Source organism: Physeter macrocephalus, unplaced genomic scaffold (assembly GCF_002837175.3).
Source record: "Physeter macrocephalus isolate SW-GA unplaced genomic scaffold, ASM283717v5 random_175, whole genome shotgun sequence".
NCBI classification, from domain to species: Eukaryota; Metazoa; Chordata; class Mammalia; order Artiodactyla; family Physeteridae; genus Physeter; species Physeter macrocephalus.
The window spans coordinates 26094-90728 of NW_021145480.1; the positions used below are offsets into that span (position 1 = coordinate 26094).

Here is a 64635-nt window from a genome sequence, read left to right on the forward strand (position 1 = left end):
CATGTCAGCACTTTACATTTAATTCTCCACACCTTGTGAAGCCTGTACTGTCTCCGTCTTACAAAGGAGGGATCCTTGGCTCATAAAAGTTAAGTAACTTGTCAGGGGTCATGCAGTATAATAGTTGACTGACATGGGAATTGAACCCAGGCAGCCTAGCTCCAGGACCCATGCCTTTAATCATCGCACCGTTTACTTCTACAAACTCTAATTTTGTTACTTTTTTTCTCTACAAACGGTAAGTATTTTAGAGGTAGGCACTGTGCTTTATCTTTGTATCCCCAGAGCTTGGCATAAATTTGGCAAGAGTAGGCAGTCAGTAAATGTTTAATGAGTTAATGGTGCGGGGGTAGGTAGTCACACATTTTCTGTGGGATGGATTTGTAAACACCTCTGAAAGGTGAACTTGTGTCTGTGCACACTGTGAGGAACGCGGGTACGTCTGATCTTCTGAGAGACGTCAGGAATGTGTTTCCACTCAGTTGTGAGAGGTGAGGCCTTTTACCCCTGCTATTAGGACAAGATGCGTGTGCCAACCAGAGAGGTTTCAAAACGAATGCAACGGCACACCTGTGAGGAGAAGGATTGGCACCCATGGCAGGTGAGAGGAGGGGTGCACTGACACCGCCCTGCCCCTTCATCCCTTTGACTCCCCCTCCTCCCTGGCCAGATGCCTCCAGAACTACATCCCTGCCCAGAGCCTGACGCTGTCCTGTCCAGTGTGTCGGCAGACGTCCATCCTCCCTGAGCAGGGCGTCTCTGCGCTGCAGAACAACTTCTTCATCAGCAGCCTCATGGAGGCCATGCAGCAGGCACCTGATGGGGCCCACGACCCCGAGGACCCCCACCCCCTCAGCGCAGTGGCTGGCCGCCCCCTCTCCTGCCCCAACCATGAAGGCAAGGTGGGCCCAAGCAGGCCCAGTGAGGCCAGGACTTGGGGTGGAGGGGGAGGAGAGGTCGGGGGAGGGGCCGAGTGGCTGTGGGTGAGAGGGTCTTCTAAGCGGTCCAGGTAGGGGGGTGCGCCTGGAAGGTGAGAGGCAAGGAAGGCAGGTGGGGGAGGGGAGGGGACAGAGAAGTGTGGTGTCTAGTCGTTGCCTGACGGGAGTCCTCACGCCGCCAGACGATGGAGTTTTACTGCGAGGCCTGTGAGACGGCCATGTGCGGCGAGTGCCGCGCCGGCGAGCACCGGGAGCACGGCACCGTGCTGCTGCGCGACGTGGTGGAGCAGCACAAGGCGGCCCTGCAGCGCCAGCTCGAGGCGGTGCGCGGCCGGTAGGCGCCCGGCGGGAGCCCGGGCTGGTGGGGCCATCTGGGATGGTGTCTCAGCAGGGCCAGAGGAGGGACCTTCGGCAGGGTGGAGATAAAGTTCCTAGGGAGGGGAGGGGGGGTCTCGGGGAGCGGAAATCCTGGAGGGCGGCAGTAGGGTCTCCAGGGAGAAGGGACGGTTCGGTGAGGGCAGCCCTCAAGCAGCCCTGGTATGAGCTGATTCCCCTCCCCAGACTACCACAGCTGTCTGCTGCCATCGCCTTAGTGGGGGGCATCAGCCAGCAGCTGCAGGAGCGCAAGGCAGAGGCCCTGGCCCAGATCAGCGCAGCCTTCGAGGACCTGGAGCAAGCGCTGCAGCAGCGCAAGCAGGCCCTGGTCAGCGACCTGGAGGCCATTTGTGGGGCCAAGCAGAAGGTGTGTCTGCGCACCCTTTCCCACCACCGTCCGTCGTGAGACGGCCTGTTGCCTCTATGCGCCCCCTGCTTCCCACACCCGCGCACCCGTTCCCCTAGTCTACACTTGCCCTCTTCTGGCGTGGCCAGTAGGTACTGCGGGCGTCTGTGTCCCTCGTCCACGCTCACCCTGTTGTATTCCTTTCATGCCATAGTACAAGTTCATCAGGAATCACAGAGACAGCCCCCTCACCTTCCCCTCCACGAGCCTGCTTACCCAACCCTCCCCTAACCCCTCCTCAGGTGTTGCAGACCCAGTTAGACACGCTGCGCCAGGGGCAGGAACACATCGGCAGTAGCTGCAGCTTCGCTGAGCAGGCCCTGCGCCTGGGCTCGGCCCCGGAGGTGTTGCTCGTGCGCAAGCACATGCGAGAGCGGCTGGCGGCGTTGGCAGCACAGGCCTTCCCGGAGCGGCCCCACGAGAACGCGCAGCTGGAACTGGTCCTCGAGGTCGACGGGCTGCGGCGATCGGTGCTCAATCTGGGTGCGCTGCTCACCACGAGCGCCACTGCACACGAGACGGTGGCCACTGGCGAGGGCCTGCGCCAGGCGCTGGTGGGCCAGCCCGCCTCTCTCACTGTCACTACCAAAGACAAGGATGGGCGGCTGGTGCGCACTGGCAGCGCCGAGCTGCGCGCGGAGATCACGGGCCCCGACGGCACGCGCCTGCCGGTGCCCGTGGTGGACCACAAGAACGGCACTTACGAGCTGGTGTACACGGCGCGCACCGAAGGCGAGCTGCTCCTCTCCGTGCTGCTCTATGGACAGCCGGTGCGCGGCAGCCCCTTCCGCGTGCGGGCCCTGCGTCCTGGGGACCTGCCCCCTTCCCCGGACGACGTCAAGCGCCGCGTCAAGTCCCCTGGCGGCCCGGGCAGCCACGTGCGCCAGAAGGCGGTGCGTAGGCCCAGCTCCATGTACAGCACCGGCGGCAAACGGAAGGACAACCCCATTGAGGACGAGCTCGTCTTCCGCGTTGGTACAGAGAGCCGAGGACGGAGCCAGAGGGGGGCTGGGGCGGGGCCAGAGACTCAAAATGACCTCAGTGTGAATTTTTTGCTTCCCTCCCGTTTCTTCCCCACAGGCAGTCGTGGAAGGGAGAAGGGTGAGTTCACCAATTTACAGGGTGTGTCCGCAGCCAGCAGCGGCCGCATAGTCTTAGCAGACAGCAACAACCAATGTATCCAGGTAAGCTCTCCCCTAACACCAAAATAGAAGTTCTCAAGCTACAGCCTACAAAAACAACAGAGAAACAAAATCCCAACAAAGTATACAGGTCGCCTCCTGAAGGATGAAACCCTACAGATAGTACCTTTACTTAAAGAGCAATGAATCACAGCACCACTCCTCCCCCACTCACTCGCCATACGTTCCACAAGGGCCACAGCAGTAACCAGCACCTTCACAGTTAGGCACCGGGGTTTACTGTGCTGGCAGCCTCTACCTCCCAGGCTGTGGCTCAGGCCAGTCCAGCTCCTGGACCCCAAAGATCTGGCTCATTGTTCCCTCCCCTCTGCCTCCACCTGAGTCTCCGCCTGGCTGGCTTACTTTCTGCCCACCACAGTGGTCAGGAGGCAGTCTCTGCAGCTCCCCCACTATCTTCCAACATGCCTGCGTGGATCCAGAATGCGTGTCGTCTATGCCCGTCTCTGCAAACGTCCAGTTGACTAGACAGTCAAACGGGGCTAACTTTTGAAAAGGGGTGCCTTCCAGTGGCTAGACTATAGGGCATCCTCAAAGGTGGTCCTGCCTCTGGCTCTCCCAGTGCCTCACACACCTGAGTAAAGCATCTGCCACTTGAATGGACATAGCCTCTTCTGCACTCTGAGCTCCATAAAGCCAGAAAATGCGGTTTTCTCTTTTCCTTAGAGTGAGCCTACGAACAGGCAGAGCCTAGTGACGGGTACCAGTATGGTAGGCGCAGCAGAGCAGTTCAAAGCTCAGCCTCTGAAACCAGACACCTGGGCTTGAATCCTAGCTCTGCCACTTACTGACAAGTCATGTGACCTCCCTGAGCTTAGGTTAACTCATGTGTAAAATTAGGAAAAGAATACTTCAGAGGGTTGCTGGGAGCATTGAATGACATCATGCACTGTGCCTGTCGCCAAGTGAACCTTCTAACTGTTAGCTGTCGTTGAAAATACCATTGTCCAGGTGGGGGCAAAAGGCAGGAGGTGGGAAGGTGCTATAGGGCGTTGTTCAGGGAACTGGAAGGATCCCAGAGCAGCTGGAGGGAGATTACTATTAGGAGTGGAGTAGCTGAGGTCACGCTGTAAATGGTTTTGGAGAGGAAGCTGTGGAATTTTGATTTTATTCTGTACAGGATTGTTTCTAACTACTGTAAACTTTCAGTTCTTGGAAACATTTTGTCAGGTAGTAAAACTTTTCCCTGAAGATCCTTACTTCACATCTGTACATTTAAACTTCTTCCTGACCCTCTGCCTGAGTACCCCTGTCACAGATGCAGCCCTGCCAAAGGTCTGTCACCTCAGTGTCAGCTCCTCCTGGCCTTGCTTTCCACCTAGCCAACTGAAGGAGCCAGGAACTCTTCCATGACTATATTCCCAAGCCTGTCTAGCCCGCCTTTATTCCCACCTTGTTCCTAAGAGCAGAGGAAAGGAGAGGCTCAGGTCCGCGCAGGGAGGCGTTTGGGTCCAGGCTGCATGGTGAGGAGTGGAGGGGTTTGGATGGGTAGGGGTGGTGCTGAGGCCCTACTGCCTCACACCCTCCACCCTCCAACTCCGTTCCTCCTTCTTATGCCAAGGATGCTTTTTGGCACAAAAGTTGAGGTTTGGGAAACTTCCCCTGGGGTGCACAAACACACGGGTACTCATATCCCCGGAAAGATGTGCCACTTCGTCTCCCTGACGAGGGGCTGTGTTTGTCTGTTGTTTCAGGGTGGGGACTAAAGAGGGAGGGGCTAGTGCAGCCGCTCCCCCCTCCAAACACTTCCTTCTACTACAGCAATCCTCCTTGCCCCTGCTGTCACCCACGCAGCAACCTCATAGCTGCTAGGAGCCTGGCTCTCGCTTCCAAAGCTGAGGTTCTCTCACTCTGGGGTCCTCAGGTCTGCTGTGGGCCAGGCTCCCAGATGCACTGTGACTCCCCCCTTGGTTCATGAGGATTGGGGTTCTCGTGAACGTCTCCTCCTTTGGACCCGGCTATGGTGGCAGCTGAGGCAAATCCTCTCCTTGTGCTGAATCAGCATCAGCTGACAGAAGAGAAGAAACATTTTGTGGTTCTGAATGAAGAATTTGATTTGGATATATTGCATCCTTGTGTAATTGTCTGAGTCCAGAAATTTTATCAGCTCTTCTGTGAAAACATCCTCATTTCCTTCAGGCAGAATGCTAATCACACTCTCCTCCGAGCTCCCTCAGCCTTTTGCCATATAGCACTTTTCATTCTCTACCAGAATCACTGGTTTGTTCGTTTTATTTTGTTTTGGCCTCTCCCCCAAGTAGGATCTGTCCTGAAGTTGCTTACTGCTACCATGGCAAAAGAGAGAGATGTTAAGGATCAAATTAGGGCACTGTCAGATTCTAGAGATAAGGAAGCAAATACGGCAGGTTTTGATGAGCCATCAGATATCCAGGGAGAGGGAGGGATCAGGAGCTGCAGGCCTTGGTGACCTGAGTAGGCCGTGTTGCCATTTGGGAGCGGGCCTGGGAATAAGTCGATGAATTCACTTTTGCGTGCGGTGAGTTTGAGATAGCTGTGCGGCATCCAAGGGGAGGTGTCCGATTGTGTTCTGGGAGTGAGCTGACGGATTTATTCATTTGCAGAATGTCTGCTGTGTGCCAGTTGCTATTCCAGTGCTGCAAATGCAGCAGCGAACAAAACAGACACAGTCCCTGCCCCACCTGGGCCTTACATCCTTCGATGGGGGACGAGGATATTTAGCAGTTATTTAGTGACAGGAGTGACAGTTGTTACGAAAAGAGCTAAAAAGCATATATCACGGAGACTTAACTTTATGTGTGTATATTGATTTAGGAGATGGAGTTGATCATTAAAACCTTCTCTGAAGAAGTGACCTGGAAGTTCTGAGAACTGGAGGATGAGTAGGAGTTGGCCAGGTGTAATGGGTGGGATAGGTTAGGATAGGTTGGGAAGAGGAAGACCCCCTAAAGCCTCAGTGTTGAGCTAGAAACTAAGCTGCTCGGAGTGGAGGAGGCAGACACACTGCCTCACTACCCAGCTGGTGGTACCTTTTGGTCCCTCTCACAGCACCTCTTCAGCCCGTGGTGCTTACCTTCTCGTGCTGGCGATTGCTGTCCAACCACAGGGGACCAGGGCAGAAGCCAGGGGCAGTTTTGATCAGCCAGGGAAGGGCATGATGGGAGGTCCACATCAAGAGGAAGTGATGTCCATTGGTGAGACCAGTTCAAACAGCCCTGCGGGCCTAAGAAATAGGGATGATGCAGGGGCAGGGGGTCAGTCCACTCAGAAGGGAGAACATCTGGATCAAAGAACAAGGCCAAGGCCCATAACTTGAGTCCTCCAAGGCTGCTCCTGGCTCTGATTTATCTTGTGTCCCTAGAGTTATAACAAAGCAATGTGTGAGCCTTAATGCCGTGAGTGATGTTGTGGCTGTGAAGGAGAAGCAAGAAGGCTTAGCTATAGAGGAGAGGAGCATTAAAATCGTAGGTGCTTTTAGGATGGTGAGACCTGAGCAGGTTGCTAAGGTGGAAGAAGTAGAAGAGGGTGAGAGGTTGAAAGGTTTCTTCTGTCCAGATTACCTCATCAGCCTCACAGCCTGGACGGGCTAATCGTTGTCCATTTCCCACCCCTCACCTACCCCTTTCTTGTCTGCTACTAAGTCCCGTGGAGTCTGCCTCCTGTATGTCTCTTGATCCATCTACTTCCCTCCAGCAAGTGCCCTGGTCCAAACCATCATCAGTTCTCACCTGGACCACTGCAGCGCCTCTGACTGGCCGGCCAGCTTCCAGTCTCGACTCCTCCCTGCAGCCAGAGTGTGCTCTTTCTGAAAAAGCTCCCATGTGCTTTTTCCAACACCACCAAGCAGTTCTCCAGTTCTCAGTGGACACTGACCAGGGATCCTATAAATTTAACTCAATTCCAACATGATCTACCTGGAGATGGCATCACATCCCGCAGGTTGAGGGCTCAGTCCCATAAGACTGCCCCTACTTCAGATGCTAATTGAAAGTTCAGTTTGTCTCCTGTAGTCTGACCAACCAGCTATAAGTTGGAAGTTCCCACAACCCACTCCTTGTGTTCAATTAATTAGCTAGAGCAGCTCACAGAACTCAGACAATCATTTAATTACGCTTATCAGTTTACTATAACAGATATTATAAAAGATACAGATGAACAGCCAGGTAAGAGATACATAGGGTGAGGTCTGGAAGAGTCCCTAGTATAAGGAGCTTTGGCCCCTGTGGAACTGGGGTAGACACCCTCCTGGCACCAACCCGGAAGCTCATCAAATCTTGTTGTGCAAGAATTTTTATAAAATTTAATCTGTGCTCCCCACCCCTTCTCCTTCCCAGAGGTTGGTGGGTAGAGCTGAAAGTTCCGACCCTTTAATCAGATGGTCTTTCTGGTGACCAGCCCCATCCTGAAGCCATCAAGCACCCCCCCCCACCCTAAGTCACCTCATTAGCGTAAACTCAAAAGGGACTCCTTATGAATGACAAAAGACACTCTTATTGATCAGGAAATTCTAAGGGATTGAGGAGCTCTGTGCCAGGCACTGGGGACAAAGGCCAAATATATTTCTTTTTTTTTTTTTTCCCCAAATTTATTTATTTGTTTATCTTTGGCTGCGTTGGGTCTTCGTTGCTGTGCGCGGGCTTTCTCTAGTTGCGGCGAGTGGGGGCTACTCTTCGTTGCGGTGAGCGGGCTTCTCATTGCGGTGGTTTCTCTTGTTGCAGAGCACGGGCTCTAGGTGCGCAGGCTTCAGTAGTTGTGGTGCGTGGGCTCAGTAGTTGTGGCTCACGGACTCTAGAGCGCAGGCTCAGTAGTTGTGACACACGGGCTTAGTCGCTCCGCGGCAGGTGGGATCTTACCGGACCAGGGCTCGAACCCGTGTCCCCTGTGTTGGCGGGCAGATTCTCAACCACTGTGCCACCAGGGAAGTCCCTCAAATATATTTCTTATTATACTACAAAGTCAAATCTCATCTTGTCACTTTCCTGCCCAGAAAGTTTCAGTGAACTCTCATCATACCCAGAATAAAACCTTACTCTTTCTGTTCTTTACGGGAGTGCCCACTGCACTCCATCCACACTAGGCAAGTAGTGCCCATACTGAATTCAAGCAGTGCCCCTATTGGACTCTGTGCCTTCTACATACTGCTGACTCTGCTTAAGCACCTTTCTTCCTCCTTCTTTATTCGCCAACTTTGGTTCGGCTCTTGGCATCCTTATTAGGCTATTAGCTCAGATTGCCTCTGCCCTTGGACCACCTCTCACCCCTTTCACATTCTTACAGTCCCATTCACACCTCTGCTGCATGTCCCCTAAGGTCTGCGCAGGCCCACAGCAGGGTGTCAGGAAGGGCTTGTTGAGCGCTGAATGAATGGGGGTGGGTCTCCTCCCTCAGGACCCTGCTCCCTTCCTTCTGTGCCCACAGTCTCTCCCCTCCTGCCCCCTCCCTCCCTTGCTCCTCTGCTCCAGGTTTTCTCCAATGAAGGCCAGTTCAAGTTCCGCTTTGGGGTCCGAGGACGCTCGCCTGGGCAGCTGCAGCGTCCCACAGGTGTGGCCGTGGACACCAATGGAGACATTATCGTGGCAGACTATGACAACCGTTGGGTCAGCATCTTCTCCCCTGAGGGCAAGTTCAAGGTGAGAGGCCTGCTGTCACTCTACTCTGCACCCTTGGTGGCCAGCTGAGATGACCATTCTAGTGCCTCCTGGTGGTCAGGGCCTGGACTGCTCGATCCATCCTCAGCCTAAGGTTCTGCTTTGGTGCCAGGCTGGGACTACTCTCCCCACCGGGCAGGATAAAGCCCCTAACGGATATCCCCTTCCTCCAGACCAAGATTGGAGCTGGCCGCCTCATGGGCCCCAAGGGAGTGGCTGTAGACCGGAATGGGCATATCATTGTGGTCGACAACAAGTCCTGCTGCGTCTTTACCTTCCAGCCCAATGGCAAGCTGGTTGGCCGTTTTGGGGGCCGCGGGGCCACTGACCGCCACTTTGCAGGTATTGGGAAAGAATTTAGAGACCTGGTCTCCGATACCCCAGTCCCAGAGAACTCCCCTGGATGTCCCAGCTCTACAGACCCCCTCCTTCTATATTTTGGCCCTAGGGGACCCCGTCCCTTCACTAGACCCTAGCACCATCATCCCAGGGACCCCACCCCTCTCCTCACACCGCAGCTTTGTCATCCCAGATGTTCTTCCCCGTCCCACTCAGGATCCTGGCTTACTGCCAGAGAGCCCACTTTGTATTTTCAGGGCCCCATTTTGTGGCTGTGAACAACAAGAATGAGATTGTAGTGACGGATTTCCATAACCATTCAGTGAAGGTCAGTGTCCTCCCTCCCTCCACGACCACTGTTCCAACATCCTTTCCTCTTGCACAAGACTCCTCTCTCCCTCACCTCCCTTTCTTCCCCCTTGAGGTCATTCATTTGAACAGTTAACATTGATGGCGTGGCTGCGTTGTCCCAGGCACTATGCTAGAAGCTGGGAATACAGTGATGAATAAAGCAGATACATTCCCTATCTTATTGGTTATGGTCTAGTGGGGAAGAGAAGAAGGTGCCAGGATATTACAGTGTGATGTGATACATTCTGTGGTAGGAGAGTGCAGGGAAACTGGGTGAGGGTGTAGCAGGAGCGTTTGATTCAGGTGAGACTAAGCACAAGTGGGAATTCACCAGAAGGTAGGGGGCCAGGAGAAGCCAAGGAGGGGGGAGCTCATACCATGTATTCAAGAAACTACAAGTAGTTCGGATGAGGTTTGAGGAGGGGAGTGGTGCCAGGTGAGAATGAGGCTTGCTCATTGCCTTAAGGGGCTTGCTCTCTTCCTAAGAGCTATGGGGAGTCAGTGAAAGATTGCAGGCAGGAGGGTGATGCAGTCCTGTGTGTCTTAGAAAGATCGCTCTGGCTTGGGCGAGACTAGAGGCAGGAAGATCAGTCTTCTAGAATAATCTAGCTGAGGACCATTGCAGTGGCACTATGCATAGGGTACAGATTTGGGATACAGTCAGCGGGTTGTGGTAATTCATTGGCCGTCAAACAGAGGAGAAGGTGGAGTCGAGAATGACTCATGGCTACCTGGGTGTTGCCAGTCACTGGGAAGGAGAAAGAAGAACTACTTTCCCAGGGAAGATAAGCTGCCCAAGGGACATCAGCTGGAGATGTCCAGTAGGCAGTGGCATGCATGGACGTGAAGCCTGGGAAGAAGAACTGGTTTATAGCTGCAGATCTGGGGGTCCTCAGCCCTGGGGCTTCACCCCATCCTCCTCCAAGGCCCCGCCTTCTGCCTGAGGCCGGGTCCCCAGTCCCCAGCCCTTTCCCCTGCCAGGTGTACAGTGCCGACGGAGAGTTCCTCTTCAAGTTCGGCTCCCACGGCGAGGGCAATGGGCAGTTCAATGCCCCCACGGGAGTAGCCGTGGACTCCAATGGAAACATCATCGTGGCTGACTGGGGCAATAGCCGCATCCAGGTGAGGAAGGCCCGGGGAGGGCACCAGGGTGAGGTTTCCCGCTGCGCCCCAGGCACCCCCTCCCCAAATGCCACTCATCTGCCTGATCTCACGGCTCCCTCCAACCTCCACTCGTTCCTCAGGTATTCGACAGCTCTGGCTCCTTCCTGTCCTATATCAACACATCTGCAGAGCCACTGTATGGCCCGCAGGGCCTGGCACTGACCTCGGATGGCCACGTGGTGGTGGCCGACGCGGGCAACCACTGCTTTAAGGCCTATCGCTACCTCCAGTAGCTGCACAGGGCCTGCCTGGCTCTTGGAGGGACGGACATAGGGGTGATTGGACAAGATGGTCTGGCCAGGAGGTGGGCCAGACCTGGCAGCACTGAATGTGGGCTGCGGGCGTGGGTGCGCCCGGTGCCCTCCCTCTCCCCCCTCCCAACCCCACGGTTGCACTTTATTTATTCGGTTCTTGCTTTGGTGACTGGGTGGGCCTGGACCATGGTCCCAAGGATGTGTGCAGAGCTTCACCCTCCCCTCCCCTCCTACACACCACCCCATCCCCTCAGTCTGCTCCCCACGCCCCCAGCCTGGGGCCAGGACAGCCTCTTACTCCAGGGCAGAAGTCCCTCTGGTTGTCTCCCTGCCAGCCCACACACACTGCCAGAGACAGCAATACCCGCCCCTCGTATTAAATAAATGTGTTCTCCACGATGGTTTTGTTGCTTTCTTGTGGGCCGGGGCTGGGAGGGGAGGGGAGGGTGCAACTACCTCTTGACGAAAAGGTGGGCAAGCAGCTGGGTAGGGGACCCAGATTCCCAAATGTGCCCTGATGTTTTGAAGCTTCAGGAGAGGAGAGCAGAGAGGGGGAACGCCTGGGGCTCCGCCACCTCTAAATGCCTGTCCCCCGACCCACGTCTCCTGCAGAAACAGTAAGTCCTTTGGCTATCTGCTCTGGGGCTGAGAAATGACCCTGGCCTAGAACACAGCCAGCAGCTGTAGGGAGAACAGTTGGAGAGATGACAGCAATCCTGGGAAACGCAGGCCTGGGTTAGGGACCTGGGGCGAGCCCAGGTGGAAGCTGGCTGTGGGAGACTCCGTGGCCAATTTCAGAACTCAGTCCTGAAGGCTTGGAGCTCTGCTTCATCCTCCCGCTCTTCATGCCAAGACTGCTGCCCTTTCCCCGCAGTGGAGCGAGGGTCCTAGCATCCCCTCCTGAGCTCTGTTCTGCCAGGGTTTGGCTGCCAGTTCCAGAGATAATTACCACTAGCTCTCAGTGATTTGGGAGGTAGGGACCGTGATTTCTCCCTCTCTACAAAAGGCTGAAGCTGCTCTTCGTTGCTGAGTAAGAGCAGAGCCCAGCCTTGAATCTGTAGGTGTCATACTCCTAACTGGTAAGTTACATCACCTTACTCATTCTTACGCCGCTTGCACCTAGCATGGTGACTGACAGAGAAGGCACTCGTCAACAATATTTGGGGAGTGATGGATCTGGGAAGGTTGGTTATAAGAGGTCATGGGGAAGCTCAAGACTTTGTCCTGGTGTAGCATGATTCCCAGGGCTAGGGTGGGAGGGCCTGTCCGTGGACCTGTGGAAGACCATAGGGGCTTTGCAGAGATCAAAGGGACACCGTGTGGACCACCTGGTGTGTTCACCTTCCTGGTGCTTTTTGGCCCCACTGGTCGGGACCTGGTAAGCAGGTGGAGGGACAGATGAACTCCCTGAAGGCTCTAGGGCAAGTGTTACAGGGCCTGGCCCCAATTAGGAGTAGGATTGCTTGAGCCCATGCCCTGGGCAGCAGAGATGGTGTGCTCAATCATCAGTCACTCAGCACCAGCCTAAGCCATGCAGAAGGCATCTCAAGCCAGGGCGGGGGAGTGGTGTGGCGGGGGCGGGGGCAGTCACTCACTTTTTCCTAGATCTGATCACAGTGGGCATTTTATTTCCGATTCAGACCTTGGGCCCAGAAGTAGATGGAAAGGGTGACAGACAGTGGAAGCTATGCCTTGACTTCTTATTTGGCCTAAGTCTTAAACGATCTTTACAGACCTGGGGGTTGCAGCAGAGCCTCCTGTTGGGACAGGTCAGAAAGTTATTTTGTGGTCCTGCAAGAGCTCATACCTTGCTTATATAGGGCTGTCTGGAGATCAGAACAGCCCTATGGCCATGTGTGGCCTACAGGTTCATTTATTCATTAAAAAGTACTTCTGAAGACTTCCTATTGGTTGGACAGAGTTTTGAGCGCCGGGAATACAGACAGAAATGGTCTTTTGCCCTTATGGAGCTTATCTTTTAGTGGGGAAGGCAGGCAAACCAGTAGACACAAGGAACTAAAGGTGTAATGAAAGTTTGTGTTAAATTGTGAAGGAAATGAATGGAATGCACTAAATAAAATAGAGAGTGAAATGGTGTTAAATAGGGTGGGAGAAGAAGGCCTCTTTGAGCAGTGACCTGCGGGTTGTTGTGGTGTGGGTAGGGAGCCAGCTGGGTTGAGGGAGGAGATAGAGATTTCCAGACAAAGGCGGAGCAGGTACAAAGGTCCTGAGAGGTCAAGATCTTGGTGTGTTGGAGGATCTGAAAGGAGGCCAGGGTGATTGGAGAGTCAGGCCTGAGTTGGATCATTTAACTCAGGTAAAGTGTTTGGATTTGATTTGGAGTATAACAGTAAAAGTTAAAAGTGACAGGGAAAAGTTTAAGTAACAGGGATGAAAGGGATGCCTTACAGGATGAACTGGCAGCTGGACAGTGCTTCTGTGGGGTGGGAAGAGAAGTGAATCTGAAAAACAAAAGAAAATTAAACATCTCTAACTTGCTCCTCTTTAAGACTTTGGATGCCTTAAAATCATCTATAGTCTTGAAATTCTAGGTATGTCTGCTAAGAAAATAATTGGGCAAATGCACAAAGAGGGTGTGTGCAGCAATGTGTATCAGAGCTTTTTTTATAATAGAAAAAAAAAAAATCCCAGAGAAACCTAAATGACCATCAGCAGGGAATGGGTATATAAAGTTCTGCTTACACATATAATGGAATTATATGCATCCTTTCAAAACGCCAAAGTCTGAGATACACTGTTAACAGAAAAAAAGTTAGGTTTTTTTTTTGGTTTATTTTTGGCTGCGCTGGGTCTTCGTTGCTGCTTGAGGGCTTCTCGTTGCAGTGGCTTCTCTGGTTGTGGACCACGGGCTCTAGGCGCACGGGCTTCAGTAGTTGCAGCACGTGGGCTCAGTAGTTGCGGCGCACGGGCTTAGTTGCTCCGCGGCATGTGGGATCTTCCCGGACCAGGGCTCAAACCCGCGTGCCCTTGCATTGGCAGGCGGATTTTTAACCACTGCGCCACCAGGGAAGTCCCAGAAAAAAAGGTTTATAAAATCATACCTTTGTTTTAAAAAGGGAATTGCAAGAATAGAAAAAGACTGAAATAGACAAAATGTTAATATATAGTGGTGTTCTCTGGCTAGTAGAATTAAGACTGATTTTTATCTTCAAGAAAAAAGACTTTTAAGCCAGAGCATAAGGTGGTCTCAGATATGTTTTTCAAGAGTGTTATAGAGGGGCAGGAGAAGCAGAGAGGGAGAGGCTATTTCAGTAATCAGATAAGAAATGATGGTGTTTGCACTCTTAGGTCTAATTAGGAAGTAGGAACAATAAGATTCAATATTTATTAAACACATACAGTGTTTCAGACCCTGCTCTAGGCACTGAAGATATAGCATTGAATAAAGCAGATAAAATCCTTGTCCTGTTCATTAAGGCAGGATGGTGAACAGTGCAGTGCTGGAGGCACATATTGGCCCACGAGGGCTCATTGTCAAATTTTCAGGAATTTTTTATTTTTTATTTTTTGGCCGTGCCGCACAGCTTGTGGGATTTTAGTTCCCCGACCAGGGATTGAACCCAGGCCCTCTGCAGTGAGAGCTCGGAGTTCTAATCACTAGACCACCAGGGAATTCCCCAAATTTGCAGGAATTTTGACAACTGATTGTTGAAAACTCAGCCATTATTTAAAAATTAAATTATGCAAATTTAAAATTAAATTCATTTTATTAAAATCAAATATAATAAATACTCATCACTTCCTAATTATTTTACTGCATTTTACTATTACCTGCGCTCTTGGGGTTATTGATATGTGTCCCATCTGCAAGGTGGAAATACCATATAGTAAGTAGTATGTTACTGTGCATTTCTTCTCAACTCCATGAGAAGATGCAGCTTGAAGATGCTTGTTGGTAGCTTGAAGATGGCCGTGATAGGAGTATTTACACCACAGAAACTAATAAATGCTACAAATCAGGGCTTTTCCCTTCTGGAAAGCTGGCTGTTAAATATGCACAAGCACACCCCTTGATAGGGTAAAGAGCACACCCCAGGGAGTCAGGCAGCCAGAACTTAATCATGGCTCTACCACTTGCTAATAATGGGCTTTGGCTAAGACACCAAAAGTCGGTTTCCCCATTTGTAACATGGGACTAATAATACAGTATATATTTTATTAAATCATACCAATAATATGATTTAACGAAATAATCCATGTTAAGTGTTTAGCACAATGCCAGGCACATACATGTGCCCAATAGATATGAGCAAATTATTATAATTTATAATAATATAATATAATATAATTAGAATATTATTATTAATAATAATAATAATATAATTATTTATTCATAGGGAAGCAAGACTAGACTATGCAGGAAGGCCCATTAGAAACAGAGCAAGAGAAAATCCTGGAGGAGTTGGTTGGGAGCAGTCAGCACGTTTTGGTACCTGGAGCTGTATCCCAATTCTTCTAAGCCCAGGGCAAGGGAGAATCCAGTCTCTGCTCCCTGGAGTACACAGCCACAGGCAGCAGGCCCAGCACAGGCAGCACTCAGTGGGCCCAGGAGAAGTAACTGAGGTCAGAGAACTCAGATGACAGCAGGGCAGGCTGTGCACATCCATTCCAAGGGACAGTGGGTCAGTGTCCAGCTTAAATGTGGTCCCTGGCAATGCAGGGGAAAGCTCTGTCCATGAAGATCTTTGCAGGTCCATATTCAGACTGCCTTAGGGGGAAGCCAGAAAGCTGCTTGTTATGAGGATTGGGAAGACTACATGGAAAAGGGGACGGTTGTATATTTCTGGGCTTGAATTCCCCAAGAAATCAAGCAAGAGACTGAGATCCCCACACCCGCTCTGGGCAGCAGAGATTTTCAGAGGGAGAGGATGTGGCACTAAGGCCCCACAGCCAGGCTGAGAAGAGCGAAGGAGGAAGGCTGTAGGGAGCCAGTTTCTGGGAGGAAAAACTCCCGAGGCTGTGGCCTCTGGTCGAAGAGTGGGAGCGCACTGATCCCTTCGGCCTCCAGGGGGCGCTCAGGTCCAAGTATGGGCAAGCGCTTTGTCCTGAGCCGAAGCCAGCGCGCTGGGAGGGACTCAGGACAAGCAGAAAACAGCCGTCTCAAGTGAGGAGAAGAGAAGCAAGGCCAGCCCTATCTTGGGCCCCCTGAGAACAGTTGCCTTGTGCCCTGTTACCAGCACCAGAATGGCCAACATATCCACCGCCTGGGTTCTGAAATGGCCACTCCGCCCCTGCTCAGAATATGAGCTTCAACCTGAGCTGCGTGCCATGTAGAAGACTCGCTAGTCTAGTCCCTGAGAGGTAGGGGGGATATGGGAGTGGGCGGAAGGAAGGAGGAAGGCTTCCAATTATGGCATCTAAGCCACCTTAGGGTAGACAAGCAAATTAGGAAACAACAGTGGAAAAGTGCCGCAAATCACTCTTCTGCGATAGGTAGATAGGGGTGCTATGAAGGGGACCAGAGCTGTGTGGGAAAGAAGAGGCTGAGCTGAAAAACTGCCATCCAGTATATGTGCTGTCTCCCCTCAAAGAGCCCTGCTAGGGCACAGGGAGGCTGCTGCCTGGACCAGCAGGCCCGTGCGGGGCCCTGCCAGTACAACTATTGAAGACCCTCACTGTGGGTTTTCTGAGGGGTGTTCCTGACTCAGTGTGAACGCTTCCATCTCCCCAGGCAGGCTCAGTGAAATCTGCAGGACACGCAGACACAGTTCTGGAGCTAGAGAGACAGCTGTTGAGGGGTTTGCTGATGAAAGAAAGGTTCACTGGGTACTCAAGGAGGGAGAATCCCAGGAAGGTTATATAAGGTTTTAGAGGCTGAAGAAAAGGAGAGGGGGAGTCTGGGAGTAGCGGCCCCCAGTGGCCGGCAGCTGGGGGGAAGCTGGTGCAGTCAGAGACGCCCTGCAGTGGGAGAAGGTGGGTGTCAGGTATCTGTTGAGGGAGCCGAGGCACTGTCCATACTGCCAAGGGCCTGGGGAGTACAGCTTTGTTCGCTAACCTAAGGGGAGGAATGCTGTGAACACGGCTGTCTTCACTGTAAGTCAGGAGAGGATGTTGAGGCTTTTGGCAGAGGCATGATGACACGCTGTTCCAGAGGTCCCAGAAATCTCTGTCTTCCTGTTAGGAGGAATCTTCGCAGAGTAGATAAGGGAAGTGAGGCCTTTGCTAAGGTTATATATGTCAAGGGCATCTGAGAGGGATCAGGGCTCCTGGAACCTCAGCCTGGCCCAGAGCTGACTCTGCCCATATTTGTCTCCTGCAACTACATCTCAGATAGAAATGGGGCAGACTTTGGGAGTAGCCCCAGTGAGTGCCGAAGATAGCAGGTACCAGAGATAGCAGGGCTAAGAGGAGGAGAGGGAAGTAGGGCAGGGACACTGGAGAGAGAAACAAGACCATAAGATGAAGGTCAGTGCCATGAAGACCTGTGACCCTTAGATCGCAGCATGCCTCCAAAATAACACACCCCCAATCCTGATATTCTCCTCACCCCAGAAGGAGGAAAATTGTTAGCAATTTGGCTGCAACGTTAGTAACACTATTCAGTACTTGAAATTAATTTTTTTCATTCAACACATATTTATTGAGCATCTATTACAGGCATACTTGTTTACTGCACTTTATCGCACTTCACAGACGTGGCATTGTTTTTACAAATTGAATGTTTGTGGCAACCCTGTGTTGAGCAAGTCTGTTGGCACCTTTTTTCCAACAGCATTTGCTCAGTTCATGTCGCTGTGTCACATTCTGGTAATTCTTGAAATATTTCAAACTTTTTCATTATTATTATATTTGTTATGGTGATCTGTGATGTTACTGTTGTAAAAAAGATTACAACTCCCTGAAGGCTCGGACGATGGTTAGCATTTTCAGCAATAAAGTATTTTTAAATTAAGGTATGTATATATTTTTTAGACCTAATGCTATTACATACTTAATAAATTACAGTAGAGTGTAAACATAACTTTTTAAAATTTTTATTAATTTATTTATTTATTTATTTAATTTTTTGGCTGAGTTGGGTCTTTTTTGCTGCACGCAGGCTTTCTCTAGTTGTGGCGAGCGGGGGCTACTCTCGTTGTGGTGGGCGTGCTTCTCATTGCGGTGGCTTCTCCTGTTGCGGAGCATGGGCTCTAGGCATGTGGGCTTCGGTAGTTGTGGCACGAGGGCTCAGTAGTTGTGGCTCGCAGGCTCTGGAGCGCAGACTCAGTAGTTGTGGCTTGCAGGCTCTAGAGTGCAGGCTCGGTAGTTGTGGCGCACGGGCTTAGTTGCTCCACGGCATGTGGGATCTTCCCGGAGCAGAGATTGAACCCGTGTCTCCTGCACTGGCAGGTAGATTCTTAACCACTGCGCCACCAGGGAAGTCCCACGTAAACGTAACTTTTATATGCACTGGGAAACCAAAAAATTTGTGTGACTCACTTTATTGCAATATTCACTTTATTGCAAGGGTCTGGAACAAACCTGTGATATCTCTGAGGTATGCCTGTACATGCCAGGTACTAGATGGAGAAAATGTAACGGTACAGGGACTGCCCTGGTGGTCCAGTGGTTAAGACTCTGCCCTTCCGATGCAAGTGGCACAGGTTCGATCCCTGGTTGGGGAATTAAGATCCCACATGCTGCGTGGTGTGGCAAAAGACCAAAAACATTTTTAAAAAATGTAATGGTACATAAAACAGGCAAATCAAAACAAGCAAAGAAACAAAGCACAAGCATGCAGAAACAGAAGCAAAAGCAGAAGCAGACAGACAAAATAATTTCAAGTTTTATTAAGTAACAAAGGAAACAAGTGAGAGTCTGACATAGCTAGATGGGGTGGTCAAGAAAGTTTTCATTGAGAGGATAACATTTAAGCAAGAATCAGCAGTAAATATTGTGAAACCCCAGTACAGTTCTATTTATTCTGTGATAGGTAAACAAAACACTTTCCCCTTAAGGTGGAAACTATGGAGAAAGTCTAATTACTAGTAGATCTCTCTGGAAGAGAGACACCTCTTCCTGCACCATTACTGTCACCCCTTCCCTCCCAGGTGATTTTTGCAAAGCTCTTTGTCAATGGGGGTGGGGGCTAGGGTGGAACTTGGACTTCTGGCAACAGTGAAATATTATTGACCCATCAAGTGCAAAGCTAAAGAGGCTTGGGAATGCCCCCAAAAGGCCCTTGATGGAGCTTGGAAGAAGCTGTTCTCTGAGTAGTTCTAAGTGTGTTTGTATATGTGTGTGGTTACTAAGTATATGTAAGTGTTAGTGTCTTTAGGGGGTCTCAGAGCTGGGCGTGGCACAGTACACAAAAATGTTACTTTCCTCTTCTCTCCTCCTGCATTGTTGAGGTAAATCCAACCACAGAAAGGTGGTCCTCGATCAATCTACCCCCTTCCCTGACCTTATGGGCACTCAGACCCATCACCAAGGTGAAGAGAGTCACAGTTGAACACCAGTGGGCTGGGCTAGTCACTGCTCAAAAGTCACTGAAGGGGGATGGGCCCTCCTGCCAGGAAGAGTTAGTCTTGGACTCAGATTTCTGTCCAGACCCTGACCTTATTTGCACTGATGTAATCAGCCAATATTGGCATAGCCCTGAGAGATCTCATTCCCAGAAGGCTTGGAGGTGGGGTGGTGCTGCTGCCATGCCTATATAGGGGCTCAGCCAGGTGCCCAGAGCTGTCCTGTGGCCTCTCCAGCTCATCATGGCTCGGGCATGGGGAACACCAGTTGTACTGTGGATGTTGGGCTTGTGCTGGTCTCTGGCTAACGCCCATCCTCTTTTTCTGTGAGTGAAGCGGGGGCTGGAGGAGGACCGGGCTCCAGATTAGAGTGGGCTAGGGTCAGTTTTTAGGTCTGGGGCAAGTCTGGGGTCAGGAGCTAAAGGACAGGGATTGGACCCTGTGGAGCCAGACATCTCCCTGTCTTCTCTCTAGGGCTAATGCCCCTACGCATGGAGCTGAAAGTGGGAATGCAACCAAGTTGGACCCAGATGTGATCGGTGAGACCCTGACTTCCTGAGTCTATCTGTCTAGCTGTGTCTCTGCACTGTATCATCTGACTGGTCTTTTATTTGCTATCTCCCCACCTCCTTCCCAGAACGCTGCTCGGATGGCTGGGGCTTTGATGCTACCACCCTGGATGAGCATGGGACTATGCTGTTTTTTAAAGGTAGGAGGGGCTGGGATTGGGGCATTTGGGACCTCAGACTTGGTCCCCTTCACCGAGGGTGTATCCATCTGCGGGAGATCGTAGGAATTATCTGAGAGTATCACCCATAGCTTCTTTGTAACTAGCTCAGTAGGCCAAAAGTTTGTTCTGGGTCCTTCAGTGAGTGTGCGTTTTGCAGGGGAGTTCGTGTGGAAGGGTCAAAATTGGACTCGGGAGTTAATCTCAGAGAGGTGGAAGGATGTCCCCGGCCCCATGGATGCTGCATTCCGCCATGGTCATGACAGAGTCTTTCTGATCAAGGTACGGCTGGACCAAGGTCAGGGCCAGGCCAGGAAGTGCTGGAATCAACACTAGAGACCCTCCCCAAAGTGGCCCTGGCATGGAGCCCTTACCAACATGTTCCAGGTTTCCTCCCCCTGTGCCTTCCTCTCCTGAGAAAGCTCAGGCTAGGGGAGTTTGTGTGCACGCGGGCCTGGGAGGCACAACATCCAGTGGCTCTTCTTCAGCCCTAATCTGCATCCACACCTCTCTGCTACTCCTCAATCTGTCGACCATCCTCTCCTTCCGGGAAATTTCTTCCCTTGCTTCCATGACCCTGCATCAAGTCTTCTTCCTGTGGTTGCCAGGTTGTTCACAACACAGTGGTACCTGGCCGAGGGGCAAGTGGAGGATGAAATCCAGCCTAGTGTGCTCGTCAAGTGCCATGCCTTGGCCCAGCCTGTGTCTGCTCCTTCTGGCACCTTCTCCTATGACTCGCACAAAGATGCTGTGTGGTCGGGGCGGCCCTCACTGCCAGCTTTGTTTTCCCTCCTGCCTCTTTTCCTGCTCTTCTCAGGCTTCTCATCCTGGGCCACTCCTTGGATGTTTCTTGGCGATCCTTCCCAGCCCTTCCATATACCCTGTCTGGGTGACCTCAACCACTGCCATGGCTCTGAGTTCTCTCCACGTTGTGGACCCCAGATCTGGATCTCTCCCCGGAGCTCCAGACATCTCTTTCCGATTTCCAGGCTGACATCTTCAACTTAGATGTTCCATAGGCACCTCAGATTCAGCATCCCCCAAACGGAGCTCAATATCTTCTGTACAAATCCACCCCTCCTCCTGAGTTCCCTGTTTCAGCAGATGGCACCACCACGTGCTGATTCCTGCAAGCCAGGTGCACAGGGATCTTGAGACCCGGACCTTGGTTATCTTTACAGGTTTATCTCCTCCTCCACCACATTCACTGTGTGCCAGCCACATGAGCATGCTGTGTACATGCTACTCCCTCTGCTGATAACGCCCAGTCCACACTTGTCTACCTGGAATATTCCTGCTCAGTTTTTAACTCTTGGCCCAAAGGCCTCCTCCTCTGTGCAGCCTTCCAGGAATTCTCTAGGTTGACTTAGGTATTCCCCCTTTATTCCCAGTGCACTTCACATGCCTCCACCTTGGGGCTCACGTGCTAGGATTGTAGGATCCTTTCTGCTTTTGTACAGTGAACTCCTTGAAGGCAGAGACAGAGTCTTGTCACCCCTTTATCCCCAGTGCCTCTCACAATACCTGGCGTATGGTAAGTCATTCAGCAACTGTTTCTTGAGTGAATAAATGAACAAATGAATGTATGAATGGATGGACGATTGCAGGATGACTATTTGTGGATGTGTTTGCCAAAACCAGTGGTATTGCAGACAATTGTGCCATGGGAGTATCTGGTTGTACATAGACAGTTGTGTGTGGTATAGTAACAGTGATGGGATTTGCACAAACTGAAGCTGTGCAAGGGGACAGCACATTGTTGTCCACAGATGGATGGAGAGTGGGTGGGACTGCAGAAGGATATTATGTAAGTGCAATAGATCAAAGATGTGTGGGACGGCAGAGTGGCAGTATCTGGCGTGCATACTAAAAATAGCATGTTTCTGCATGCAGGGGGACAGGGTCTGGGAATACCCTCCTGAGAAGAAGAAGGAATATCCAAAGTTGCTCCAAGAGGAGTTTCCTGGAATCCCATCCCCAGTGGATGCAGCTGTGGAATGTCACAGTGGAGAATGCCAGAATGAGGGTGTCCTCTTCTTCCAAGGTCAGTCCAGGCTGGAATGAGAGAGCCTGGGGTAGTGGTAGGTTGGTGGTGGTGGTGGAACCACTATATGGTTTCCTGAGGAAGGGAAGGAGTAGAGAAGCCAATTATGGTCTAGAGGTCAAGTAGGGGAAGGAGGGGGAAGTCATCCTGGAGAAGGTAACTGGGTGTAATTCTGCTAAAAGTCCCTCATTGTCCCCCATGACCCTTAGGACAAATCTATGTTCCTTAGTTTTACATACAAGGTTCTCCATGACCAAGTCCCTATTGACCCTCCAGCCTTGAGTCTCATCAAACCCTTACCTTGAATATGAAGCCCCAGAAACTCTATGCTGTTCCCTGTACACCCAATTTGCTTCATGCTTTAGACTTTTGTTTCTGGAGTTACATCTCCCCCTCTTGTCTGCCTTGTAACTCCTCCTTCAGATTTTAGTTTAAGTGTCACCTTCTCTGGGAAGTTTTCCCTGACTCGTCCCACCGCCCTTGCTGGGCTGATCATGTGTACTTTGCTGCTCCATTTTATTGTATGATTACTTTCCTCAACTGTTTCCCTGCTGGGTTGTGAGCTCCACGTGATGGGGACCATATCTGGTCCATCCTGGGGCCAGTACAAGCACAAGGGAAGGCACAGCCTGGCCTCACTGAACGCTTGTTGGTTGATTGGACAAAGGCAACCACACGTGGTTCTGGGACTACACTACAAAAACCATAAAGGAACGTTCCTGGCAGGCTGTTGGCAACTGCTCTTCTGCCATGCGATGGCTCAGCCGCTACTACTGCTTCCGGGGTAACCAATTCCTGCGCTTCAACCCTGTCACGGGAGAGGTGCATCCTAAATACCCTCTGGATGTCCGAGACTACTTTATGATCTGCCCTGGCAGAGGTGAGAAAGCCCAAGCCCTGGGACCTCCTGGAATTTGTCCACCTTCCCTGAGTTCGCGGACCCCATATAACCTAAGCTCCTACCTTCACCCTGTGGAATGACACCTTGACCCTTGCCCTAGCTCCACTTCCATTCTGGCTCTTCCCAGCTGTCCTCATATGGGGACAACCTGCACCTCCAATAACCCCAGCCAGCTCTTCCACCTCGGAACTCATTCTGACCTCTTGCCTTCCTGTGTTCCCCCTCACCTATTTCTCCTCCAAGGCCATGCACACAGGAATGCGACCCAGAGTGGGGTTAAACGCTGTAGCCCAGATCTAGTCTTGTCTGCACTGCTGTCTGACAAACATGGTGCCACCTATGCCTTCAGTGGTAAGAGATGCCCTCCAACTCCCCCATCTCTGCCCTCCATACCTCCCGTCTCTTTCATGTGTGTCTCTCATCTCTGGCACGTTTCCTCCAGTTTCATCACTGTGCCCCATATTTTGTCCCATTGGTCCCCATCCTTACACCCTCTTATGCCCCCTTTTCACCCCTCATTTCGTCCGATGCATATGGTTCAACATGTCTCTCATCACTGAGGCCTCTAACTTCACCTGTGTGCCTCCCAGCACCATCCGTTCCCAGATCTGTGCCTTCTCTGGACCTCTTGGCCCCTATGACTCCTCATATTCTCTTTGCTCTTGCATGTCTTGCAGGGTCCTCTGGCCCTCCCCACCCTGAGCTTATCATCAGGAGCTCCATCTTGTTCCAGGTGCCTGGTTCCTATGTCCGGGCCTCTGGGCGCAGCATTACCTGGGGATGAGATGTTCCCATTGCTGAGAACCAGCCAAGAAGCGTTCAGTCCCTTAGACCTTTAGGCAATAGTTTCACCAGCCTGAAGAGACTTCTCCTCTGAGTGACCGGGAGAAACCCCTCTCCCCAGACCTGTGCCATTAAAAAGCCATCTAATGATACTTAAGGATATTCTAGGGCTAGTCAGACAGGTAGTGATAAGTCTTGATCTATACTTGAGGACAGCTCCAAGAGAAGGAGTGACCTACCACATTACACTCAGCCTAAGATATATGTATGATCAGACACAAATGTAAAATAGTGGTGAGAATACAGAAGAGTGAAAATCCTTTCTTGCTCCTAATCCCTGAATACATCTGATCACATATGACTACGAAGCTATAATGAAAAATACACAGCCACAAGGAGAGCATATCCCCACAGCAGGAATGCATGCTGTAATGAGAACATGCATCTGTGATGAAACTCACACCTGCAGTGAAAAGGTAGACCTATGCTGAGAATATATGCCAGAGTAAGAACACATAACTATCAGGAGAACATGCAGCTATGGTGAGAGCAAGGCACCATGGGGAGGACACATACACAAAGCGAAATAGCAATGGTTATAGAGATAGAGAGAGAAATAGACATAGAGAGATATGGAGATAGAGACACTAAGAAAATAGGGCCACAGGGACCACACAGAGATGTAGAGAAAACACCCAGCCATGGAGAGATCATGGAACCTCAAGACCATGTGTCCGTAAATAGAATGCAGCTGAATTCCTAAATCAAGAGTATTAGAGATGTTCTATAGCTGTTGAGAGAATATTGTTATGTTAAAAACACCCAGCTGAGGTGGGAACTCACTATCTTGGTGAAAACACCAGTGTGACCCAGCCACTCAGTACAGTGCTGGTCCTCTCCTCTCCCTTATTGATAAATCTCTTGTCTCTACCTCATAGCTGCTAATCCATTCTTTCTGTTTTGTCACTACTTCAGCTCGCACAGGGACCATCATGCCCTCTCTACTTTCTCTCTAGTCAGGATCTTTTAGCCTCACATCCGACTGATAACTGCCTCGGCTCTCTTTTTCCTACTTGGATTTCCAGAGAGAGAATGGGACTGGCTCAGCCCATATTTTTATTCCAGACCACATTAAAGTGGCTGCTGGTCGGCCTCTGCATCGACTTCTAATGGATTGGGGGCTCAGCACTTACTTCCTCTGCACAAAATGCAGCGCAGCTCTGATTCTCAAAATAGGGACCACGAGCAGGGTAGTTTCAGCAGGAGGGGAAGGTGGATATGTAGTTACTGTGACTTGCCCAGTTAATACCCATAAAGAGAACTTGTGGCTGCATTGGGAATACCAGCTATTTTTCGAGCACCAAAAAATATCGAGCACCTGATAGGCACTGGGCATTTTTATAGGCACTGAGATACAGTCATGAACATGGCAGATGAGACACCTGCCCTCAAGAGAGCCTGCTAGAGGGAGAGAGGACAGTAAAAAAGAGAAAATGAAAGAGAATACTTTCAGGCAGTGTTAATAGCTGTGATGTGTTCTGGGAACATCAGAATGCTTCTTATTCTCAAATACCATTTGAGGCTAGAATAAATGAATTTATGAGTCATTGATGTTTTAAAATATAAAATAAAAAATGTTAAGTGTCCCCAAAAAGCTGTGAAGAAAATAAGACAGGATAATGGGATAGAGGTGAAGAGAATTAGGGGCCCCTTCTCTGAAGAGATGATTTTTGAGCTGAGATTTCAGTGATCAAAAGGAATTAACCACATAAAGCACTGGAGGAGAAGTGTTTTAGGGAGGGTAGACAGCAAATACTTTGAGGGGTCAAGAAAGGAAGCCAGCGTGGCTGACACGTTGAGAAGGAGCAGGTAAGTGGCTTGAAAAGAGGGAGGCAGGGGCCAGATTACATGGGCCTGGTAAGGATTTTCAACTGCAAAAGGAAGCCAAGAAGGGTTCTTGATCAGAGCTGTGATATGTTCTGGCTTATTGTTTTAAGCATCTGTCTTTTTTTCTTTTTAAATTAATTATTTATTTATTTATGGCTGCATTGGGTCTTCATTGCTGCGCGCTGGCTTTCTCTAGTTGCAGCGAGCGGGGGCTACTCTTCGTTGCGGCGCGCGGGCTTCTCATTGCGGTGGCTTCTCTTGTTGCGGAGCACGGGTCCTAGGGTGCGAAGGCTTCAGTAGTTGTGGCACGCTGGCTTCAGTAGTTGTGGCTCACAGGCTCTAGAGCGCAGGCTCAGTAGTTGTGGCGCACAGGCTTAGTTGCTCCGCGGCATGTGGGATCTCTTCCTGGACCAGGGCTTGAACCCGTGTCCCCTGAATTGGCAGGCGGATTCTTAACCACTGCGCCACCAGGGAAGCCCATGGCTTATTTTTTTTAAAAGATCATCCTGGCTTCTTGTGGAATATAAGTCACAGAGGTACAATTGTGTAAGCAGGGAATCCAGCGAGGAGTTCTTGCAGCTGTCTGGATTAGAGGTGATGACAGCTTGGACTGTGATAACAGCAGCAGAGGTGGTGAGGAGTCATCACGATGTATTCTGGAAGTCGGGCCCGTGGCACTTAACCAATGCCTTGGATAATGATCGGAGTGGGGAAGGGAAAAGAGAGGTTTCAAGAATGACTTGGCTTTTGGGGACTGGGAAACTAGGTGACTGGTGGTTCCTTTTTCTAAAATTGGAAAAGACTAGGGAAGGAGGTGTGTGTGTGTGTGTGTGTGTGTGTGTGTGTGTGTGTGTGTGTGTGTGTGTTTGGTGGGGGCAGAAATAAGTTTGGACACATTAGGGTTTTGGTGTCTAACGGTCCCAAATGGACAGGTCAGATAGGCAGCTGAGTTTGAGCCTGACACTCGAAGAAGCAGTCCATCAGATCCAAAGAGAACAGATCAAAAGTCATCAGTATACAGATGGTGTTTAAAGCCCTGGACTAGGTGAAATCACCAAGAGAGTGAGTGTAGATAGAGCAGAGGTCCAAACTGGGGGATTCCAATAATAGATATCAGGCTGAAGAGGAGTCAGAAAGATAAGAAGGACACTGGAAGAGTCTGGAATCACAGAGCCAAGATCCAAAAAAGATATTTAAAGAAGGGAGCTGTGAGCAGTCAAATGCCACTGAGAGGTAGAGTAAGATGAAGACATTAGATTTGGCAAGTTGCAGGATACTGGTGACCTTGAAAAGAGAAATCTCAATGGAAGAGGGAAACAGGAATGTAAGTGAAGTGGGCTGAGGAAGAAAAGGTAAATGAGAGTTTAGACAGTTCCTTTAATAAGTTGTTATGAAAAGGGGAGAGGAAAATTAGGGTGTTGGTCTGGCTACTCCCTCCGTCTCCTACCATCTCAAGGGATTAGAGAACACAGCCAGCGTGAGAACGCCCAGTGGAAGCTTGCTGCGGTGCTTCCCTTTTAACTTCTGGCCACTGTCTTATTGTAGCATCTCTGCACACAGACATCTGAGATGCATAAGGAGACCCCACTGAACCCCATGACGTTGGCCTTACCTGGCAACTTGGCCACTGTTCTCCAAGCTCGCCCTTCGGTCAGGCCCCTACTGACTCCAGTTCCAATTAGGTCACAATGCCCCAACTTTGCCAACCAAGTCTTGCTCAACTCCTCACATGGCCTCTTCCCTCTTGGCCTCTGGATGCATTCTTTCCTCCCTCTCGAGACTCACCCCTGCCTCTGTCACTTGCCTCTTCACTGCCTGGCCTTTTACCACCAGTACTAGAGGTACCTCTGCTACCCCACAGGATCCCACTACTGGCGTCTGGACACCGGCCGGGACGGGTGGCATAGCTGGCCCATTGAGCATCTGTGGCCCCAGGGTCCTTCAACAGTGGATGCTGCCTTTTCCTGGGATGATAAGCTCTATCTGATCCAGGTGTGTGTCGGGAGAGACGCTTGAGGTGGAGACTGGGAAAATACCCAGCTCTGTGCTGATTAATGTCCTTTGTCCTCCAGGGCACCCAGGTATATATCTTCCTGACAAAGAGAGGCTATACCCTAGTAGATGGTTATCCAAAGCGGCTGGAGAAGGAATTCGGGAGTCCTCATGGGATCAACCTTGATACTGTGGATGCAGCCTTTACTTGTCCTGGGTCTTCTCGGCTCCACGTCATGGCAGGTGAGGGGTGTCGGGTGCTGAGGGGTGGCTTGTTCTGCTACTTCCCCACGGCACAGATCCCCGTCAGGGCGTGAGAAGAGCCAAGTCAGGATCCCCATGACGTGGAAGCCATGTTATGTCCGGTGTTTCTTCCCAGGACGGCAGCTGTGGTGGCGAGACCTGAAGTTAGGAGCTCAAGCCACGTGGACAGAGCTTCCTTGGCCCCATGAAAAGGTTGACGCGGCCCTGTGTATGGACAAGTCTCTGGGCCCCAACTCGTGTTCTGCCAGTGGTCTCGGCTTGTACCTCGTCCAAGGCCCCAATTTGTACTGCTACAGAGACGTGGAGAAATTGAACGTGGCCAAGGCCCTTCCCCAGCCCCAGAAAGTAAACAGCCTCCTGGGCTGCCTTCACTGACAGCACTGCTGATGTGAGTCTGGCCCAGCTCCTTCTCCTGGTTTTCCTTACAATAAAGCTGGAGTGCATCCTCGCTTGAATCAAAGGGCCCTGGCTGTGGAACAATCCCACTTCTTTCTTTGAGTTGAGAAGCTTGTAACCTCTCTTTTGAGGCTCTTAAATAGGCTGCGGGAGACAAGGGAGGGGAGGGCTCAGGGACAGACCTCATTTCTGCACAGGTGATTCCTGAACTCCGGTCACAAACTGACTTCTTCCAGACTACTGAGACAGAGAGGGAAACAGAGGAACAAAAGTAGAGAAAGGAACCCGTGTGTCTACCCAGCACGTAAGAGGCACAGCAGGGACTCTGCCCCCACCTGCTAATAACTGACCACAGCTTGGCCCCAGGACATTGGGAAAATAGGGCTGGAGGCGGCTATGTTTGTGCAAAGTGGGTTGGCTCGGTGCTGCCACGGAGGGCTGCGGGGGCCCTCAAATTGTAGGTCCAGGGGGTTCAGGGAGCATCACTCCAGAAGACAAGTCTTTGGTCGCTATGAGTTAGATATAACAAGCGGAATGAAAACAGAGTGTTCTCACTCACCTGAGGCAAGCTGGGGAAAGGGGAGAAGGCCTGATTCGGGGAGCTGGCACCATGAAACACATTTGCAAAATGTCACACAGCCCTTTGCGGGGGTCCTGCTGGCTAAGTCCCCTGGGTATCTGCACCATCTAGGCCAGTGAATGTCGTCTGGGTGGAGGTTGCAGTGGTTTGTTCTTTTCAGGTCATAAGCTGACCAAGGCTTTAGGCTCCAAACCTACTGACAACCATTTGACTGGGGATTGGCCTGGACTATAGGCAACTGGGTCTCAGGTGAGACCCTTTTCCTCCTCTACGTTTCCAACCCACCTGAGCTTGAAAGTTTGTTTGTTTTAGGCTCAAAAGCTTCAGACTCTAGCAGGGGGCCCTCATTCTGAGCTTCCATATCTTAGCCTCAGTGACTTCTTCACTGGGTATAATACTAGACACCTCCCAGTGACAATGAGTATGGACTCAACCCATCTCTTGGATTCACTCCGGAAGGGGCCTGAAAGGATACCCATACTCTGGCCCATGGCCTCTCCTGGTTTAGGGTCAGCCCCTCCTGACCTGGTGGCCCCTTGCTCTGTGGGGCTTTCATGGGTAGAAGAGTAGATGGACAAGCTTTGCACTGGGAGGCCAGGCCATAGAGTGGCTCCCAATAGGCAGCAGGTCCCTGCGGTTCAGTTGAACTGCCTCAGGTTCCTTCCCCAGCCTCAACAGCTAGGAAGGGAAGCAGGGGATGAACCTGGGCCCCTTAGATCACGGTCCACCCAGCACTTGAGGTTGGCTGGGGCTGGGAACTAAGGTAGGGGCCAGGCACCAGGGCTGTGGGGTCCACTTCCAAGGAGTGTCTTGAGCTTTCTCTTCCAACCCGGAAGATGTCTGGATGGTTCTCCTCATGGGATTGGCTGCTCCTCCCTTCAGTCTGAGGGGTGAGGACAAGGCCAGAGTCTCAGTTCCGGGCCTTATTCAGTCCATGTGTCACCTATGGGGCCATCCCTGCATCATGTCAGGGAGGCTAGAGGTGTCTAAACAGTTATCCAGCAACTCTGCTGGATACTCAAGGTTAACTTCCTCCTCTCTATTGAGAAAGGAGAACTTAAGTCTCCTCTTTCTTCTCTTCTCCCATCTGCTCTGTTGCAGGGAAGCCTCTAGCTTGTGTCCAAGGACTCCCAGAAAAGGTCCAACTCATACTTCTTCCATCCATGCATTTAGTACCTCCTATGTTCAGGGCAGTGTGTCAGGCAATGGATAAAAAGATGAATCGGACAGTCCCTGCCCCCAAGGCCTGCTACTTTACACAGTCAGGAGGGGGACGCAGACAAGGTATCAGCCAAAGGATACATTTTTGCCTTGACCTTGTTGGAAATCTTTGCTGCATTTGATGCTGTGGACCATGTCTTCCTCCTTGAGTCTTCCCTCCCTTGGATTTCCTCTATGACATTACTCTCTCCTGATCGTCTCTTACTCTCTGTTTCTTCTCAGCTTTCCTCTTGGCCTTCTTTTCCTCTGCTGGCTTGCCAAATGCTGGCATTCCCAGAGTTCAATCCTCCGTCCTTTCCTTTTCTCATCCTATATGCTCTTCCTGGGAATGTATTAGAACACTCCTGTTGAAGAAGGGGGTTGAGGAAGTCCTTGCCAGGACTAGCAACTGATTTATGAATTCCATTGAGATATAATATGTAGGAAGACTCTACTCCTTATGGACTTCCCAAATGATAACAACCACCCTGAAGAAAGAGGGTTTATTGGATCAACTACAAGAAAAATTACAATATCAAAGCAATATTTACATGTAGTGGTAGAAAAGGCTGCCTTTGCTCCAAAAGTGCCTTTGCTGCTAATTGAGTTGTAAGCTCTATTCTTCCCTACAGGTGATTTGGGTGCCAACTGCCTGGTAATGCAGTTGTCCACCAGGCTGATCTATCAAACCAAATAGCATAAAGCCAGTACTCTTGGTTAATGACTCTGGATGGATTTGCTTCTAATTCAAGTTTTTCCTGATAGGTCCAAGGTGATAATTTTAAAAGTTTGCTGCCTCAGAGGGACCCACATTGGTCAAAACCACACATAGCATCTGAGGTGGCTCATAGGCTATTGGTTGCTCTAGAAAGCATCAGAAGGGGGATGTGATACAATAGAGAAGGGATGGATGAAGGGCACAGGTTGACTCCCCGCTGATCAGGAGGCTTTGCAGACCTAGGAGATCAGGGATTCAGGAAGATGGTGTGTGGGTCAAACTGCACTGTGTGTGAACTGTACACTTTACTTTTTTCATCTTAGCTAATTAGACTCCTCTCCCCATCCTCACCATCCTATCTGTGAACATCTGATTACCTGAAGAGACTTTCCTGGATATTGAAGCCATTCTGTTCAGTGAGATTGGCAAGACAAGTATTCTGGTGGGCTGTTTGTAAATGAGTGATATTTCTGGATTCTTTTCATTTGCTCAAGCAGAAATCTGGAAGTCATCCTTTCCTTTATACTACCATAGCCAGTCAATCAATTGATCACCAGTTTGTGTGAATTCTACCTCCTGAACGTTTATTAAACTTATGCAATTTTTTCCATCTCTACTTCCACTACTATAGCCATCTCCTACCTAGACTATATCAATTGCTTTCTAACTGGTCCCCACCCTGCCAGTTTTGCTCTCCTCCTATCTATCCTCCACTTAGCAGCCAGAAGTGATCTAAAATGCAAGGGGGAACATGCCCCTCCCCTGCCTCAAAGTCTATGTTGATTTTCCATTGCCCTTAAAATAAAGTCCAAAACCCTAAGCCTAACATACAAGGCCCTCCTTGATTTGGCACCTGTCCACCTTTCCACCTCACCTTATGCCATTCTTCTCCACACCCATACTGGCCACCCATTATTGTACTTCCCCTTTGACTTGGAATCATTTTCTCTTCTCTTGGATAACCTCTATCTCCTTCACCCCTTCCCTTCACATAAGTGCCCTTCCATATGAAAGCCTTCCCAAACCTCCCCAGACCAAATTTAGTCCATTCACATAGCATCATGTACAACTTCAAAATACTCATCACATTTCTAAGCATATGTTTAATATCTCTTTCCCCTGTTATTCAAGCTCCCTGAGGGCAAGGACTCAGTCTTGTTTCTTTACAAGTTCCTAGCACCAAGGACACTGCCTCCCACATGATAATGATTTGTTGAGAGAGAATGATCTAATGAATGACACCTTTCTTCTTCTGGGTAACTCTTACTCATCTTTCAAGGACAAAGGTCACATGTTATACCCTCCAGGTTGGGTGACAGTCAAATCTGATTCATCTTTGGGTCCCTAGGACTTAGCTTGGGACTTGGTACATGGTTCATATATCATAGAAGTTTGTCTATTCATAATAAATTCTTGTCCAGGAGTTGATAACTTTTGAAGCTGAATGATGGGTATATGAGGGTTCATTATACTGTTCTGTCTCCTTCTGTTATATATATTTGAAATTTTCCATAACAAAAAGTTAAAACATTTATATTCACCTTAAATCAAGTGAAAGTGTAGTCAAAGATGATCTTGAGGCTTCTGGCTTAGGCAAGCAGTAGATGGTGGTACCACTCACTGGGATGGATAAAGTGGAGCTGCATCCAGTCGTGTGTGTGTGTGTGTGTGTGTGTGTGTGTGTGTGTGTGTGTGTGCGTGTTCATGCACACATGCACTGGGGAGGGTTCTTTTTCACCCCAGTGAAACTTCTTAGAAGGCCAATAAAGGGGATGAGACAATGGAGACAATGAATTTAGATTTGGACATTTTTAGTTTTAGGTACCTTGAGGGCATCTTGAGTCAGCTGCTCAGTAGTTAGTAGTTACAATAAATTAAAACGTCTGCCTTAGAGGAACAAGCCAGGAGAGGGTTTCTGGATGGTTATATTCCCCCTCTTTGAAAGCCTCTGTGCCGCTGACCTGACCACTGGGAACTCACTATCCAGGGAGTCTGTGCAATATTGGGCCCCATCATTCCTTCCTTCACACTTTTCATCCACATTCCCCCTTCTTCCTTCCCTCCTGTGAATCTCCACCAGGGAGCGATTCATTCTTCACACCTGCAAGGCCTTGGTGTCACAGTTTCATGTTCAGCAGCAGTGGTAGGGTGTTAAGAAACATCTGGGTTCCAGTTTGTTTCTCCCACTTACCTGTGACTGCAGGCAAGTCGCTTTACCTTTCTGAACCTCAGCATCTGCCTCTGAAAACAGGATGATCATAGTGGCGACTTCACAGGGCTGATGTGAGGACGAATGCATATAACGGGTTTAACACAGAGCCTGGCACCGTGTAAGCGGCCACTAAATAAGAGCTATTATTATCACCAACGCTGTGCCCTCATCGCTTCTCCACCAGGACGTCACGGAGTGTTGCCGCAAGAGCAGAGCAGGCTGCCTCCTTGGAGCCCCTCCCCGCGCGGCCGCGGCCCTGGCACTGCCACAGCCGCTCCGGCTCCAACCCCTTGGTGAGTCGCCCCGCCGGGGTGCGGGGCCAGGGCCCTGTGGGCCGCACAGGGTGAGTCCAAGGCCTCGTGGTGGAGGGCGGTGCCGGGTCGGGCGGGGGTCGTTGGAGGCTGGGGCAGCGCTCTGGAACCCTGGGACCCGGGCGCAGGGATGGCGGCCGGCGAGGGGCTTTGGGCCGCTGGACTCATCGAGGCCCGAGGGTCCCGTAGGGAGGGGCCCTCCGCTCGGCTGCCACCAGTGACGCCCCCGAGGGGCTCCCGCTCCCCGGCCCGCGCCCGGCCCAAGATGGCGCCCCGCCCCCACCCCCTGCCCCGCGCGCGCCTCCGCTGCTCCGGGCGCGGCCCCGCGGCCCGCGCGCTCCTGGGCGGGGGATGTTGTGATGGAGAAGCCGCCGCGGAGCCCGAGCCCTGCAGCCTGAGCCACCTCCGCCACCTGGGCCTGGGGCCTCCCCGCGCAGGTAGGAGCTTCCCCTGCCGGGACCCAGCCCGGGCGGTCGGATCCCGGCCCCCAGTGGCCGGCGGACCCCGCAGCCCGAGCTCCGCGGCGGCCCGCGTACCCCCGCCAGGCCCCATCTCCGCGCGCGGCCCTCCCACCGCGTATTCCGACTACCCTCCTGTTCTTCCCCTTACAAGGTCGGACTCTACTTCGGTCCTCACACCGTCCCCTCCCCGACCTTTACCTCCTGGCCCTCCGAGATGAATAGGGAGCGAGAAGAGGGGAAGGGAAGCGAGGGGCGGTGGGGGGGATGGGGGATGGGGGAGGGGAGGTCAAGGACTGGGAAGAGGACTTGTGGTGAGGTAAGCTCAGAGGCTGCACGGATTCCTGCAGGGTCCCAGGCCTGGAATCTGTCAAGCCGCATTCTGTTGCCTTCGGCGACCGAGGGGTGTGCCCTGGGGCCGGCTGTGTCCCTCCTCGGCCAGGAGGCCTAGCGCTGGCAGGAGCACCCATTAGGAGCAGCTTCCCCACTGCCAATTCAGAGGATATTTCGAACCTATTGAATCTGCCTGTGCGTTTCTTGCTTTCCCAGTACCTCAGAGTGCCAGCTCTCTCCACTCCTTAAAGCCAGAACCTCGTCTACACTTGATGTCTTTATTTCCTCACTTCCCATTCATTCACTTCACTCGGTGTTCTGTCTCTGGAACCCACGGAAACTGCTCAAGCCAAGGTCACTGGAGATGGCCATGTGGCCAACTCCAATGGACACTTTCCTATTACCCCCTTTCCATTTTCTAGTATTAGTGGTGTGTGTCAACTCTCCTTGAAACATTTTCCTGTTTCTGTCCTGCAGCATTGTCTGCTTCTCAATCTCATTTGCTACCTCCTTCCGCTCTCTTTAGATGCTGGTGGGGCTCTTGGTGCTTTCCTGGGCCATCTTCGCTCATTCTGCACTTTCTCCTCGGGTCCTTTATTCACTCTCAAGGCTTCAAATTTCATATATTTATATCATTCTCAGATTTATACATCTTGCCCAGATCTCTTTCCTGAACTCCAGACGCAATATCCAACTGGCCTCATGACATCCCCTTGGAAATCCAACAGGAATTCCAGACTCACTGATCCCAAGCTGTATTATCTTTCCTATGTTCCCTCTCTACCCCTTCTTTCAAATCTGTTCCTCCTTCAACTCTCAGAAATGGATACTTTCCAATCAGCTACCCAAGCTGGAATCCTGGGCAATATTCTAGATTAATCTGTCTCTCTCTCTCTCACTGTGTACATCTTTTGTCACCAAGTTCTGTTACATCCACTACCTAAGTATTTTACAAATCCATTCATTTCACTCCATCTCACCCACTGCTGCCAAACTTAATCTAGGCCACACACCCCCTTTTTTCCTTGATTGCTCTGATAACATACCCTCTTGCCTACCTTCTCTTAATACTCTAACGTAGTGTTTTCCTTAAAAATAAAAACCTATCTGATCATTTATTCATTCAACAAGTATGCTTTGAGCACCTAATATATACCAGGTACTGTCAGGCACTGAATATATAATTACGAGCAAAATAGACTGTGTCCTTGTCCCCATGGAGCTGACAGTCTAAGGGGAAAATCAGATAAGAATAAAATTACGAATGTAATAAGTACCATGAAGGGAAAGGTGAATGGTGCCTTGAGAACACACAAGAGCACCAGCTAAACCGGACTAGGAGGTAGGGAGAGAGGGTCAAGGAAGGTGTCTCTGAGAACAGGACATTTGACCAAAGAGGCAAAGGAATTAGACTGAGAGGGTAGGGGAAGGAGGGTCCAGGCAGAGGGGGAATCACGTGCAGACACCCTATGGAAAGAGAGAGCATGATGTCTTCGAGGAATCAAAAGAAGGCCAGTGATGCTGGACAGCAGAGTGCCAAAGCTGGAGAGGAAGGCTGAGCCGGACAATTTAGGGCATGTTAAGAATTTTGATCTTAAAGTCTTTGTCCTTGGTGTGGACTGTTGACGGTAGTGGATGCAGAGAGTCGATCAAGTCCAACAATTGTTCTTGGATAGAAAATCGTCAGTACTTGGGGATGGATTGAATGTGGGGAGTGAGGGAGAAGGTGGTGTCAAGAATGGTATTGCTACTTCTGGTTTACAGACAGAACTGATGGTCATGTCATTCCATGAGCCAGGATCCTGAAAGGACCAGTTAGGGTGTGGGAGAGAGAAACATGAGTGGATATGTTGGTTTGAGAGGCCTTTGAGACATCCAAGTGGAGATGTTGAGTAGAAAGTTGAATGTGTGTGTCTGGAGCTCAGATGAGAGGTCTGAAATGAAGGTGTACTTTTGGAAAGCATCAGTTTGTAGGGGGCACCTGAAGCTATGGGCATGAATGAATACCTGTGTCGAATATCGGGTGAGAAAGAGAAAAGGGCATAAGAACAAGCTGTGAGAAACTCCAGCGTGTAACAGCTGGCAGAGGATGAAGAGCCAGCAAAGGAGTGTAAGAAACCACCAGGCAGTAACGAGCGTAGGAAGAAAACCAGGAGATGTAGTGTGTGGAAGCCATGGATGAAAGCTGGATGAGAGGCCCGTGGTGTCAGATGCTGCTGAGAGTACAACCAGGATGAGGACTCCAAGTGTCTGTTGGATTACATGACACAGGGGTCATGTTGACCTTGGTAGGAGCTGTTACTGAGGCATATTGAGAGTGGAAGCAGGACTGGGAAGAGTGGAAGAGTGAGACCCAGGTGAGGATATGGCAACCATGAGTAAAGACAGCTCTTTCAAGAAGTTTGCAGGTGTGGGGGAGAAAAGAGAGTAGCAGGTGGCGCTGGAAGAATGTCAGGTCAAGAAAGATTCTGTGTTTAAGTTGGGGGATAGTGGATTCCACTGAGGAGTGGTTGATTAGGTAGAAGAAAAAAATGGATTAACAGTGGCATACAATTCCTGGAAAGGCATGAAAGGAAGGATTTAAATGACAGGTGAAGCAACTGGTTTTAGGAAAAAGGAGAGAAAAGGATTGGTGCTGAGTCAGTAAGTTTGTAGGTTTGAGGATGTTCCCTGGCTGATGGCTGCCATTTCCTCCGAGAACTGGGAGTGCGTTGGGGGTTGGGGGTCATCCTCTGAGAGGGAGGGATGATGAAGGGGGTGGTCCAAGGAGAGTCGTGTTCTTGTCTCAGGCAGGCCTTCGCCAATGTCTCGGTCAAAGTAAGCCTCGGGCTCCTATAGTGCCCTGTTGCTTCCCCATCAAAATAGTCAATCACTTATTCAACACATAGGGAGTGCTTAGAGTACTAGATACTGCCATTACACTGCATTGTAACGAGTTGTTCAGAGACTGTTTCCCTGCTAGACTGTGAGCTCCTTCGGGGAAGAGTCATTTCTTTATTATTCATCACTCTCCCCCCATGCCCAGCACAGTGCCTGGCATATAGTAAGTGGTCAGGTTAGAAGACCATTGACCTTGAGCAGGCCTCACCTGTCTACCCATGTGGTCTCCTATCAGCCCCTTCAGGCTTAGTGGCCACTCTTCTTTTAGCTCCTCCCCTGAGGGCTCCGCCCAGCTCCCTGCCTTGAGCCAGAATCCATTTGGCTCTTTCCATCCTTTGAGAGGCTCCAGGTATGGGTAGCGCCAGTGAGAGGGGAGAGGTTAGGTTGTGCCCCTTCTTGAAGGTATTGGGCAGCTGGTCATCCTTTGACCTTAAAAAGTGAGGTGAAGGAGACCGCACTGCTTTGGGCTAGGCGCTCAGGCTGTAGCAGTCTTCACACGGCAGAACTTCCCCCTTCCCTCCCCCGGTGCTTTCTGCCCCCATGACCAGATGGGCAGGCCTGCCCTGAAGTCACCCTGGTTCTTCACTGTCCCAGCCTCACGGGGCATGTGCCCTTCCCAGACCACACTTCCAAATGCGAAGGAGGTTGGTCCTGGCCTGAGCACTGAGAAACCTGGCTGCATACACTGCTGCTTCAGAGAAGGGCCTGGCATCCCTATGATGCTCTGAGTGTGGCAGAGTCTTGGGGTCTTCCATCTCCTGAAACTCACGGAGATGCCACTCAAAGGAACAGCCTTTGAACTAGGATATCGGTTTAAGCTAGCTCCCTCCCTCCCTCCCTCCCTTTTTTCCTAGATCTCAGGCCTCACCTGTCCAGGACCCCATCCTACTTCCTTCTCAGGGACCCTTCATCATTCTCCAGCACCCTCCCTGACACTCCCATCCCCAGCCCATGAGGCCACACAAGCCTGTCTCAGTGTCTATTCCCAATTAGCTCTGGGCTTCTCAGTTCCTATTCTTCTCACCCCTCCAGCCTGACCAGGGGCCCACTCTGTGCAGACGCACAGCACACTCTCTTTGGTAATGGGGTGGGAAGTTGAATGAGACAGGGTCTCAGATGTTCGGACAGAATGCAGTACTGGGTATGGTGAGCCAAGGAGGGAATGGGCACGTGAGGATGGGGATAGGGGACTGAACAGAAAAGACTTCCTGCTTAGGAGCTTTGACCGCTGAGCCAAGTAGTGAAACATGAGCAGAGGTCCTCACAAGGGGAGACAGGATTCCAAGCCGAGGGATCAGTGTAAACAAAGAGCCAGGGCCGTGTGAGTGTGACATGTTCTAGAATCCACCATACTTCCTGTGGCTGGAGCGTAAGGTGGGAAGGAGGCAGGACGGGGAGGAGGCCCGAGAGGTCATAGGGATTGGCTCAAGGAGGCTCTTGGTGATCTGCTAACGAGTCAGACATTATCCTGAAGGCAGTCATGAGCCATCTAATTTTTTGAGCTGGAGAGTGACACAATCTGGTTTCCATTTCTGGAAGATTACTGTGGTTCTGGGTAGAGACAGAGCTGTCTGTCTTTCTCATTTATGCCGATGGCCACGAGCTTTCTCATTGCCGAGGTGGAGCCATACCGAGCAGACCATCAGGTAGTTACATGTGAGGCAGACACGTGGACCGGGACCTTCTCACATTTATTTCACAGATGTGTGCATAGCCTTGTGCTAGGGTCTGAGGGGCTAGGAGTGATGGAAAGGCGAGCTACGGCTCCTGCCCCAGGACCCGGCACTGCGCCCGAGAGACGGCAGAGTCTTGCGGGGCAGCCTAAACACCTCCGTGCAGTCTGTGCTCAGGGTTGAGAGCTGCGCTGTGGAGACAGAGAGCACTGGGGCCATGGGTTCAAGGAGAGAAAGAACTCAGGGCACACAGGCAGGTGGAGAGCGCTCAGGTAAGAAACTGAGGAGAAAGGGCTGTGCAGCGGGAGTCTGAGGGGAAGGTGTGCCTGGGGGGCGGTCCTTAGGGGAGAGTTGCATGTTGTGGGGAGGTCAAGCAGGAAGAGAGAGCTCTGAGTGAGGGTATCAGGGAGGGAAGGATAGTGTCTAAGAGGGTCGGGCAGAGAGACAGTCGGATAATGGTTGGTCAGGGAGAATAAACTGTGAGGGGGTGGCCAGGGAGGGTCCAGGGAGTGAGCACATTATAGTGGGGGTCAGGGAAGGAGAGAAGCCTAGCAGTGGAAGGTCAGGGAGATGGGGAGGGTGGAATGGGGCTTTGAGGGCGAGATCAATCGTTAGGGCGATGGGCTTGGCTGATAGGAGGAGAAGGTGATCCACGAAGCGCTTCTGAGGATGCAGGAGGGGGTCCGAGGGGATAGGACTGGTGGGCTTTCACTGTGGGACAGGAGAACCCCTCACCTGAAGGGCAGGTGGAGGTTTGGTTGGGGCATGATGAGCAATGGTTGAGACGCAGTGACATGACCAGGGTATGTTTTCTGAAACTGGCAGAGGAGATGCTAAATGGGGCCTGGGGCAGCTGGGGGGGGGGGCAGATTCATACACTGATTCAACAAATATTTATTGAGTTCTTGCTCTGTGTCAGCACTGTGCGAAGCCCTAGGCATATACTACATTGAAAAAAAAACAAGAAAGACAAAATCCTCACCCACCATGGAACTGAAATTAGAGTCATGAGCAGACGATCATTAAACGAAGTAAATAATAACTTAGCTTGTCGGACGGTGTCGGGTGCTGGGGAGAGTTTGGGGATTGCTGGGAGGGGGCACGGTGGCCTACACATTTACAAAGGGTATTCAGGGAAGGCCTCACTGAAAAGGTGACACTTGGGAAAAGACCTGAAGGGCTGGAGGGTCCAGATCAAAGACTCCTGCAGTGACCCAGGCATGGGGCATTATAGGGGCTGGCAGAGGAATTGGTACCCGAGGTGAGATACCTCATAGAAACAGTCACCAAAATGTTGCTTCAGCTGGTCAGAGGAACCACGAATTGGAGCTGAAGGCCCTTCCGTTATGACCTGCCTTCCCAGGCCCTTGCCCTTGAGGGCTTGGTCTATGCTCATTCTCTCTTGTCCCCATGGTCCCTAGGACGGGGTGGGCTTGGGGGCTGATTGGACCCAGCGATTCATGATGATAGGAACAGAGCGTGGGGAGCTCACAGTGGTGGGGCTGTGCATAGGTAGCAGTGTGGCAGGAGGAAGGGGGCAGGCGGTGTCCAGTGTCCAGAACACACGAGCCAGTCCCTCACCAGCTGTGCCCCTGGCACAGCAAGTCCCAGTTGTATGAGCTGGGGGTGGGCATGCACAGAGAGCCATTGTGTGGAGTCTCTGCAGTTGGGAGTGAGGGCAGAGCAGGGGCTGGCTGTGCTATCCCGGCAAGCTCAGGGCTGGGGATTTGGGGATGGGGTGGACTGTGGGCCTGGGCCTGGTCAATGGGGGTGGGGTTTGAGCCGGTGGTGGTGGTGATGGCGGACAGAAGTCGAGCCCGGTTATTCTCCTGGGACAATAGCTCAGCAGACACAGCGGTGTACGCTGGCCTGCTGAGTGTAGGGAGATGAGGAGGTGCAGGGCGCAGGCCTGGGACAGAAGCAGGGGTGCTGCTATCCTGACCTGGAGGCTCAACGTGGTCTCCCCTCCCTGCCTGCAGGATCTGCCAAGGCCATGTCCGTTCCATCATCCCTGAGCCAGTCGGCCATTAATGCCAACAGCCACGGAGGCCCCGCGCTGAGCCTGCCCCTGCCCCTGCACGCTGCCCACAACCAACTGCTCAACGCCAAGCTGCAGGCCACGGCCGTGGGACCCAAGGACCTGCGCAGCGCCATGGGGGAGGGTGGGGGGCCCGAGCCAGGCCCCGCCAATGCCAAGTGGCTAAAGGAGGGCCAGAACCAGCTCCGGCGGGCCGCCACAGCCCACCGTGACCAGAATCGCAACGTGACCTTGACCCTGGCTGAGGAAGCCAGCCAGGAGCCCGAGATGGCACCCTTGGGCCCCAAAGGCCTGATGCACCTGTACTCTGAGCTGGAGCTCTCCGCCCATAATGCGGCCAACAGAGGGCTCCGAGGACCCGGCCTGATCATCAGCACCCAAGAGCAGGGCCCAGATGAGGGAGAGGAGAAGGCGGCAGGGGAGGCCGAGGAGGATGACGAGGAAGAGGAGGAAGAGGAGGAGGAGGACTTGTCTTCTCCCCCAGGGCTGCCGGAGCCCCTGGAGAGTGCGGAGGTGCCCCCCGGGCCCCAGGCCCTTGCAGACGGCCCCCGAGAGCATAGCAAGAGTGCCAGCCTTCTGTTTGGCATGCGGAACAGCGCAGCCAGTGACGAGGACTCGAGCTGGGCCACCTTATCCCAGGGCAGCCCCTCCTATGGCTCCCCGGAGGACACAGGTACCTTGTGGAGCTTGATATGGGGAATGTGGGAGGGCAAGAGGGCAGAGGGTGGGTCCCTCCATACAGAGGGTCAGCCTGGGCGTGAGTCACAGAGCCTGTATCCTCAGTCCTCAGCAGGCCATGCCCAGGTTTTCCTGAAGGAAATGGTCCCTACATTCAGAGAGTGCTTGAACAAGTTGATAGACCCATCCATCCCACACTCCCGATGGATGGTGGACTAGGTCTGTTTATGAGGCACTTACCAGGTACTGGCTCTGTGCTCAGCATTATCGTATGGAATCCTCACTATAACGTGAGGTAGATACCATAATTATGCCCATACTACAGGTGACAAAAAAGAGGCCTGGAGAGGTTTAGTCCGTTCCCAGGGTCACAGACAGTCTGAGATCACAGTAGAACTGAGATCTAAACCAAAGTCCAAGTGTAGACCCGAGCTCTTGGCCCTTATGCTGTCACCGATGCCTACAGCACGATGAGTCCAGGTGCACTCCGGGCTGTTTCCTAGAGGCAGCTCCTCCGCGCAGAGGTCTATTTGGAAAGACTGGGGTATTGTGTGCAGAGCACCACACTGGACGTTGCAAGAGTACTGTTTAGTCAGGAGTAAGATATTGACTAAAAGTTAGGAAACAAAGGGAGAATAAACATATGCTTTGTTGGGGTGGGGGGGATAGATATTAGGACTCCAAAGATCGACCATTAAGTGTGTCCCATGTAAATAAGTTGAGTCTCTGCATTTGCTAGTGTCACATAGAGATGCAGACAGCTGAGGCGCGAAGGGCAAAGATAATGGGCTGCAGCCACAAGCCTGGGCTGGATGTTAGTGTAAGGAAAGACTCCTCCCATACCAGGCAGCAGGCACCTTACCCAGACCCCAAACTGAGGGACCTTTGCAGGGAGCATGCAGTTCACATGAGCCAAGGGCATCATGTCATCCCCTTTCAAAGAACTTACTATGGACATTTTCAGACATATACAAAAATAATAGAATAACGAGCCTGATTTACCCATGACCCAGTCTCAACAATTAGCAACACGTGGCTAACCTTGCCGCATCTATACCCCCACCTACTCCTGGGCCCCAGCCTAGGTGATTTTGAAGCAAATACATCCGTAAATGTTTCCTCATGCTTTTTTTTTGGCTGCACCGTGTGGCATGCGAGATCTTAGTTCTCCAACCAGGGATCGAACCCACGCCCCCTGCAGTGGAAGCTCGGAGTCTTAACCGCTGGACCACCAGGGAGGTCCCCACTCATTCAGGCCTTTCTGAAAGATAAAACTCTTTTGAAAAAATATCCACAATATCAATATCATGCCTACGGATATTTAGCAATAATTCCTTAATATCATCGAATATCCAGTCAATGTTTACATTTCCCAGTTGTCTGATAAACGTCCTCCCCACTCTTTTTAAAAAGTTTTGATTCATTGCATCAATATCCAAATAGGAACAGACCTTTTGATAGTCAATATGTCAAGGTTTCTTTTGATCTATACATTATTCCTCCATCTCTCTATTTTTGCTCGCAGTTTTGTTGATGTTGTTTTAATTGAAGCCGCTGTGTTGTTTGCCCTGGGCTTTCCGTGGTCTGGATTTGCAGACCCTCCCTGTGTGGTGTTGAACATGTTCCTCTTCCCCTGGATTTCCTGTAAATTGGCAGTGAATTCTAGAGCCTTGATCAGATTCAGATTTGAGGTTTTTTTGTGTTTTGTTTTTGTAAGAACACTTCACAGGTGGTATTGAGTAATTCTACCAAAGACAAAGTCTGATTGCCTGTCTTTAGGGGGATGTTAGCGGCAGTCAGTGGTCATCGCCTGGACCCCTTTTGCAGAGAACAGCTACTACTCCACTCCAGCTGGTTATTTATAGGGTTAGGTGGGGGGAAATGTAGTCTCAATGGAGCCAGTTAATGTGACTTTTCAAGGGAAACTGAAAATTAGATATCGATGTGAAACATCCCAATTTCTAAATGTTAGCAACCAAGTCTGTTTTTTAAAAAAAGCACCATGCAGGCCAAACAAAATCTATCTGAGGTTTACATCAGACTGCAGGCTGCTTATTTGCAACCTCTGCCTTAGGGGGTGTGAATCTGGGGCCAAATAATGGAGAGCCTGGCTGCTCTGGGGCCCCTGAGTGGTCACTGTAGTGGCCACTCCTGTGAGCTTTCTGGGAGTGGGAAGACAGAACTGCTGAAGAGCTGCTTCCCAGCTGGGTGTGGGCAGTGACCTCAGCAAGGGAGCTGGTGTGGCGAGAGGATGGGCAAGGATCAAGCTCTGCTGGAGGCTGTGTTACCTGAGGGTAGCAGAAGGGGCTGCGTCACTGCCTCTTTTGTAACTGTGTTGCTGTGACCAGGAAGGCCACAGAGGAGGTCTGGGCTCCTGTAGGCATGTGGTAGAATTGAGCAAACATTATTTTCTCCCTCCCACCCTAGGATCTCCACAAAGTTGTTGATTGCATACATAAGTATATGAATGAATGAGTGATGACCAAATGATGAATGATGAATGAATGAACTTTCCTACCTGTGTTGGTTTCATACTGGGAACCCACTGTGTTGGGTTCATACTCAGTGCCAGGCCTTGTCCTAAATGCTGAGAATACATACTGCGGGGGACAGATGTTCCTGCCCTCAACGGCACTCACAGTCTAGGGTGGAGACAGAAGTAAACAGGTAGTTTGGGCCCTGGGGTGGGGGAGGTGCAGGAGGGACATCACGCACCCTGCCTGTGTGCATGGTCGGGGAGAGGGTGTGGGTCAGTTTTGAGAAGCGACCTTTACACTGATGCTGGAAGGAGGAGTGGCTGGTGCCAGGTGAAGATTGAGGGGAGGGAGGCTGGGCTCAGGGAGGATAAGGGGCGTGTCCCAGGCAGGGAGAGAGAGACCAGAGGTACGGAGGGGGGTCAGAGGTAAGGCTGAGAGGCAGGCGATTAGGGGCTCATAACAGCAAACAAACCTTGTAGAGGAATGTGGGTTCTATCCTGAGGGCAAGGAGAAAACAATTAGAGTATTCACCTGGAGAGAAGGTTAGCATTTTGGAACAGTCATTTGGGATGCAGCATGCAGCTCAGACTGGGGGAGACTTAAACAGGAAGAGGGAGACCCTCCGTGAGGCTGCTGCATTGACCCTGGTAGAAGATACTAGTAGTCTGGACTACGGGCGTGCGTGGGGGTGGGGAAAGGAGAGCGTTCCTGACTCCTGAGCAAATGACTACATCTGGCTTAGCCTGGGAGGCATGCGTGGGTGAATGAATGATACATGAACCTCTGAGTGCGTGGAGGAGTGCCGGAATGAATTGGTGCAGGAGTGAAAGTGTACATTCCTGAATAAATGCGTGCTTGTGGAAGCAAAGGCCGGGGTGGGGCTGTGCTTGGAAGGAGACGTGCCAAGCTCCAGAAGGGCCTCCCAGATGGTCAAGTGGGGAGAGCGGCCCCTCCAGGACAGATCGGAAGGATGAAGCTCTTTGAAGCAGGAAGGTGCAGGCTGACAGGGATGGCAGATGGATTGGTGTGTGTGACTCAGTCAGAAGATGGTGAACTGGTCCGCAGATTCAAGGGGTCTGTGACCCTTCAGGAAGAAAGGTGTGGCTCTGGGGGGCACGTCTGCCCTGGGTGTGGGGCTCCTGGAAGGTTTGGCGGGAGAGCCCTGAAGACGATGGAGGGTCTCTGGGGAAAAGCGGGCATTCTAATTCCCTAGGGCCTGAGGGGAGGGGAGGGTGGGGGGGAAAGAGGCAGTAATGGGTACCTAGAGGCTGGATGGGCAAGAAGAGCCCCTCCTCTGTGGGCCCACCTCATTTGGAAGCTGAGGGCAGTGAGGCAGCTCATCCCAATGACTCTCACATCAGGTATGCAGCCACCTTGGTATAACCACGCCCACTCCCAGCCCTCCGTGCCTGTTTGCCCAGCAGCCTGGGTCTGGGGATTGCCTGTCCCTCAGTGCTGCCTCTTGGACCAGTCAGGATTCCTGGTTTCCCTGGTAACGGGAAGCACGTCAGCAGTCTGGGCGCTCCCAGCCGGTCCTGGTGCTGCGGTTGCCGAGGAGACGCTGCAGCCTAGCTGGGCCCTGGCAGGTGAGGGGGGTTGGTGCTGGGAAGCCCCAAGCCCGGCCTCAAGCTTGCTGGGACCCAGCCCCCGAAGCCCACTCTCCGCTCGAACTGCTGGGCAGGTTCTGGGCAGGGGAGGGATCCCTGGGAGCCTTGAAGCCACACCCTGTTTGTACTGAGAGCTCTAGGCTTTGCAGGGCCCCAGGTAGCTGGGGTATTCCCGAAGGGCTGAGCCTCCTGGTGTCCCTAAGACTGGGCTTGACTGTGGCACTGAGGGGACCGCTTTGGGGTGGGATGGAGATTCAGGATTGGGGGGAGGGGACGCAGGATTAGAAAGAAGAGATGTGAGCAGGGAAGGCTGGGGTCTCATGAGCCCTACCCCACATCCCCACCCCAATGGGGTCCCCTTCCCTGGTGGTCCTGGCCCCTCCCTAGCGAGCTCCAGGCGGGGGAGGATCTTGCCTGGCAGGCGCTCTGCCCTGGTGAGAAGGGGGCGGGATGAGCTTTTCTCTGCAGCCCAGCACCAGGCTGTGAGCCCAGCTGGCTGGGCTGGAGGGGCTGTGAGGAGGGAGGGTGGAGGCAGGAGGGGCTGGGAGCAAGCGCCATGTTCTCCCAGGACTTCTTCCTGGCCATCGTCCTGCAGGACAGTAGCCCAGGTGAGGGGCAGCACGGGCCTGGGCATGATGTGGGGCGGGGCTGGCAGGGAGCACAGAAGTGGTGGAGGCCTGAGCTGGGCTGCAGGGCTGGAGTGGCGTGGCTCTGCGGGGGGAGGAGGGGCTATGTCACAGGTGCGCGGTGTGTGTGCATGTGCATGAAATGTTTGCCTGCATTCGTGTGTGGCAAGGGTTAGGTTGTGGGTGTCTGCGGTATCTGCACACATGTGGCAGAGGTTGACATATGTTGTGTGTCTGAATGTGCATTCACTGTCTGTGTGGTACCCACACATGTTTTGGGGGGTCATTGTGGGTGTGGTCTCTGCACACACGTGTGGCAGGGCCTGGACTGTATCGCTGTATGTGCGCACTCCTGTGTATGATGGCCGCATCAGTGGATGGCTGGAGTTGGTGTGTGTGTGTCTGCCCCTGCACATGCGCGTGCACCTGTATGCAATACCTGCTGTCTGTGCAGGTGTCTCCTGTGTGTGCACACCCTTGGGTTTGTGGTGGCTGCACAGGTATGTAGTAGGGCTTGTATATGTTGTATGTCTGTGTGCACCTGTGTGTGCAGGAGCTGCTAAGTGTGTGCACCTGGGATCCGGGTATGTATGACAGGAGGTCATTTGGGGTCACTCAACCTTCTTCCCTTCTCTCTGCCTCCCTCCTTCCCTCTGTGTGGCCATATTAGCCAGGAGCAGAGCCCAGGAGGAGACCTGAGTCACGGCTCATGCTGGGGGCCCCCCATGCTGTGACTCCAGACTTCAGGCTCTAGGAGGAAGCAGGAACCTTGTGCTGGAGCCCTTCCCCTGCCCTTCCTGCACCATGGGGTCTTGGGAGGGGACTGGGCGCAGCACCCACGATTTGCTTGTTGGGTGGGCAGACCCTCACCGAGACCCCCCACCTGGCAGATTCCTTTTGGAACCCGAACGCCTTCGAGACGGATTCCGACCTGCCAGCTGGATGGATGAGGGTCCAGGACACCTCAGGGACCTACTACTGGCACATCCCAACAGGGACCACTCAGTGGGAGCCCCCGGGCCAGGCCTCCCCGTCACAGGGGAGCAGCCCCCGAGAGGAGTCCCAGGTGAGGCTCGCGGGCCTGATGGTTTTGACCTGGGGGGGAGGGTGGCGCTGCTGTTGCTAGATGAGCCACCCACCCCTGGCTCCCACCCCTCCTAGCTCACCTGGACCGGCTTTGCGCATGGAGAAGGCTTCGAGGATGGAGAATTTTGGAAGGTGAGTGAGGGGACCTCCTTCACAATGGAGGAGCTGGAGAAGGGGCATCATTTTGGTCCTGATTCCTCTCTCCCCTTCCCAAGGATGAGCCCAGTGAGGAGGCCCCGATGGATTTGGGACTGAAGGACCCTGAGGAGGGGACGTTGCCTTTCCCAGCTCAGAGCCTCAGGTAAGTGGGAAGGCATGACACAGTGGGCTGACAGTGGGATGGGTCTGTCTGGAAGGGACCTTGGGACAGCTCCCCGTTTGGGGGCCTGTACCAAGTGTTACCATCTGCCTCTAGCCCAGAGCCGTTGCCCCAAGAGGAGGAGAAGCTGCCCCCACGGAATGTCAACCCAGGGATCAAGGTTTGTTCAAGACCAATGCCCGTTCCCACGTTGGGCCCCTCTGTGTACAGGAATGCCTCTTGGGTCATGTTCTGCGGGCCTCTCTGGTCTCAGTACAGCTTCCCAGGTCCTGAGCTCTTGAAGTCTCAGCACAGACCCCTGTGTCTGAGCGGGAGGCACTTCAGTTTTTAACTCAACCGGTCCCGTGGCCTGGCAGGGGGCTGTTCCAGGCTTGGCTCAGATGCTTCCTTGACTGGCAGGGGTCTCCTCTGAGACCAGCACCCCTCCTGCAACTATATCCTGTTTGTAGAGCCTCTTAGTCTTATACCCTCCCACCGGCCGTGTTCTGAGTCAGGAACTCCTCTGGCCTCAGCAAACCTCCTTGCGTCCTGGGCTGGGGGCTCTTCCGATTTTAGCTCAGAGCCTCTATCTCCCACCCCCTGTTTTGTGTCTGGCAGTGTTTCGCCGTGCGCTCCCTTGGCTGGGTGGAGATGACGGAGGAGGAGCTGGCCCCTGGCCGCAGCAGTGTGGCAGTCAACAATTGCATCCGTCAGCTCTCCTACCACAAAAACAATCTGCACGACCCCATGTCTGGGGGCTGGGGGGAGGTGAGGGCCTGAGCTGGCAGGGTGGCCGGGCAACGGAGAAGTGAAGGGAACTGGGAGAGCTGGGAGAGCCCAGCTGCCGCCACAAGGGCTGGGGAGGGAGGTGTACACCCACCAGGTGACAGCCTGTGAGATGGACGTGTGACTCCACGTTGGGACCTTGGGAGATGGTTGTTTAATGGCGATGGGGATGATAAAAGGAGTCTCGTTAGAGATGACAGGTGTGACCTTTACTAGAGTGAGGCTGCAGGGTGGCTGGTCCGACACCAAAGCAAGGGCCCTCGAGCTGTGGCTCACCCTCCCTCAAGCTGGAAGTGGCAAAGATCAGCCACCTTCCCAGCTGGGGCACCGCTGAGCGTCTGCTTCCTGGGCCTGCAGGGAAAGGATCTGCTGCTACAGCTGGAGGATGAGACGCTAAAGCTGGTGGAGCCGCACAGTCAGGCCCTGCTGCACGCCCAGCCCATCGTCAGCATTCGCGTGTGGGGCGTCGGGCGGGACAGCGGAAGGTGGGAGCAGGGCCGGGGATCCTGGGGCGGGGGGCAGTCAGAGTGGGGCCCTCCTCCCTAACTCTGCTCTTTGCCTCTCTTGTGCTGCCGGACCCAGAGAGAGGTACTATGCCTAATTTGCCTTGACCGTTCCTCTTCCCACACCTGGACCAGATGCCATGAAGCACCCAAGTTCCCCTATTCTGCCCTGCCCCTTCCTGCCCGCTGTGCTCGCCTATTGTCCTCGACCTCGGCATGCTTGCCTGCCTACCCTCCGGCCAGAAGGCAGCGCCCGCAGGACCCCATCCCGAGGGCAGACGCCCTGGAGGAGCTGCGATGGACGGGGAGGGCGTGGGTGGGCTGGAATGAGGCTCAGCACTGGGAGACGCTGAGGTGCCCCTCCCCCCAACAGGGACTTTGCCTATGTGGCTCGCGATAAGCTGACCCAGATGCTCAAGTGCCACGTGTTTCGCTGTGAGGCACCTGCCAAGAACATCGCCACCAGCCTGCATGAGATCTGCTCTAAGGCACGGCCCCCTTCGCACCCTGGACTAGCTGCCACCTTTGCCCTACAAGGATGTGGGTGGGGTCACTGAGTCGGGGTCGGGGGCTCCAGGGCTGTGAAGCCTAACACACCCTCCCTCGCTCTTCCCCCTCCCCCTTTCCCCTTCCGCAGATCATGGCCGAACGGCGCAATGCCCGCTGCTTGGTAAATGGACTCTCCCTGGACCACTCTAAACTTGTGGATGTCCCTTTCCAAGGTCAGTGTCACCACCCTGCCAGGTCTGTCTCAGCTTTGTTGGCAAAGGTGGGGTGACCCAAGAAGAGGCACGAGCTACTGGACAGAGTGATAGGAAAATGGAGACTCAATTCTTTGGGTCAAATAAGTGGAGGGACTTTGGTTAAAGGGAGGCAGGGGGAGGGGGTGGAGGTAGGGCCTTGTCTGGGTGAATGTCCAGCTTATCCCCGGGTCGTGGGGACTGGGAGTGAGGAAGATCTGCCACTATGAGTGATCCTCTTCTTTTTTCCCCCGCAGTGGAATTCCCAGCGCCTAAGAATGAGTTGGTACAAAAGTTCCAAGTCTATTACCTGGGGAATGTGCCTGTTGCTAAACCTGTTGGTATGTGTGTCCTTTTTCACGCAGGGACCACCTCCTTGATCCCCAAACTCTGCTCCCACCCTCTGCCTCCTCCTTCTACCAGACCTTCCTCATGCTGATGTCTCCCTGCCCTTCAGATGCGTCCCACCTCCTGTACTTCTGTCCCAGCAGCACTCCGTACCCTGCCTTCACTCACTGTGAACCAGTGAACCAGGCATATAGGGAGACCCACTCCTGAATCCCGCAGAAAAGCTTTGGTTAGGTTGGGAGGCAGATCTTTGATGACTGGAGACGCTGGAGCAGCCGGGAGCTGGGTTTGGTATGCGCCGTGAGCATCTAGAGAGGAAGCAGTGAGCGTATTGGTCAATGGGCTTTATTGTTTGTAAAGTACTCCCTTATACGTCATTTAATTCTTGAGGATCCCGTGAGGTTGGGATTATGATGATACCCATTTTATAGATAAAGAAACCGAGGGTAGAGACTATTAGGTCCACTCTTATATTTCTAGTGCTTTTACAGTACCTGTTATGTACTTGTTCATTCACTTAGCAAATACCTATGAAGCCTACCATGTACCAGGTCCTGGGAGAACAGTGGCCACAGCCCTGCTTTCATGGAGGTTACAGGAGATTACAGTAGAACAAAAAGAGGAATAAGTCAAATAATCACACAAATAAATGTAAAATTACAAGTTGAGTCATTCGCTGAAAGAAAGTAGCAAGATGCTATGAAACTGTGTAAGAGGAGCCTCATTTAGTCTAGGGAGTCCGAAAAGACTTGAGAAAGTGACATCTGAACTGAGATTTTAAAAATCAGTAGGATCTAATGTGGCCAAGTGGGATGGAGACAGGAGTAAAGCGGGAAAGATCACTCCAGGCAGAGTGAACGGTGTGAGGACCCATCATGGGAGGCACCTTGGTACTTCAAAGGCATTGAGAGAAGGCCAGCCATGCCAGATGAGGCTGGGAGCTCGGCAGCAGTCAGGTCCTGCGGGACCTCATAGGCCATGTTAGTGATTTGTTCTTCATCCTAAGGGCGGCAGGGAGTTATAAGAGGATTTCTCTCGAGTGCACTAGGCGTAATCATTTGAGTTTTGTCACGCTCACCTTGGCTATACCAGTGGAGAAGGCTGCTCAGCAGGTGGAGGGGGACGTGGGAACCCAGGAGGATCTTGCAGTAGTTGTGGCCAGTAATGAGAACATCTTGGACTGTGCTGGGGCTGAAGAGGAGTGTGTGGATTCAAGAGATGATTAGACAATTAAAGTCAGCAGGCCTTGGTGATTGGTTGGATGCGGGGTGAGGGACAGAGGCGCTAAGGCTGAGCCCCGGCTTCCTGGCTTTTGGAGCTAACCAGATAGTGGTGCCATTCTCTAAAGCTAGTAAGCATTGGAGGAGGCCAATTTTGGTTTGGAGATTTGAGTTCAATTTTCAGACGTGCTGAGTTTGGTATGCCTTCAGGAAGGTGAGCGGCAAACTCAAATTGGCATCTGGATTCACGGAGGAGGGATCTGGGCTGGAGATACAAATGTGGGCATCACTGGGTTAGAGAGGTAATCAAAGCCACGAGCGTGGAGAAGATCGAGCCCGGAAAGTAGGCAGCCACTGCGAGAAGGCAAATGAGCCTAGGCCTGGCGGTGAGCTCCTCCAACATTTAATGGACAGGAGGAGCGAGGTCAGAGGGGAAAAAAAAGAGACGGCTTTAAGAAATGGTTGGGTGTCATGTCAAAAGACACTTAGGAAGAACTCGACAGTGTTGGGTGAATGGATAAACAAACACACAAATGAAAGAATGCCTCAGATGACATAGCCCAGGAGATCGTAGACCAAGGACTCTAACCCTGGTCATCTTCAGTTCTCTGCTCTTCCTCTCAAACCATGCTGACTAATGACCAGCACCTTACTTACATTCAGTGAGGGAACCTTCTTAGAGAGGGTGGGGATTCAGCTGGGGTTTGAAGGAAGGCCTGGATGTGCAGAGAGGAGTGGATTGGATTCCGTGGCACTGCCGCAGATGAGAAGCTGCAGGCAAGAAAATCCTGCTGGGGGAGCAGGAAGGCGGCGTGGCTGAGCCCTTCACCTTTGTGCTAGTTTCCTCCTCCCACTCACCCTCAACTTCACGCCTCTTCCAGTTACTCCCCTACTCCCCTATCCACCTGCCACTCACATAAGTTCTCACCACATTAAAGCAACTGTCTGTAGCCCTTGACGGCCCCTCTGCCGTCCATCAGCTCAGTCGGTCTGCTCTGTTGAAGCCGCAGCTTTCACACAGTAGTCCCTAAACTCACTTCATGCTTGATTTTTGTTTTTTTTTTTATAAATTTACTTATTTTTTTAAATTTATTTTTGGCTGCATCGGGTCTTCGTTGCTGCGCGCGGGCTTTCTCTAGCTGCGGAGAGCGGGGTCTACTCTTCGTTGCGGTGCGTGGGCTCTAGGCGCGTGGGCTCAGTAGTTGTGGCTCGCAGGCTCTAGAGCGCAGGCTCAGTAGTTGTGGCGCACGGGCTTCGTTGCTCCGTGGCATGTGGGATCTTCTCGGACCAGGGCTCGAACTGTGTCCCCTGCATTGGCAGGCGGGTTCTTAACCACTGCGCCACCAGGGAAGTCCCACTTCATGCTTTATTTATGCTCCCTGTTTAACCTCCATGAGTTTAACGTTGGTCCCTCCCGAAGCTGCAATATTCACTCATTAATCATTCATTCATCAACAAGGAGTGCCTGATTTGCGCCAGGCACTACTCTAGGTTCTTGGTATATGTTAGTGAGCAAAACTGACCAAGATTCCTGCCTTCAAGTAGCTGCCATTCTATTCAGGATCGATGAAATAAGTAAATTATATAGTATGTTAGAAGGCTACAACTGAGATGGAAAAAAAAAATAAGCATAAGGGGGATTGGGAGCTTGGGGCTGGGGTCAGGGTGTAGGTTTCAGTCCTGAGCTGTTACCAAATAGACTTTTTCCAGGCCGCCTAGTTCCACTGCGCCCCCGCCTACATGCTGCTTCTCGCCACCCTGGGGCCACAGGTGCCGCCCGCACGGCTCCGTCTGCTTATTAAGCAGTGTGACTTTGATGTACGGTCTACACTCATGACCTCTGAGCTTTTCCATTGACTCGCATCAGTGTCATCCACATCTGGGCCCTCTGCAGGCTGCCCTGGCCCGCCCACTCCTGCCCGTGCTGTGACCCTTCTGTGGCTCCTGGGTTGCTTGGTTATACCGGTTGGGGTGCATTTGCCCATGTTGCCTCGAGGGTGACTTGCTCAAGCATCTGGAATTCCTTCAGTAGATAAGCCCTGTGCTAGGACTGGGGACACAGACATGAATTAAACTTGGTTTCTGTCCTTGAGATGGCCACAGCCCAGTGTGGCGAAAGGTTTCCCAGCAGTTACAAGATGTGCTGAGACGTGTCCCAGCAACACCCTCTCTGCCCTACAGCAGGGAAGGCCTCCCAGGTGGGCCCTGGGTGAACTCTGAAGCGTGAGAATTGGGGGTTTCGCAGACAGTCAAGAGGGGAAGGGCCCTCTAGACAGAGGCTTTTCCCTCAGTTACAGTCTGTCCCTCAAGGGCATCCTCTTCTCTTACTTTGTATTCCCCATCTGCCTAGCTGGGCATTCGCCAAGATTAGATGTTAATAATGGTACATAAATCGTTTCAAGCTCAGGGAGCAGTAAAATACGAAGCTTGACAGATCGGATGAGGCCAGTTTTTGGAGTACCTCATGCTTAGGAGAGGAGTTTGGCTTTGATCCAGCCAGAGGTAAGACTAGCAAGGCCAAGATGAGGGAGAACTTTCGAGGAAGATCTGTTTTCTGCCCTCAAAGGGTCCATGTGTTCTGCTCCTAGTGGGAGCCCAGAGGCACTGAAAGGGGCAAGAGGGCCCAAGAGCAGACCACAGAGGTGTGTGCTTTTGCGTTGGCATCGTTCACTCTAAATTCTTCACTGCGATGGTACCCAGATGACACACAGCCAGCTCACGAGTAGTGCAGGGAACAGAACCCATGCCCCACCATGCCAGTGTGCTCCTGCCTTGGTTCTCTGCTGAGTACAGCAAAAGTGGGATGCATGGGTGGAAATGTTTAACAGCAGTTTGAAGTAGAGGAGATATTGTTACAAGGGAAAGTTGATTGATCTAAAAGCCAGGAGCCTTGGGTTCCTTGGCTTTTGAGCAAGTCATAGAAATTACTGAGTACAACTAAGATTTTGACAGCACTCTGGTTCTGAAACTAGGACTATAGGCGAGGGGCAGGGGAAAGGCCTGGTTAAGAACCCAGGCTCTGGAATCAGACTGCTTGCCTACAGATCCCCATTTCTTAGTGTGACCTAAAGTGTACTACCTGATTTCTATCAGCTTCAGTTTCCTTATCTATAAAATGGAGATGAAGGGATCTTTTGTGAGATCGTAAATGACATAGTGCACTGTAATGACTTAGCACGGTATGACACAAGAGTAATGACACAAGAGTAAAAAACATTCCTCAAATGGAAATCTTTAAAACAAAAATGAAGGTTGGGTCTTGAGGACCGGATAGGACTGGCCTATAGGGGCTGATTTGGACGGGATTGTGGTGTGAAGCACTGGAATGTCTGAATGTGGAGAGCAAGGTATGGAGAGGATAGAGCTTTGGGGGGTCAGTCTGCTCAGGAGGCTGGAGAAAGAGAGTCAGTGAAGCAAACCAAGCTTAGGATTCAAGGTGGAAGAGGCTAGAAAAGTGCCAGTCACTGAAGCCAAGCAGGAGAGTACCAAGGAAGGGATACAGCATCATCCAGGCGCTGTAGGCTAGTGAAGTGGGGATGGAGCAAAGGCCCTGGGCTCGACTGGGCAGAGCTGGAAAGTCTAGTGTAGAGCGGGGGGTATCCTCTCTCCACCACCGGCAGTGCCATGTTCATATCCTTATCTTTCAGGGGTAGATGTGATAAATGGGGCCCTGGAATCGGTCCTGTCCTCCAGTAGCCGTGAGCAGTGGACCCCAAGTCACGTCAGCGTGGCCCCTGCCACCCTCACCATCTTGCACCAGCAGGTAAAGACCTGGGTGGAGAAGGTATGGAGGGGCCTTGCCACGGAGGGGAGACCGGGAATGAGGGGAAGGGCCGTCAGTAAGATGGACGCACCCAGTGTAAGAGGGGCGGGCTACTCCTTTCCAACTGGCTCCCCTCCCCGCAGACGGAGGCAGTGCTGGGGGAGTGCCGAGTGCGCTTCCTGTCCTTCCTGGCCGTGGGCAGAGATGTCCACACGTTTGCATTCATCATGGCTGCCGGCCCAGCCTCCTTCTGCTGCCACATGTTCTGGTGCGAGCCCAATGCTGCCAGCCTCTCCGAGGCCGTGCAGGCTGCGTGCATGGTAAGCGGGTAGGGTGGTGGAGCGGTGGCACCCGGCCCACACTGGGTAGGCTGGAGCGTGACTGCCCCTCCCGCCTCTCTGCAGCTCCGCTACCAGAAGTGTCTGGATGCCCGCTCCCAGGCCTCCACCTCCTGCCTCCCGGCACCCCCAGCTGAGTCGGTTGCGCGGCGTGTAGGGTGGACCGTCCGCAGGGGCGTTCAGTCGCTGTGGGGCTCCCTTAAGCCCAAACGGCTGGGGGCCCACACGCCCTGAAGCCCTCAGTGCTCCCTCCACCTGCTTGCATTGGGCCCCAGGGAACTCAAGGGCATGGGGCAGGGAGGGGCCCTACAGGTTATTCTTAGACTTCAGGCCCCGCCCCCGCCAGAGTTGCCCCTCCCCAGTAGCTGGGGATCCCTGCCTAGGGGCTGGGGAGGGAGATCTAATCCTGTAAGGAAGTGACAATACTGGGTTGATGAGAAGAGGAGCAGGAAGCAAGGCCAGCCCCAGGCTCTCCATCTCCACGTTTCCGGTGGAGCAGGAGGAACTGGTCTAGGCCAGGCCCCATCTTCGTAGGGTCCTGCAGGGACAGAAGGAGGGGACTGGTCCCGGCGTGGGTCCCCTTCCCTTTGTTCCATGGGCGCCTCTGCTGTACTGATATCACTAATAAAGTCTGCCCTGCTGAGCTGTGTGCCTTCCTGTGCCTGTACCACACCATCACTCCTGGTACCCAGATCCCTCAGTTAGGCTCTTGTTTCCAGGGCCCCTTTGACCTTCCTGCCTCAAAAGAAGAAACTGGGACAGTCACAGCAGGGTCTGGAGTCCAAGTCCCTTGTTTTTATTTTAACAGCCTGGCAAGCAGGCAGCAGCAGCAGTACAGGGTTCCTGGCTGGCCAGCACAGGCCTGGGGTGACAACTTCTGACCGGTCTTCCCAGGGCAGTGCCAACTTAGACCTCTGCTCCACGGCCACGAAAGGATAGCAGCCTCAGAGCAGCCAGCCCCGCTCCCATATTTTGCTAAACCAGATCCAGGAAAGGAGGTCTTGTTTCCGAGGTGTGCTTGGGCCCAGGGATAAGCTCTTCCACCAGACATTCTTCTCACCACGGTGGCCTTCTGGGGTTTTCGCTCCTTTTCTAAGGCTCCTTTTCTAAGACGAGCACTCTCCCACCTCTGGGCCCTGGGGGTGTTAGCATAATGGCGGCCTTGGCCGCAGGCTCTGGACAGGAGGGAGGCTTGCGTCCGACACCAGGTGGCGACACAGAGCAGGGCTGTCTGACCGGGCGGAGAGCTGGGCGCACAGAGTAGCGAGGCGGCAGGGTGTGCCACAGGGCTCTGAGGGCGGGTGGCCCTTATGGTAGAGAAACCAGAAGGTCTGGAAAAGTTGCGTGTCGCTCCGCATGCGGTACACCAGGTCGTGCCAGGCGGCAGGCAGCACATTAGGCAGCCCGTAGGTTTCCCGAGCCCTGTAGAGCAGCTGCCAGTGCGCTGCGGCTCCAGGCTCGTTCGCCTGCGTCAGGTTCAGGATGTAGGTCTCGTGGTCCAGGACCAGGTGAGAGCTCCCGGAGTAGTTGCCATCGATTTGGTAGACACGGTACCCTGCAAGGAGGGAGGGCTGACTGGAGAGGGAAAGGGCAAAGGCAACTCCAGTGGGGAGGCAGAGCTCGCCCCCGGGCGGCCTTGGCTCCAACCCTCCTTCCTCTACCCCAACAACTTCCTCCCTCTCATCAGCTTCCCCTGTCCCCAACAATTTGCTTCCACCTCACTCACCAGGATTGAGGCTGATGTAGGTGGTGGCACTGGGCGCCAGGAAGGCTACAGATAGCGGCCGGCTTAGGGTCTCCTCGTCATAGAAGACCTCAAACTCATCCACGTGGGTGTGGCCAAAGAACTGACCAGCCAAGGTGTTCTCATACCTGGCCAGAAGACACTAATCATATTCAGAAGTTTCAAGCAACGGGGAGGAGGAGATCTGGGGAGGATTGGATGCTTTCTTTCTCCATCCTGTTCAAGGAAGTAGCGTCCCCACCCCAGTGGGGCAGCAGGGATGGTGAGATGCTCGAGGGAATTTCTGACCTTTAGACTCTTCACCCGCTCGCCCCCAACACACCTCCCTCCTACCTCTCCACAATTCGGTAATAATTCCAGCTCCAGCTCTTCAGGCAGTGCCCTGGGGGAATGTGGCCAATTATATGCACCTGTGGGGAGAGTCAAGGAAGGTGATCAGGGCAAGAGGGGTCCAGGAAGCCCCGGCCAGGCTAGTTGGTATTCATCTTTCCTACAATGGCTGGCCTTCCTGGCCAGAGAGAGGGGGAGCAAATGAAAGGACTTTCTAAGGGTGACCGTGAGCTGAAACCCCAAGGAGTAAGTACTGTTGGAAGTGCCAGAAAATCAGGCTTCCCTGCCCCCAGGCGCCCCAGATCCAGAGAGAAGTCTATTTGTGAAGGGCCTGCTTTTCCTCCCACCCTACCGGCACCTGCCCCACTGGGTTCCCACCACTCTCCCTCACTTTGTCTCCTCGGTCCTCAGAGGCCTGAAGCTCCCCCACCAGCCACTGGAGCTGTCCAGCAGGATCTGTGGAGTTGATCAAGAGCCAGAAGTTCTCACGGGAACAAAAATTCATATTGAGAGAGATGAGGCGGAGGCCGGGGCGTGGGGAAAGTGCATAGAACCCCCCAGTTCTGAAACAAAGTGAACACGGGTCAGCACGCATTCATAATCCTAGCCCTGCACGCCCAGTCCTGTGCAGGGAATCTGGGTGGAGGGCACCTAGGACATCATCCCCACCCTCAAGCCCACGTTCTAGCTGAAGATCAGACAGCACTGATTATAGCGCCCGTGTGATTGAAGCAAGTGGCTCAGAGGACTAAAGGCTCTAGGAGTTCAGAGGAGACAACATAAAAGTGAGCTAGAAGAGGTAAAGGCCATCCAGAGGGAAGAGGACCTCGGCCTGGGAAAGTTGGGAAAAGCTGGGAGGTTAGAGAGGGGAAGGCATTTTAGAGAAGACCAACATGAGCAAAGACACAGACTACCATGGAGAAGGTATGCTGCTAGCCCTTCACCCTGTGAAGGAGGGTGGCTGGAGATCAGGGTGGAAATGGAAAGTGGGGTCCGATTTGGAGGGCCAGTGAAGAGCTGAGGACTCAGCCTAGTCACACATAATGCTAGGTTCCGTGCTCCATTCACTTTCACCCATCTTTCTCCTCCCTTCCTGGGTTTCTGTGGGCCTCAAATACCTGAGGGTGCGAAGGGCTTCAGCAGGCAGCCAGGGCTCCCAGGCCTTGGCCATCGCCTCATAGAGCCATTGCGAAGACTGGTTGCCCTCTATGAAGGGGGGAGGGAAGCCATTGACGGGTGTGCTCTCGTGGTTGCCCACAGCAGGGTACACAGGCACCGGCCCCAAGAACTTCCTCACAAGGTCTGTGACGGTGGTCAGGGCCCGCAGCTGGTCCCGACGAGACTGCTGCCAGATGTTGTGGGCAGGGATATCGCCCGTCCAGTACACCATATCAAAAGGGCCGGCGGGGCCCAGGCCACTCAACAGGCTCTCCAGGGTCCGCAGGGGCAGGTCGCACTTGCTGTACTCGCCCCAGTATCCAGCACCTGGCCGGGAGGCAGGCGGTGGGCCAGAACCCTGGCGGCAGCACAGTGGGTTCTCACAGTTGGGGTCTGTGCCCTCCAGGTAGGCATGATCCCAGTGCAGGTCAGTGAGGAAGAGGACGCGGCTGACAGGGGAGCCTGGGGCCGGGGGCACGGGCGGCTGGGGGGATGGCTTTGGCACAGCCGGCAAAGAGATGTTCCAAGGTGAGAAGATGTCCCAGTGTCCACAGGAGGAGCCCAGGAGCAGACCACAGGCCTCAGACGGGCTCAGCACCGAGCGCGTCCACACCTCCACCATGTCGTCCTGAAAGAGCTGGACAGCTGACTGGCACACGGCAGGCGGTGCTATTTTCAGCAGCGTGCACATCTTGATGGCCATGGAGCCCACCTGGGCCACGCTGGCCTCGTTCTGTGGTGGGAAGAACCAGTGATGAGAAGCCAGAAGCAGAGCACAGGGACCAGGCCAACACCTGGATACGACCCGTGGGCCTCCATATCCACGCTGGGGCTAGAATGGACTCAGTACCACGTGGTGAAGAGATGTCAGTTCACCCCTGCCTCTCACAGACATTGCCCTGTCTCAGGCATCACCAGGCCGGTACTTCCTTTTTAGCTCAGTGTCATTTCAAGCCTTTGCTTGTGCGGCTGGCTTTCTCAGGCACTTTCTGCTGAGTGCTCTGAAATTTGGGCTGGGCGGAATGACAGACTGACCAGGGTTTGGGGACACACACGAGGAGAGAGAGGGCCCTGATTCCCCAAGGAGCCCCACAAAGCACACCTACCAACCAGCGCTCCTCATAACCCCATCGGGGTCAGTCAAGGCAGCCCAGCCCCAGCCAATCCCACATCTCTGGATATTCCTTAATTCAGGTCCCCTTTGAGTGAGTGGCTGGTCCCAGGCATGGTGCTCCGGGCTGGAGGTGCTAGGTGTAAGGCGGAGGGGATTCAGTCCGGCACGCCAGGGTGGGAGTCCAGCCCACCCACCAGCAGCCGGCCCCTCCTACAAGTGACTTCAGCTCCGGGGCTTCTGTTCATTTGTAAAACGGAGATAACCACAGGAATGAAACCACCTTGCAGGCTAGATTTAGCCTGTATAAAAGGGTTGGCACGGTGCCCGGCATATAACTTGCGCGCTTTCCTTCCTTCACAAGGTCACAGTGGAGGTAGTGATGGTGGTGGTGTGCAGCCGCGGGGGGCCCCAAAGGGGGGCAAATTCAGTAAAGGCTTGTGGATGACAGCCTCTCCATCAGGGATGCTCCTGGGGACCCCGGAGCGCCGGCCTTAGCCCCAGCCGCCACCGTCAGCCCTCCCTTCTGGCCTGCACCTCCCGCAGCCCCTTTAGCGCTCACCCGCAGCCTGATGTCGATGGCGGTGAACAGTCCTTTGCAGGCGGGGCAGGTAAGGTTCCACCAGCTAAAGGCTTCCCGGAGCTGGGGCGCTAGGCGAAAGAACTTGGCGAGATGGCCTTGGGCGGGAAGAGGGTGGGCCCCGGCAGGGGCCCAGAGAACCTGGGAGTCGGGCAGGGCCAGCGCCAAGCCCATCCACAGGAGCCTCAGGCTGGGGGCCCCCAAGGACCTGTCCAGTGTCTGCTCCCGGCCCGACCTGGGGCGGCCCTGGCCGGAAGACACTCCGTGGCGGGGCATCGCCCGGCTTCCTAGACCAGGCAGGTTCGCCCACCCGGCTCCGGATGGCGTAGGCCCTGGTTGGCTCTCAGGATCCCTGGCGGTGCCAGGGACACCGATTAGTCCCCCGCTGTAGTCAGCTGACAGCTCGGAGACAAGCCACAAAGCAGCTCCGCCCCTTCCTCTTCCTCGGTTCCGCCGGAGCTGATCGCGGTGGCTGGCAGCCTGGGCAAGGCTAGGGAGGCGGAGGTGCAGGCGGAGCGGGCCGGCCGCGCCTGGGACCCGCCCAGGATCCCGCCTGCGATTCCGCCCAGGGTCTGCCAGCTGTGCGAGGCCGATGTAGCCGCCCAGCTCTTGCTGGAGCCGATCAAGTGTGGCTGGTGAGAGGCCCCTCCTCTCTCCAAACCTGCACTCAAATCCCTGGAATAGCCAACTGCCAGGCCCACCGGGCTTTAAACTGGGGAAGTGGAGAGGGCATGGCGGGTGTTGGTGGCCGGGAACACATCAGGGGCGGAGATTCTCACACTGTTACCTCTCCGGCCCAGAGGGCTCCGACCCTCAATTTCTTATGTTCTGCCACTGCTATCCACACCCTTGAGTTGCCCTGACTGATAATCTTTTTGACTCAGACTTCTCCAGATGGAAGGGGCCCTGGGCTCATGCGGGGACACCCATACCTTCATTATATGGATGGGGAAACAGACTCAAAAATGGTGAAGTGGCCAAGAAGGGGTAAAGACCATACAGACAGGAACATGGATTAGAACTTGGGTCTCCCACCTTCCTGTAACCATGATGGTGAAAGCTATCATTTACTGAGCTCTACAGGATGCCTCAGGCGCTGAAACAGGCACTCTATAATGACTAATCCTCAGTTCTAACAACAACCCTAAGAAGTAAGTATAATACTATTATTACCTCCATTTTACAGATGGGGAAACTGAAGCATAGGAAAGTTAAGTGGCAGAATAGCAATTAAAACCTAAACTGTGTAACTCAGTGCTTCTCCAGGATCCACAGATCTACCAAGTCCTGTCAGTTCTTGCCTTTGAGAATTTTTTTCAAGTGACTCCCCGCCCCTCCCGACCCAGCATCCTATCAGATAGAGTAATTATGGTATAATAGAAAATATATTTGGTCTTATCTCCAGTTTCTGGCACTAAGCTCCTAAAACCTTTTGAATTTCCTGAGTGATAAGAGTGTCTTTTGTTATTTATACAAGCCCCTTTCAATCACACCTGAATTTATGCTAATAAGGTGAGTTAAGGTGGGACCCCTAAATAGCCTCAGGATGGGGTTGGTCACCAGAAAGAGCTGATCAGAGAGTGAGATGTTTCAGTCTCACCTCCAATCTTCTGGTTGGGGAAGGGGGTTGGAGACTGAGCTCTATAAAAACTCTCGCAGAGCTTCTGGGTTGGTGAACATATCAAGGTGTTGGGAGCGGGGGGTGGGGTGTATACCTGCAGAGGGCATGGAAGTTCTGTGACATTCCCCCACGCATGCCTTGCCCTATGCATCTCTTTCATCTGGCTATTCCTGAATTGTACCCTTTGTATTAATCAGGACATGTAAGTAAGGTGTTTTCCTGAGTTCTGTGAGCTGTTCTAAGCAAATTATCAAACCTGAGTAGAGGGTCATAGAACCCTAGAATTTACAGCTGGTTGGTCAGAAGTATAGGTGGCAACCTGGGACATTTTGTAAGCAGACAGGTTAGGGTGTTCCCAGAGGAAAAGAATCAGATATAGCTTTTTGACATAAGAGAAGCCATTTTGTGATCTAAGCCTGGCACAATGCCTGCCCTTCAAGAGGCCTCAGTAATAAAGATCTTAAGGGAAAAAAAGAACAAGACTGTTATCAGGCAAGACAAGTAACCATAGCAAAGAGACAATAAATCAGTTGTAAAGATTCCCAGTTCTGTTTCAATGGTAAAGATTAGCCTGAAGCACTTTCTTGAGCTATTTTTCAGAATTTAAACCCCTACTCTGAGTGAACACCCAATTACCAGAGCCACTGGAACCTAAGGGATGATAATGTTGACCTTTTCTGACTTCAGTCAACTAAAGCTGGGACTCTATTGACCTTTGCCTCAATTCTGTGCAGAATTCCCCTGCTCAGGCCCCTTCGTGAATATGTATGAGCCCTTTGCTTAAAACTTCCCCAATCATGCTGTTCAGGGAGATACTACTTTGGGAAAGATTCCTGGTGTTCACCTTACTTGCTACAAGTAATAAACCCTTCCTTCTCCTAATCTCTGGCTCATTTGTGTCTTTTGGCTTGACACCCACTGAGAGGTTAACCCAGTTTTCTGGTAACATTGTGACTGGCCTCTGGAGTGGGGACAATCTTGTGGGACTGAACCCTTTAGTTTGTGGAATCTGATGCTAACTCCAGGTAGATAGTATCAGAATTTAATTGAATTGTTGTAAAATTAGTTGGTGTTGGAGAATTGGTTGGCGTCAAAGAAAGCACCCGCAGAACTGGTGTCAGAAGTAGGATTTGCTAGCTTGGCCCTAGCTCATGGAAACAAGTGGTTTGGGAAGAGATAGGATGAAAGGGCAGAGGACGAGGAACCTTTGATTCCTGGGTGGCCACATAGGCACCCATGGTATGAAGCAGCAGATGTGCTGTAATCAATTACCAGAGGTAAATTTTACCAGTGGAATTTAGAGATGGATCCAGTTCCTGGGGCATTGGTTCACTAGGTACTTGAGGAAATGGAAACTAATAAGAAAAAAGCAAACTGTGTAATCTCTTGGTTATTGATATCTGTAGTAGCCAAAATAAAAGTAAGAGAGAGTGCTGGCTTGGACCTTGATTGGCCTGAGCTTCGGCTACTAGCCTCAGAGCCACCTGCACAGGGAAAAAATTATGTGGGGACGACAGCAGGTACCTCTAAGACTCTGGTCACCAAGAAGGTAGTACATGTTGGGAGAAGACAAAACCAAGAAACTACTAAAACAGGGGGATATAGTGTGAAGCAGTTGTTTTATTTTATAGATTAGTATCATCAACTTCCAAAATAATCTTCACTGAAATGGATTGTGAGAATGATTAATTTGGGGGCAGTATCTTTGCTTTTAAATGCTACAGAATGGAAGAGCATGTTTGGGTTGATACAGGACCCATAGCTTACTATGGAACAATTACAGATGGTTATATGATCCAGACACACAGCAGGTTGTTCCGGAGGCAATGGCCAGGCTGTTGGATTGGATAAAAGCCACTGTAAGGTCTGTTTATCCTGATAAGGGTAATTATTCAGCAACTGTCATAAATGTCAAGTGGAACACCTCAGATAAAGCAGCTGATCTGCTTCATATGGAACTGGCTTTTTGATGACCTGGATATTCACTCACTGACTATACCCATTACCCGGGACATCGTAAATGCTATGGTTAAGCAGGCTGCTTTTGCATGGGCATCACTTTTGCATTGACACCTCATGTAACTTTACTGCTACATAATGGAGCACCAGTCCAAGAAGTCATATTGAATTTGTTTTCTTCCCCTCATGGGTCTTACAGATGCTAATAAAAACATTATATTAATTAACAAGAGAATGGGGAGACATGGATGGGAGAATCAAGGGACTCATCCTAACAGGGTGGATATCTTTAGATGGTTATTAAGAAAGGGATTTCAAGTAGCCCCTTTTCTCCTCAACTGCTACTGCTCTGCGTCTCTGTCCTTCCTCATGTAGGACACTGATGACCCTCAGGGCCCACATTCTATCTGTTCTCCAAGACCTTATCTTCCAAAGTCTCATAAACAAAAAATGTTGCGTATCACTCCAGTTCTACAAGGCTCAAGCACTGCAGTTGCCTAGATAGTTAAGATGCATGTTTAAAGAATAACTTCAGGGACTTCCATGGTGGTCCATTTTGTTGACTCTGCACTCCCAGTGCAGGGGGCACGGACCTGATCCCTGGTCAGGGAACTAAGATCCCATGTGCCGCATGGCATGGCCAAAAAAAAAAGGAATAACTTCAATGAACCAAGATTCTTGCATCTTCCCATACATGGAAAAGAACTAAAATAATTAACTTGAGATGCCTGTTCTTTGTGATTAACAGCAATCTTTTGATGTTCAACTATATGTTTGTTTGTTTTCGCAGCAAAAACCTCATATATATCCTGGCTCCTCCCTTACTTCTTTGGAGCAATTCCTCAGAGCTATCCTAGAGGCTGTCTCCTGGGCTATAGTCCCGAAGTAAGGTCTTAACTCACAAATTTACATGGCGCGTTTTTCTTTCAGTCGACAATCATATCCCATCTCCTTAATAACACCATTCTTTTTTAAAAATTAATTAGTTAGGGCTTCCCTGGTGGCGCAGTGGTTGAGAGTCCGCCTGCCAACGCGGGCGACACGGGTTCGTGCGCCGGTCCGGGAGGATCCCACATGCCGCGGAGCGGCTGGGCCCGTGAGCCATGGCCGCTGAGCCTGCGCGTCCGGAGCCTGTGCTCCGCAACGG

At 52.3% G+C, this 64635-nt stretch overlaps 4 protein-coding genes across 8 annotated transcripts in view; 3 read left to right on the forward strand and 1 right to left on the reverse strand.

Moving 5' to 3' along the window:
* The window catches only part of TRIM3 (tripartite motif containing 3), a 24296-nt gene extending 13246 nt beyond the window's left edge, over positions 1 to 11050 (forward strand). The window contains exons 3-12 of the mRNA XM_007102974.3: positions 671 to 902; positions 1121 to 1272; positions 1500 to 1680; positions 1962 to 2694; positions 2800 to 2903; positions 8360 to 8527; positions 8719 to 8887; positions 9142 to 9212; positions 10217 to 10357; positions 10480 to 11050. Coding sequence (XP_007103036.1) covers positions 671 to 902; positions 1121 to 1272; positions 1500 to 1680; positions 1962 to 2694; positions 2800 to 2903; positions 8360 to 8527; positions 8719 to 8887; positions 9142 to 9212; positions 10217 to 10357; positions 10480 to 10632 — 2104 coding nt within the window. The 3' untranslated portion in view covers positions 10633 to 11050. The remainder of the gene's footprint in view (positions 1 to 670; positions 903 to 1120; positions 1273 to 1499; positions 1681 to 1961; positions 2695 to 2799; positions 2904 to 8359; positions 8528 to 8718; positions 8888 to 9141; positions 9213 to 10216; positions 10358 to 10479) is intronic.
* Positions 11051 to 17270: 6220 nt separating this feature from the next.
* Positions 17271 to 28091, forward strand: HPX (hemopexin). Its single transcript, XM_028484609.2, has 10 exons — positions 17271 to 19444; positions 19593 to 19650; positions 19692 to 19827; positions 20006 to 20127; positions 21739 to 21889; positions 22557 to 22769; positions 23034 to 23141; positions 27322 to 27452; positions 27533 to 27695; positions 27832 to 28091. The coding sequence occupies exons 1-10, from the start codon at positions 19362 to 19364 to the stop codon at positions 28089 to 28091; spliced, it is 1425 nt and encodes a 474-aa protein (XP_028340410.1). The 5' UTR covers positions 17271 to 19361.
* A 4924-nt stretch (positions 28092 to 33015) lies between these two features.
* Positions 33016 to 55628, forward strand: APBB1 (amyloid beta precursor protein binding family B member 1). Of its 4 annotated transcripts, none has more exons than XM_028484607.1 (14): positions 33016 to 33115; positions 40457 to 41188; positions 46794 to 46969; positions 47065 to 47121; positions 47205 to 47290; positions 47405 to 47468; positions 47906 to 48055; positions 48431 to 48558; positions 48950 to 49064; positions 49214 to 49298; positions 49574 to 49657; positions 54532 to 54647; positions 54791 to 54967; positions 55052 to 55628. In XM_028484607.1, exons 2-14 carry the CDS (start codon positions 40471 to 40473, stop codon positions 55217 to 55219), a joined length of 2124 nt encoding a protein of 707 aa, XP_028340408.1. In that variant the 5' UTR covers positions 33016 to 33115; positions 40457 to 40470; the 3' UTR covers positions 55220 to 55628. The 4 variants fall into 4 exon arrangements, with proteins under 4 accessions (XP_028340408.1, XP_023974737.1, XP_054938607.1 ...); XM_024118969.3 differs by having other exon boundaries at positions 33056 to 33165; XM_024118968.3 differs by lacking the exon at positions 33016 to 33115 and adding an exon at positions 33435 to 33570.
* Positions 55629 to 55760: 132 nt separating this feature from the next.
* On the reverse strand, positions 55761 to 60311 carry SMPD1 (sphingomyelin phosphodiesterase 1). Of its 2 annotated transcripts, none has more exons than XM_007102982.4 (6): positions 59891 to 60311; positions 58178 to 58950; positions 57451 to 57622; positions 57063 to 57139; positions 56712 to 56857; positions 55761 to 56540 (listed from the first exon to the last, which is right to left on the reverse strand). In XM_007102982.4, the coding sequence occupies exons 1-6, from the start codon at positions 60182 to 60184 to the stop codon at positions 56131 to 56133; spliced, it is 1872 nt and encodes a 623-aa protein (XP_007103044.1). In that variant the 5' UTR covers positions 60185 to 60311; the 3' UTR covers positions 55761 to 56130. The 2 variants fall into 2 exon arrangements, with proteins under 2 accessions (XP_007103044.1, XP_007103045.1); XM_007102983.4 differs by having other exon boundaries at positions 56322 to 56560; positions 59891 to 60298.
* Positions 60312 to 64635: the final 4324 nt, after the last annotated feature.

What these genes read in the sequence shown, in the direction of transcription:
- HPX (XM_028484609.2), top strand. Translation starts at nt 19,362, where the DNA reads ATGGCTCGGGCATGGGGAACACCAGTTGTACTGTGGATGTTGGGCTTG. An exon ending in ACAGAGTCTTTCTGATCAAG is followed by an intron (nt 20,128 to 21,738) that starts GTACGGCTGGAC and finishes TTCTGCATGCAG; the next exon opens with GGGGACAGGGTCTGGGAATA. An exon ending in GGGTGTCCTCTTCTTCCAAG is followed by an intron (nt 21,890 to 22,556) that starts GTCAGTCCAGGC and finishes GATTGGACAAAG; the next exon opens with GCAACCACACGTGGTTCTGG.
- SMPD1 (XM_007102982.4), bottom strand. Translation starts at nt 60,184, where the DNA reads ATGCCCCGCCACGGAGTGTCTTCCGGCCAGGGCCGCCCCAGGTCGGGC. An exon ending in TATTACCGAATTGTGGAGAG is followed by an intron (nt 56,858 to 57,062) that starts GTAGGAGGGAGG and finishes TCTTCTGGCCAG; the next exon opens with GTATGAGAACACCTTGGCTG. An exon ending in CTACATCAGCCTCAATCCTG is followed by an intron (nt 56,541 to 56,711) that starts GTGAGTGAGGTG and finishes CCCTCCTTGCAG; the next exon opens with GGTACCGTGTCTACCAAATC.
- APBB1 (XM_028484607.1), top strand. Translation starts at nt 40,471, where the DNA reads ATGTCCGTTCCATCATCCCTGAGCCAGTCGGCCATTAATGCCAACAGC. An exon ending in TGTCTGGGGGCTGGGGGGAG is followed by an intron (nt 48,056 to 48,430) that starts GTGAGGGCCTGA and finishes CTGGGCCTGCAG; the next exon opens with GGAAAGGATCTGCTGCTACA. An exon ending in GTCGGGCGGGACAGCGGAAG is followed by an intron (nt 48,559 to 48,949) that starts GTGGGAGCAGGG and finishes TCCCCCCAACAG; the next exon opens with GGACTTTGCCTATGTGGCTC.